The 70,588-nt window shown below is 43.0% G+C and overlaps 7 non-coding genes across 7 annotated transcripts; all 7 read right to left on the bottom strand.

Moving 5' to 3' along the window:
- Nucleotides 1-37,445: 37,445 nt before the first annotated feature.
- TRNAA-UGC (transfer RNA alanine (anticodon UGC)) lies at nt 37,446-37,517 on the bottom strand. The gene has a single exon. It is a non-coding gene; the product is annotated as a tRNA-Ala (tRNA).
- Nucleotides 37,518-41,721: 4,204 nt separating this feature from the next.
- Nucleotides 41,722-41,793, bottom strand: TRNAA-UGC (transfer RNA alanine (anticodon UGC)). Its single transcript has one exon. It is a non-coding gene; the product is annotated as a tRNA-Ala (tRNA).
- A 9,386-nt stretch (nt 41,794-51,179) lies between these two features.
- TRNAA-UGC (transfer RNA alanine (anticodon UGC)) lies at nt 51,180-51,251 on the bottom strand. The gene has a single exon. It is a non-coding gene; the product is annotated as a tRNA-Ala (tRNA).
- Nucleotides 51,252-53,123: 1,872 nt separating this feature from the next.
- On the bottom strand, nt 53,124-53,195 carry TRNAA-UGC (transfer RNA alanine (anticodon UGC)). Its single transcript has one exon. It is a non-coding gene; the product is annotated as a tRNA-Ala (tRNA).
- A 5,134-nt stretch (nt 53,196-58,329) lies between these two features.
- Nucleotides 58,330-58,401, bottom strand: TRNAA-UGC (transfer RNA alanine (anticodon UGC)). Its single transcript has one exon. It is a non-coding gene; the product is annotated as a tRNA-Ala (tRNA).
- A 4,321-nt stretch (nt 58,402-62,722) lies between these two features.
- TRNAA-UGC (transfer RNA alanine (anticodon UGC)) lies at nt 62,723-62,794 on the bottom strand. Its single transcript has one exon. It is a non-coding gene; the product is annotated as a tRNA-Ala (tRNA).
- A 7,221-nt stretch (nt 62,795-70,015) lies between these two features.
- Nucleotides 70,016-70,087, bottom strand: TRNAA-UGC (transfer RNA alanine (anticodon UGC)). Its single transcript has one exon. It is a non-coding gene; the product is annotated as a tRNA-Ala (tRNA).
- Between the last annotated feature and the right edge of the window lie 501 nt (nt 70,088-70,588).

Here is a 70,588-nt window from a genome sequence, read left to right as displayed (position 1 = left end):
CACAACTTCCTCACAGCATCATCACACTGCGAGATACAGCACCACACCGTACACAACTGCCACACTGCGTCACATCACAGCCGGATATAGCAGGACACAACATACAATCCAACTCCCCAACTATAACATATCACCAGCAGATATAGTGTAACACAATCCACAACTTCCTCACAGCATCATCACACTGCGAGATACAGCACCACACCGTACACAACTGCCACACTGCGTCACATCACAGCCGGATATAGCATGACACAACATACAGTCCAACTCCCCAACTATAACATATCACCGCGAGATACAGTGTAACACAATCCACAACTTCCTCACAGCATCATCACACTGCGAGATACAGCGCCACACCGTACACAACTGCCACACTGCGTCACATCACAGCCGCACACAATATGATGCAGGGCACAACTCCCCATCACTACCAGATACAATGTAACTCAATGCCAACGTCTCCAACTCACATCACAGACATAATACAATGTAACATGATATACAACTGTAACACGTCACACCAGATCCAGGGTAACTCAATACAAAAGTCTCCAAACTGTATCATATCACACTGTGACACAATATACAGCTCCCCAACTATAACATCACTGCCAGATGTGGTGTGAGATAATCCACAACTTCCTCACAGCATCATAACACTGTTACATCCAGTGGCACACTAGATACAATTAGATCCAGTGGTCAGATACAGTGTGACGCAATATATAACTCTCCAACTGTAACACATCACAACCAGATATAAAGTAACTCAATGCAAAAGTCTCTGACTGTATCACATCAGAGCCAGATACAATATGGCATGACGTACGACTCCCCAACTGTAAGATATCCCTACCAGATAGAGTATAACAATAAGTCTCCAAATTGAATCATATCACAGCCAGATATAGTGTGATGCAATAATACACTCTTGGCAAAAACTCTTCCGCCCCCAGAAGAAGTTGTTGTTTTGCTGTAAAACTCGTCCTGCAGTTCCATCTCAGGCAGATATGTAAATGATGAGGATTGTGGTGATTAGATGAATGGTCTTGTCAACGGAGACCCTAAAAGTGGTTCCCCGTTGGCCTATAAAAGGCTCTCGGAGGCTCCTTGTGTGTAGTGACCTCTTCTTCCACTTGTGTAGAGCTTGTTGACCACTAGGCGCCTCTACGATGCAGTGAAGAGATTTCACCCCATTACCAGAGTCTGAGAGGGGCGCATTATTGGGATGTGAGAACCTAGAATGGTAATATCGATGCATTGTTCCCCACGAGGCTGTTCTGACAAGACTTTTAGGAGGTGTTGGGACCAGGGGATGTGTGAGGACACACAAGGTGACCGGACTCAGGATGCCGCCGACAGACCAACAGTAGAGAGGAACATCTGACCAGACTGTTAGGAGGTGTTGGGAGCAGTGGATGTGTGAGGGCACACACGGTGACCGGGCTCAGGACGCCCCCTATAGACCACTAGAAGAGAGGAGTGTCTGACCAGACTGTTAGGGGGTGTTGGGACCAGCAGATGTGTGAGGGCACAAAAGATGGCCGGGCTCAGGACGCCCCCAATAGATCACCAGTAGAGAAGAGCATCTGACCAGACTGATAGGAGGTGTTCGGAACAGTGGATGTGTGAGGGCACACAAGGTGACTGGGCTCAGGAAGCCCCCTACAGACTACCAGCAGAGAGGAGCGTCTGACTAGACTGTTAGGAGGTGTTGGGACGAGTGGATGTGTGAGGGCACACAAGGTGACTGGGCTCAGGAAGCCCCCTACAGACTACCAGCAGAGAGGAGCGTCTGACTAGACTGTTAGGAGGTGTTGGAACCAGTGGATGTGTGAGGGCACACAAGGTGACCGGGCTCAGAACGCCCCCTACAGACCACCAGTAGAGAGGAGCATCTGACCAGACTGTTAGGAGGTGTTGGGACCAGTGGATGGGGGCACACAAGGCGACCGGGCTCAGGACACCCCCGACAGACCACCAGTAGAGAGGAGCGTCTGACCAGACTGTTAGAAGGTGTTGGGACCAGTGCATGTGTGAGGGTACACAAGGCGACTCGGCTCAGGCCGCCCCTAACAGTCCACTAGTATATAGCATCGTTTGATCGTCCAACAAGCACGAGCAGCTCCAACTATTTCTTCCTCCGCCATTCAGAGACAGGTGACATCATGGTTACAGGCCCCTGTGTCTGTCGGAATCATTTCCAGTAACTTGGCTGAAGGACATTTGTTCTTACTGTGCCCATTACATGTACGGTCTTTGACACCCACCGTCACCGTCCGTTTGCAGTGGTGCTGTGAACGACGAAACTGGACACTACGGAGTGGAACCAGATTGTCTTCAGCAACGAATCCAGGTTTAGTTTGGGCACTCATGATGACTGTGTTCATGTCTGGAGACCTCGGGGTGAGCACTTTAATCCTACCTCTGTTGTGGAGCGGCTTACTGCCCCCGGGTCAGGGGTATGTTCAGGACATCCTGCAACCACATGTGTTCCTCTCATGGTGGTTTCCAAGAGGCATTTCCCAGCAGGATATTACTCATCCGCGCACACACAAGGGGCCACAGGAATGTACCCACAACATTGTCACACTTCCGTGGCTGCCCGGTCGCCAGATATATCAGCAATAGAACATGTATGGGACCATCTGGGATGCCAACTTCCACAGCCTACCAGTTCGTACGATCTAGAGGCTCAGTTACAGCAAATGTACAACGATACACCACAGGATACCATACAAAACCAGTATGCCTCCATGTCTGCCTGTATCACATCCTGTATCCAGGCTAGAGGTGGCCCAACAGGCTACTAGAGGTTCCATGTCCATCTGTGTCACATCTTGTATCTAAGCTAGAGGTGGCTCAACATGGTACTAGAGCCTCCAAGCCCACCTGTATCACATCTTGTATCCAAGCTAGAGGCGGTACAACAGAGTACTAGAGCCTCCATGCCCACCCGTATCACATCTTGTATCCAAGCTAGAGGTGGTACAACAGGGTACTAGAGCCTCTCTACAAGGGGTCGGTTCTCCACAATAAATGATCCTTTTGCTCTGATATTGTAACCTCTTACATACATCACTGTTACAATCACACAGAGAAAGTTTTATTCACAGACGTGACTTACGTGAATTAAGTCACGTCTGTGAATAGGGCTTTATACAATTTTTAGTTTGACTTGTGCTGCCCCTTCTGTGAACCTACAGAGAAAGTTTCATTCGATTCTGAGAACTTCTAGGGGAGGGATTGGTTTCTCCAAATATTACACATCTCCCCAACTGTAGCACATCACAAGCATATGCAATGTAACATAATATAAAAGTCTTCAACTGTATCACTTCACAACCAGATGCAGTGTGACACAATATACAACTCACCTAATATAACATATCACTGTTATATACAATGTAGCAAGATACAACAGTCTCCAAATGTCTCACAGCCAGATACGATGCATACAAAAGACAAAAGTCAACACTTTTCGCTAACAAATTAAAGGGAATGTGAAGTTGCAAGAAAGCCACGGCTGCAACAAATACAGTAACACAAACACATTTAATATCTGAATAAAATTGCACAACTATTGTTTATACTAACAGCCTTCCCTGAGTCCATTGAAGTCTTTACTCCAGAGAGGTATCTTTTAGTGTCTAATAAGGTTCGCCTGGACGTGGCAGATGGGCACACATGTTTTGATCAAAATATGTACTAAGAATTTTGCATCTTTATGCATTTCGTATAAACAGTTGTGCAATTTTATTCAGATATATAAGGGGTTGTCCGGGTGCAAGACACCTTTTTTTAAAAAAAGCAGTGGTACTTACCCATCCTCACACCCAGTAATTCAGTGCTGCATCTCTGTGGTATTCTTGGTTTTTGTTTAGGCACAGCAGCGGTCAGGCACTGTTCTCCTGGTATCGTGGCTTGCAGCATCTGAGTGGTGATACCAGGTGAAGAGCATGTGAGTACTGTGACCTCTGATTGACAGCGCTTTCAAAGCACGAGGGAAGACAAACAATACAGTAATTACATAGGGTATACACTTATTTGGAGAGAGACGGGGTGCCGGTGGTTCAGGAGGTACAGGGGCAGGAGATGAGGTACAGGGGCAGGAGATGAGGCACGGGGGAACACAGACGGTACGAAAATTACATTCGGTATTTAATTATTAGGAAACAGAAGGGGGGGTGATAAGGAGGTATAAGGGCCGTAGATGTATATGATAGGCAAATTGGAAGGTGTGGGAAGCCATAGGGAGGGGGGGGCATGTTGTGGGGGGGGGGGGGTGATTAGATCAGGAGATTTGGTATACTTCCCTGAAGTGGTGCGTTTTTAAGGCGCATCTGTAGTTTCGTGCATCGGGGATTGTCCGGGTGTTTTGGGGTAGAGCGTTCCAGAGGACCGGTGCTGCTCTGGTGAAGTCATGGAGGCGAGCATGTGAGTTTTGAATTAGAGGGGTGTTTAATTTCAATGTGTTGGCTGATCGGAGTGTGCAGGTTGGGTGGTGTACGGACAGAAGAGAGGCGATGTACGGTGGCCCGGCACCATGGAGAGCTTTGTGGGTGAGGTTGATTAGTTTGAATTGAGTTGTGTACTGCATGGGCAGCCAGTGCAGCGACTGGCATAGTGCAGAGGCATCTGAGAAGTGGTTGGATAGGAAGGAGAGCCTAGCTGCCGCATTTAGTATGGACTAGAGAGATGAGGGTCTGGTGCGGGGAAGGCCAATTAGCAGCGAGTTGCAGTAATCAAGTCGGGAATGGATGACGGAGACAAGTGTCTTTAGCGTGTCCGTGATGAGAAACGGACGGATTTTAGCAATATTCCCGAGGTGCAGATCGCATGCTTGGGCCAGAGATTGCATGTGGGGGGTAAAGGAGAGGTCAGAGTCCAGTGTGACCCCAAGGCAGTGGGCATGCTGTTTGGGGGTTATGATGGTGCCAGATACTGAGATGTTGGGGGGAGGTCGGCTGGAAGGTGGAAAGACGAGGAGGTTAGTTTTAGAGAGGTTAAGTTTGAGAAAAAGCGAATACATTATTAGAGCTAGCGGACAGACAGACAGTGATATTTTGGAGGAATGGGTCAGAGATCTCACGAGAGGAGGTGTATAGTTGGGTGTCGTCAGCATAGAGAGGGTATAGGAGGCCGAATTTGTGGATGGTTGTCCGATTGGGGCTATGTAGATGGAGAAGAGGAGGGGACCGAGGACTGAGCCCTGGGGGACCCCAACAGCGAGGGGGAGCAGAGAGGAGACCCAGTGAAGGAGATGCTGAAGGAGCGATCAGAGAGGTAGGAAGAAAACCAGGAGAGAGCAGTGTTCTCTAGGCCGACAGGGCAGAGCATAGTGAGGAGGAGGTCATGGTCAACAGTGTCAAATGCAGCAGAGAGGTAGAGAAAGATTAGTAGGGAGTAGTCGCCCCTTGACTTCGCTGTCATCAGGTTGTTTGACACTTTTGTGACGGCAGTTTCGGTCGAGTGTGTAGGGCAGAAACCGGACTGGAGGGGGTTGAGGAGAGAGTTATCAGAGCGAAAGCATGTGAAGCGGGAACAGATCAGGCATTCTAGTAGTTTTGAGATCAAGAGGAGGTTTGAGATGGGTCGGTAAATGGCAGCGTCGGTCGGGTCAAGGGTGTTTTTTTAGCAGAGGGGAAATGATGTAGTGTTTGAATGACAAGAGGAAAATGCCAGCGGTCAGGAAATGGTGGAAGATGGTGGTGAGATGGGTAATGACAGTTAGGGAAAGGGATCAGCGGAGGTGTGAGGGAAGAGGGTCGCTAGTGCAGGTGGTGGGCGCGCAGTCTGGAGACTTCTTATGTCATCGGTTCTAGTATAGATAGTGAGTGAGTGATGGATGCAGTGGTGGAGATCGGAATCACGGCTAGCCATGAAGTTTTCGGATGTTTTTGATTATTTTTCTTTGCTATGGGCGGCTAGCTATCCAGCACTAAGATCGGTCATGGGGTCGTGCTCTTTGGGGGTGAGGAGGGAGTGGAATGTATCTAAAAGTCGTTTGGGGTTGAGAGATAGTGAGGAGATGAGAGAGGTTAAATAAGTTTTTTGGCATGGTGGAGGGTGAGGTTGTAGGCTTTGAGCAGAAATTTGAAGCAAAGGAAGTCTATAACATATCCTTGCCAGATACAATGTACCACAATACAAAAGTCTCCAAATGTATCACATCATCACCAGGTACAGTGTGACACAATATACAACTCCACAACTATAACATCTCTGTTAGATCCAACATAACACAATGCACTAATCTGCCACTGTGTCACATATACAACTCTCAACTGTAACATATCACTGCGATACAATGTAACCCAATATAAAGGTCTCCAACTATTTCTTATCACAACCAGATACACTTTAACCCAGAATAACAGTCTATACTATATGACATCATTGCCAGACACAGTGTGATACAATAACATAGTGAGATACTCCCCAACTGTAAAGGCCCATTTGGTCATGTGATCTCAGTTCTGACCAGCTCAGATCTACTTGGGGTTATGTGTTCCTTTCCTAGTCAATTTCTCAGTTTTTCTGATGGTGCTGCGTGGACCTACCACAGCAACAGCCTAGAGGGGAACAGAGAATCTCCTGTTACTGATGATGATCACACAGCTCCAGTCACACAGTTATTCTCATTCCCGCCTCCAAGACTTCTCCAGAGCAGCACCGGTCCTCTGGAACGCACTACCAAAGGCTACCCGAGCAATCCAGGACTCGCAGAACTTCAGGCGTGCACTAAAAACGCACCTCTTCAGGGAGGCATACCGCATTCCCTAAACAAACCTCTCTGTACTCCGCCTGATAACATGCTCCCTGACCTACTGACTGCAATCCCTGCTAGCCATCATAAACCGCTCCTGCAGTCACACCGTTTCTGCCGTCACACGGCTAAATGTCTGACCATTGTCTATGTGTATAGCATCGCTCACTCTCCACCTCACCATACCGTGCACATCTCCAGCCCCTTTACCTTCTGTATCACCCCATTACTTGTAGTATGTAAGCTCGTTGGAGCAGGACCCGCACCCCTATTGTTTCCATCAACTGATTACTATGTAACTGTGGTTCTGTAATGTTTGTACTTTTGTCTTTCTGTATCCCCTGTCTATGTAAGCGCTGCGGAATATGTTGGCGCTATACAAATAAAGATTATTATTATTATTATAAAAGAGCAGATCACAGCTTGGCTGTATACTTATGGACTGGCTTATTTAACTAAATATAGAAAGTAATAGTAACTAAACTGCTCCCTGCAGGTAGAATGGTATAACCCTAGGTAAGGCTGGGCTGATTGCATCATGGGATAGATGTGAAACTGAACGTTACCGCTGACTGTTGGAATCTCCTGATCCTTCCCTCTCTCTCAGGAACGCCTTGTATCAGTTCCTCACAGAGCCTCATAATACAATTTTGACGACTTATGGTTTGTGATGTCACCTCAGTGAAGAGGATCTACGCATTTAGATGTTGGAGAAGCCGTGCACGGGCCATCTTCTTGGAAGACGATTTTACAGAATATTTCTGCTAAAAGCATCTAAATCATATTTGGTGATGAATTAACCCAAACAGGTTCTACAACAGCTGTGACACCCTGCAACGAGAAGAGGAACTAAGTGCTTTCTACAGTGTGAGGAAACCAACACACGGGCAAATAACGTGGGGTCATTTTTGACCCCAGCAGTATAACACCACTGAGATCAAGCAGATATATTGAACTGTGCATGTACTGGAAGACGGGCACGGCCCACGGCACAGGCGCTGGTTTGTTTGGCACTACAAGTGCTGGCACCAGGAGTTGGAGAAGGCAGAGATTGAGAGGAGGAGGAGTGCAGACGGGCGTGATGTAGTGAGTCCGGGAGCTCTTGGCACCGTCCAAAAGACTTGAGAATTTACATACAGGGTAACAAAAGTGAAAAGTAAGATTTTGGGTTTGCTTACTCTCTGAATTTGGGCACAGATATTTGTGTACTGCTTAGAACATGATCGATAGCGATATGGCAGACGCCTTAGGGTTCACACGGGGTGGATTCCCGACGGAAATGTCGCAGTTTGGCCGCAGCAAAAAACGCAACATTTCCGCCGGGAGAACCGCCGCGGAAAAAGCCGCGGTGGCTTTGAAGCGGCCCGGCCCCTCGCTCTTCCGCTGCGGCTGGCACGCCCATAGAGGAGAGTGTGGCTGCAGCGGAAAAAAAAAAATAGACATGCTGCATTTGGCAAATTCGCGCCGCAGCGGCGGCTTCTGCCGGCTTAGCTGCAGCGGATTTGCCGTCCCGTGTGGACGAGATTTCTGAGAAATCTTGTCCACATGGCTGGCTAATCCCGAGATTAGCGGCCGCATGCGGATTTGCAGCCGCGAAATTCCGCACGGAATTTCCGTGGCAAATCCGCCCCGTGTGAACCCAGCCTAAGGGTGACTACCCACTAGCGTTTTTTTTCCCTGCAAAATTCGCAGCGTTTTTTTTTCTGCAGGGGGTCTATGGGACTTGTAATGTTAAAATTTGCGATTTACCGCAAAAGCGCGATTTTGCGCGATCGCGTTTAAGCTTTACAAGTCCCATAGCCCATAGACCCCATGCAGAAAAAAAAACGCTGCGAATTTCGCAGTAAAAAAAAACGCTAGTGGGTAGTCACCCTAAGGCTGGGTTCACACAGGGCGGATTTGCTGCGGAAATTCCACGCGGAATTTCACCGTGGCAAATCCGCCTGCGGCCGCTAATCTCGGGATTAGCCAGCCATGTGGATGGGATTTCTCAGATATCTCGTCCACACAGGACGGCCAATCCGCCGCGGTAAGTCCGGCTGAAACCGCGGCTGCAGCCGCCGCATCCGCGGTTTCAGAATATGCAGCATGTCTGTTTATCTTTTCTTTCCGCCGTGCTCTCCTCTATGGGAGCGCCGGCTGCGGCGGAAAAGCGAGTGGCCGGGCCGCTTCAAAGCTGCCGCGGGTTTTCCGACGGGAATCCGCCCCGCGTGAACCCAGCCTAATAGTGAAAATACTGTTGTTGGGTTTCCTTTAACTAACATGCAAAAAGTCTCAAGCCAGTAAGAGCAATAAAAAATGTAATGTAAAATATTGTCTGTTTTCAGAATCAAAGTGAAATCACAGAGGTGAGAGGAAAACGCACAAAGACATAACTCACAGAAAAAGAAGCCAATCCTTTATTTAACATACTATCAGGGTATGTGGTGATCGCGCCTGCCCTGCAGTTTATCAGATGGGGCATTCTTGGCTTCTTCTTCTGTGAGTTCTTAGAGTCACGGTGACCCCACCGCTAATCCTAGTGATATAAATGCCTTATTATAGGGCTTCCTCTTTATATGTAATGTATTGTGGATTCTCCATAGAGTTACTAGGGAAATATTTCTTTCAACTTTCCATTTACTGAAGAGATAAAAAGAGAAGCACACAGAGCAGCCAAAGTACTAACCAATCAGTATATGGAAGTAGATGATAACGACTCATTTACAAAGCAAATGCATTCACTTGAATACTTCAAGTAAGGCCTCATGCCCACGGCCGTGAAGGACTCCGCCAGGAGAATATCGTAGCGGCTTCCGTCATGGTGCCCCCAAAAGACCCCATACTCACCTCTCCGGATCCGCCACTCGAGTCCCGTCCGGCGAGCCGGTGCTCATGTGTAGTACAGTGCATGACACGCCTGCAGTGGGCGATGACGCGGCCAGCGGTGACACGTAATCACGCAATACTTCCGCTGTGCTCACAGTTAAAGTATCACGTGATGGCCGGCTTCTATTGACTACAATGGAAGCCAGCTGCGCGTTTTTCCGTGGTAATTAGAACATGCCGCGGTTTCTTTCACGCTGCAGCCTGGCTCTTTCCCTGCCCATTATAGAGGAGAACGCACTCATTCCATGCCTTGTGACACCCCCAGCTCCGCCCTTTGGAGATCCCATGTATTCCACAGACATGCGCGTCACGTCAGTCCCGCCGGATACAAAGGCACAGCTCATGCGCAAGCGGGAACGGGAACGCATGATATCCACAGCAGGCGGAGCTGCGGGAGTCACAAGGCAGGGAATGGGCACGTTTTCCTCAACAATGGGCAGGGAAAGAGTCGGACCGCAGGCAGAACTATTCCGCCCATCGGACGGTTCAGTGCTAATTTGCATATAGCGCGCGATACACTTCTCAAACAATATCTGGAGAGTGGATACACAGTAAAACATGGTAAAGGTAACAATATGTTCTTCATATGATCGGATATCTGCCAATGTATTCAGTTGGTAGCCCCAAAAAGTAGTGACAAACTTCCTTTAACAACTTCCCTTAAAGGGAACCTGTCACCTCCCTACAGCACCATTAACCCTTTGCAATCCAATTTTGGATTCAGGGTTTCCTAGGGGGCTTTCTCTTTCTGCCATTATACAATGGCGCCATCTGCTGGCTAGAGCCAGTACTGCGGAATGGGACATGCTGGAGAGGCCCCCGACAACAGAGCGGCCAGTAATATACAGTAATACCACCCTGTCGGACGTCTTCAATCATTGGAGTTGTACAGCCTTCAATCAGAATGTCTTCAGACGTCAGACAGTGGATTGGAAGGGGTTAATTAAGTTATGAGTTATGTGTTAGGGCAGGTGACGGGGAGACGGGTGATGCATTTTTTGTAGTCACCCATTTCCTGGTTACCACACTGTCACATTTGAAGTTCTCGTGATGCACAAAATTCTGAGACGGCTATGTGCGTTCTCCCCCATAGACTTGTATGAGAGTGCTTGCACATGGCAATCTGAAGTCGTGCTCTGCAAGAACGTTGGCCATGTTTGTTTTACTTTGCTTCGGTTATTTGATTTGTTGTAGTGCAGGATGATTTGGGTTTCCAGGCAGCACTCCGGGGTAGGAGTAGAAGCCGCTGCTTGTAGTGGCCCGCACTTTTAATTGCAGGCTGGAGTCCCATTGATTTCAATGAGAGCTGCTCCTGCAGTTACAAGTGCCAGCCACTACACGGGTCAGAGCTGCAGCCTCCGCTCTAACCCGAGTATATCCTGGCTCTGACAGCAAGCACTGCCGGGAAACCTCCTTTAATGATTGGTAATGGCTTACTGTGTTTTTGTCTGACGTGATAGAATGCTACATAATATCTTTTCTGTATTGTTATGCTCGCACTGCCGTTTTCTCTGGCCTTATTATTATACAGCTGAAGGTATATAATATACTTGTTTGGACATCTGTATCCTTTTGTTTGTATGTACCCGTTTTTTATTGAAAAATTGAATAAAAATGACAGTTTCAATGCAGGATGTGGGGAAGATGTTTTTTTTCCATTGTTCTCTGGCGAAAAAAAAATATATATAAATTTCACTCCCCACTATCACCTAGTCAGATTCTTCTTGGCTTTGGAGAATGATGATAGAGTTACTTCTGAGATCTATCTATAGGAAAACTTTGGGGTACACGTGGTACGAAACGCAGAAGTGCAGAGCCCCATAATTCCGGAGAAAAGTACACTCACCGGCTCCCCGCCTGATCATATGGAGCCATAGTCCATAGTCGTCGGTGCTAGACTAGCCGGGGCCGGGATTTCACTGTCAACCGAGGGGGATTTTCTCGTGCAGCAATGTGGAGGGTATACAGAGAAGGGCATGTTCAAGGAAAAACATCCAGCAAAAGGAGATCCTGTGGACAGAAACAATTAATCACCGAAAGGGGTCGAAGGAGGATGTCAAGAATCACTTGGATAAACAGGTGCTGCACAGTCAAGCATGCAAATACAACAGTGGTGGTCCAGTTAACGTGTCCGAACACACAACTTGCTGTACCTTACCACGGATGGGCTATAACAGCAGACGGCCAGTTCCAGCGCCATTGTGTCTAAGAGAACCAAAAAGACGAGACTCCAGGGTACAAAAGAGCATAAAAATTGTATCCCTGATCAGTGGAGGAACATCTCCTGGTCAGATGGATCTAGATTTCTGCTGCACCGTGCTGATGGGAGGTCAAAATTTGGCACAAGCAGTATGCATTGATGACCCCTTCATGTCAGCTGGTCACAATATGTCAGTTCCTCCCATTTGATATGCAGCATCTACAATAAGCTTCCTGTCCGCAGGGGACGATATTCCTGCAGAGCTGTTTAATCACCTAGTGGAACCTACATCACGGCCAACTGCTGCGGTTCTGAAGGCCAAAAGAGTTCCAACTCACTACTAGAAGGGGGTCTCTGATAAAGTGGTCCTTCAGTGTGTATCACTAGTAGTTTAGTTTCTACCCCATGTTATATAGCAAACGAAAGCGCAAAATATAAATAATCTTAATTTAACTTCTATTTTATGGTTGTGCTTTATAGTTTATAAAGATATGATTTGGGATGTGGAAGAGTGTGACATTTTTGTTTTTTCAAACTACTTTGATGCACACATTGCCCCCAAATCACTCCACAAAACACATGGGAGGCGTTCGTGTAGCGTCATACAATTTTTTTTAATTGGAAGCACTGAAAATGGTGTGATATGCATCAAATGAATCACAAATGCGGATATGGTTTATAATGTATAATTGGACTGTAGTGGGGATCCCCTGTATAAATGCATTGCCAGTACAGATTAGTTTGCTCCTCATGGGAGGGTCTTCAGACTGCATGGAAAGGGAGTGACAACCACTCTGACTGCCACATGGCAGCGCTCAGGACTATAGTCCTCAGTGATCAGCTGGTGGAATTGGTCTTAGCAGCACATGGAACATGACGATACAGGCGAGTTCTTTCACAACTTCCATGTTGAATAAAAGGAGAAGTAACGTGTAACTGGTCATTCTGGGACCCTTCCACCCCCCCCCCTACCGCCACGTGACAGATCTTGTGATAAGATATTGCAAAAGCTAAACTGTAGAAGGGAACAATGCGGATGGCCAAAGAGAAACTAAAAGTTTGACTTTAAGGGGATTTCAATACTTTACTATATAAAAATACATATTTGGTATCGCTGCAGTTATAGTGACCCACACAACAAAATGAACACCTTAATTATCCTGCATGGTGAAGACTGAAAGGAAAAGCCAAAATGCTGTTTTTTGTTTCTATCACCTCTCAAAAATGTAATAAAAGATAATCAATCAAAAAGTCTGTCATATTTACCCAAAAATGTATCAATAAAAACTACAGCTGGTCCTGCAAAAAAAAAAAAAAGCCCTCACAGCTCTATATCCGAAAAAATAGTTCTGGGTCTTTCAATGAAGCGATGCCAAAACTGCATTATGTTCCAAAATAAAGATTTTATTATGCAAAAATGTAAAGAAAAATATATAATTTTGGTATCCTTGTAATTTTACCGACTGGCAGAATGGCTGTTATACCGTACAGCACGCAGGATTGCTGACGTCAGCCCCAAAGTTAAAGCTAACATTACAATTCCCCAAAATGGTGTCATTAAAAAAGTACAACTCATCCCACAACGTACAGACCCTTGTGTGGCTGGGTGATGGGAAAATAAAAAGTTATGGCTTCTGAAAAAAAATCCCCCAAAATTGCAGCATCTTTTAAAGTACCAAACTAGGCTACATCCTTAAAGGGTTATATGGGGTTTCTAGGACTTCATCAATAGCATATCTTCAGGGTAGGTCATCAATATTTGATTGGTGGGGGTCCACAACTTGAAATCCCCACCGGGCCTGCTGTAACTGCCGACTGAGCTGGAAGCAGAGAGCTCCGTCCACGTTGCAGTGGCCCGGGCTGGTATTACATTGAATTCAATGGGAGCTGGGCCTGCAATACTAACCCGGGCTACAGTAATGTGGACAGAACTAATTGCTTCTGACTCTGTCCGCACTGACAACTGGCCTGACAAACAGGTGACTGGCAGGGATCCTGAATGGTGGACCCCAACCGATCAACTATTGATGAGCTATCCTGAGGACAGGCCATCAATAGACAAGTCCTATTAAACTTCTTTCAAACCTACAGGAGCTTGGTAGGAATAGGTTGCAATCTGGGACAATCACTTTTAGGGTAAATCCCTAACCTTAAGTGACTGAGCATAGACTAAGCGGCCATTAATAAATTAATCTCTTAAGGCCTCATGTCCACAAGGAAAATCATGCCTGCTATGGATTCTCCATGGAGAATCTGCAGCGGGTCCCTCCTGCCCCGCGGACATGAGCGCTGAAAATAAGAATAAACTCACCTGCTGCGTGCCGTGTGTGTCTTCCCTTCTTCGCGGACGGATCTTCTTTCTTCGGCCCGGTGGATGTGTTCGGCATGCCGGCTGCGTGCCGCGCGCATGCGCCGGGCACATCCGCCGGGCCAAAAAAAGAAGATCCTGCCGTGAAGGAAGGAAGATCTGTATCGCCCAGAGCAGGTGAGTTTAATTCAGGCGCGGGTCTCCTGCGGCTTCCATAGGCTGCAATAGAAGCCTGCGGGAGCCGTCCCCGCGGGAGACCCGCACGAAAATGGAGCATGTCCATTTTTTTTCATGCTCCGGAATTTTTTTAATTCACTTTCTATCTACCCGCGGGTGGTCAATGCATCCCTATGGGGTGCGGATCCGCGTGCGGGTGATCCGCTGCGGATTTTAATTGTTCTTTTGCCCGTGGACATGAGGCCTTAGGGTCAAGGGGAGCATTTCTAAAAATTAAGATACACTAAAAAAAAGTGTTACTTGAGCCAGACAATATAATTGTAGGCCACAGAGGTCCAAAATGGAGCAACATTTTACTATACAGTATGTTGTCTATAAGGTTATGTACTATACAGTGGATATAAAAGTCCACACACCCCTGTTAAAATGCCAGTTGAGATTTATTGCCACCCTCGGTGCGACCCGTTATCAGTACAATTCTATCAGAAAACAAACTGAAACATTTAGGATGGAGAAATAATAATAACAAGACTAAAATAATGTGGTTGCAAAAGTGTTCACACCCTCTTATATTTGGGGATGTGGTTATGTTCAGAATTGTCCAATCACATTTAGACTCCTGATAAATAGAAGTGCACTCCGCTGCCATTCGTTACGGGGATTCTGGTCTCCCCCATATGCACTTCAGCTCTTCTGGGAGGATTTTCCTGACATTTTCTTGGGTGGTCCATAAAGATCTAACAGCACATCAAAGGGATCTGCTTGTTGGAAGGTGTCAGTCAGGCATAAATCCAACACTGCGCATCACCAGAAGACCACCAACCTGAAATGAAGATGGAGGAGGCAGCATTATGCTTTGGGGCTGTTCTTCTGCTCCTGGAACTGGGGCTTTAGTCAAGGTGGAGGGAATTATGAAGAGTACCAAATATCAGTCCATTATGGCAGAAGACCTTCAGGCATAAGAAGCTGAAGATGAAGAGGAGTTTCACCTTTCATCACAATGACCCAAAGCAGACCTCCAAATCTGGCTTCACCAGAAGATCAGAGTTTTAGAATGGCCCAGCCAGAGCCCAGACCTGAATCCCATTAGAGATCTGTGGATTGACCTGAAGAGGGCGCTACACACGAGATGCCGTTGCAATCTGACAGATTTGGAGCGCTTTTGCAAGGAAGAGTGGGCAAAGATGGCCAAGTCAAGATGTGCCATGGTGATAGACACCTAACCAAAAAGCCTGCCATAAAGTCAAAGGCTACATCAACAAAGCATTAGTTTTAGGGTGTGCATATTTATGCAACCACATTATGTTAGTTTTCCAATTTTTCCACCCTAAAAGATGTCACTTTGTTTTCCATGGCATTGTACAGATAACGGGTCACACTGAAGGTGGAAGTAAATCTGAAATGATTCATCTCTGTGGCATTTTAACAGGGGTGTATAGACTTTTATATCCACTGCACCTTATTAATCGAATGCCCATGAATCTGCATCCACTTTCATCACATGAGATCTTTTACAGTCAGGTCACTGACTACAAGTAACTATAAGCAAATCAGGGTTTTGGGTTCTTAAACTGGTGACAAAAGCTCCATTCACGCAGTGCTAAGGTGCTTATTTCCATGCTTCTTTGTCGGGACTACGATAGAGACTAAACCGTATTGTGTGCTGCGGAGACCCGTCCTCCATCCCTACACTTCATTCATTATAACCAAGGTTGGATTCCTTCCAAGGCCAAAGCTGGTGCACGGTGTCAATGCTGAAAGACTTGAACGGCCTTTTATATCCAAGGGTACTACAGTTCAAGCTGAGCTGATCCCTTTACTTCACAACCCTTTTCTTGTAAGTTTTGCATTTTTTTCTGGTTCGTAGACCTACATCAGAGAAAAACTTTAAAAAAAAGTTTTACCAGATTTGGCCAAGGGTTAAGGAATTTCCTCAGTGTTTCAGTTTCCTGAGGCCCATACAGTAATTTCATTGTACATGTGTTATTAATATATCCCTGCACTCAATTTGTAGTCTATGTAATTGGTCAGCTATAGTCAACCCATGAATGGCCATATATTTGGATACCCATTCTTTATAGTTCACCTGATGAAGGGTAAGCCTACACACTTGCCTATATAAAGGGTATATTTAAATAGCTCAGCACAACTAATATAACAAGTGGTTTCTCCAAATTCATCCCAAAATGACACTTTTAATGACTATTGTAATCTCAGAATTATTCAACCCTTTGAATAAAATTCTTCACAAAAGCACACATTTGGAAAATCAGCCATTGTCTCAAGCACACCTGATGCAACTAATCAATGACTTCATTAGTTGCATCCGGTGTGCTTGAGACAAAACATATCAACAACTTAGTCTGGCTAGGGCTTTCTTGACTGTGATATTTGATTGCATGTTAGAAATATGCCTAGTTCAAGAGAGTGGTCCAAAAAGTTAAAGACAAAAGATCAAAGCCTTGCACAAAGAAGAAAAAGGATACGAAAGACCTAGCAAAGGCACTGAGTGTTCCTAAAGATGCAGCTGGAAGTATTGCAAACGAGTTCAAAGTTAAAGGGGTTTTATCGCTACAACAAAACCCTAGCTGAAGATTAAAAACAGAAGGCATGCTCACCTCTCCTGAAGCCCCGAATGCAGTTGAGAACCGCCACCATTATTGGCAATGACTTCCGGGTAGACGACTCGGCGGAAGTCAGGTGACTGCTGCAGCCAATCAGAGGCTACAGCTACACCGTCCTAAAGTTCTCGCATCCTGACACCCAGAATGTGAGCACTGATGCCAAGAGTGTAGATGGTGATGCTGCCATCTCTGATTGGCTGCAGCGGACACCTGATTCCACTGGGCTACGTACTTGGAAGTCGTTGACACTAATGGCGGCAGCTCACAGCTGCATCTTGGGGCTCCAGGAGAGGCTAGTATTTCCTATTTTGTATTTTAGGCTGTATACAGGCTTTTGATGTAATGACAAAACCACTTTAAAAGAACACAGTCTACACTACCAGGACGTGGCAGAAAGAGGAAGTTATTACCGGCGACCGCCAGATTCCTGAGGAGGTAGGAGGTGAAAAACCCTCTAGTGACTGCAAAAGCCCAGCAGCAAGATCTGGTGGCAGCAGCACTGAGGTTTCTGTTTGCACAATATGGCATGTACTAAACGCTGAAGGTCTTCACGTTTGAACTCCAAGACGTTCATCTCTACTGACCCAAAAGCACAAGAAAAGTAGGCTTCAAAATGCTCAAAACTAAATAAAGAAGCCACGTGGTTTTTGAATTCTGTTTTATGGAGCGATGAAGCAAAACTAGAACTTTATCGGGCCTCTGGATCTGCAGTATGCCGAGAACGAAGCAGATGCTGAAAAGACCACCCTGCTTACAGTGAAGCCTGGCAGTGACTCGGTGATGTTTGGGGGCTGCTTTGCTTACTCTGGCACTAGAAACCTGCAGCGTGTGGAGGGCAAGATGGGTTCACTCAAGTATCTGGAAATCCTATGAGAAAACATGATGCCTTCTGTGAGGAAACGGAAGCTTGAATGTCAATGGACCTTCCAATGTGTCATTGATCCCAATTATATCTCAAAGTGTATCAAGGCTTGGTTTTAGAAGAAGTCCTGGAAGATTCTGGAGTGGCCGTCACAGTCACCGGGCTTTAACCACATACCACAGAACATCTTTGGTGGGACGTGAAGAAGATGGTTACAGCACATAAACCCAAGAATATTAGCTACCTGAAGGCCATTCCTCAGGAACGCTGTCAGAAGCTGCTCCACTAAGTATTAAGCAAATGAAAGCTTGTGAGTCTGGCAAATCCAATTTGTAATGGGGTAGGTTGGATACTTTTGATAGTAAATGTAATAAGCAACAAATAGACAGATAGAAGAACTTTTTTGTACTTTCTAGAAGTTTGGAACACCCCTTCAAGGCATTGAAGACATTCAAGACTCTGTGTACAAATAACAATGGGCTTCCACAGAAGCCAGGCATTGGGCTTTTTGAAGGCAACCAAACTCATTACTAAACAAAATGTTGGAGTAGGGACTGGAATGCAGTGTCCAGGAGCTAAGGAAATTCCTCAGTGTTAGATTTCCTAAGGCCCATACAGTAACTTCATTGTCATCCTGTTATTACGAGTCCCTGTACTATAATAGGATTTATAGTGTAGATAATTGGTAGTGTGCAAGTTATAATCCCCCTATGAATGGCCATGTATTAGTTCATAATATTTTACTACTGAAGGCTGAGGGATGTCACTAGTGAATTGATAGGCTTTTTACTACAAAAACAAGTCCAATGGAAAATCTGACCATACACATTAGATAAATGCCAGCTGAATAATGTGGATGGGGACAGTCCAACAATGCCCAGGCCTCTGTGGAAATCCAATATGGCCAATTCTTTGTTAACCCTAAGAGATGAGCATCTCCATGGCTGATTAATTATGTGTTGTGTATTTAGTCCTGAGACACAACAGATCCAGTCATCCATCAAGCAGATACCAGGAGGAAAGTGTTGCAATACCTTAGTGGGCCCAGTGAACAAGTGTCAAGGATAGGGCTTCTTTGCGTCTCCACCCAGCCCACTCTTATCCCCAAACTTTTTTGCACCTTCAAAAAAGTAAAAGTCATACTCCCCTAACGTAGCAGGCTGCACTTCTTCATTTGGCTTTCCCCAGTCTTGGTTTTCTGGTTAAGCAGTCATGTGCCCGTCTAAGCACATGAGTGCAGCTGCCAATCAGTTACCTCCGTGGTGCTGAGACTGGTGATTGGCCACAGTAATCACATGCTTAGACTAGCACATGACCACGCAAAGAAGCGTAGACCACTTATACTGATTGTCATGGGTGGAAAGGAAAGGGACAACCATTCTGAGCTCGATTCTTGCAACTGTCTCCCACTTTCCCCTTCCAGTTACAATTGTCTTCAATAGTTTAGTAGTATATTCCAACATTGCTTTGTCATACATGTTTTACATCTTTCTCAGTGGAAAGACAATGTCGGAGAGTCAGACAATCCAATCAAGCAATAAACCCTGGCAACAAGACTATAATTTTTCATCTCAATTAATTCTCTGTTGGTACAATAGGAACAACTGAAGTTACAAACAACTAATGGAAAATAGAAGCCTGTGGGAGGTGAGTGTTTATTCATGTGTTTGCTGCCGCAGATAAATCAGTGACGTAGTTCTCTTACCCTTTGGGAAGTGAGAGGTTTAGCAAATACTTAATTACTAATCTGCTCAATGAAAGAAGGAAATAGTATTTAAAGTACAATTCCAGTTATAATAAACATTACATCAATGGTGCAATAATCATTACTGATTTAACTGGATTTTCAAAAGTTTAGGATGGACCACAGATGTCATGTTTTCTTTACACTCCACTTAGTGGAACAAATCTCTGATTCAGAAAAATTGGTTATTTTCAAACATATTTAATATTTGGCCCAATGAACAAAACTGACTCTTCAAGCAGCAACTAAACTAATACCAAACCCTATGTACAAGAATATAACTACTATAGCACTGCCCCCTATGTACAAGAATGTAACTACTATAATACTGCCCCCTATGCACAAGAATATAACTACTATAATACTGTCCTCTATCTACAAGAATATAACTACTGTAATTCTCCTCCATATGTACAAGAATAGAACTACTATAATACTGCCCCCCTATGTACAAGAATTTAACTACTATAATACTGCCCCCTATGTACAAGAATATAACTACTATAATAGGGCCCTTATGTACAAGAATATAACTACTATAATACTGCTCACTATGTACAAGAATATAACTACTATAATACTCCCCCATATGTACAAGAATATAACTACTATAATACTGCTCCTATGTCCAAGAATATAACTACTATAATACTGCCCCCTGTGTACAAGAATAGAACTACTATAATACTGCCCCCCTATGTACAAGAATTTAACTACTATAATACTGCCCCCTATGTACAAGAATATAACTACTATAATACAGCCCCCTATGTACAAGAATATAACTACTATAATACTGCCCCCTATGTACAAGAATAGAACTACTATAATACTGCCCCCCTATGTACAAGAATTTAACTACTATAATACTGCCCCCTATGTACAAGAATATAACTACTATAATACAGCCCCCTATGTACAAGAATATAACTACTATAATACTGCTCACTATGTACAAGAATATAACTACTATAATACTCCCCCATATGTAAAAGAATATAACTACTATAATACTGCCCCCTGTGTACAAGAATATAACTACTATAATACTGCTCCTATGTACAAGTATATAACTACTATAATACTGCTCCTATGTACAAGTATATAACTACTATAATACTGCCTCCTATGTACAAGTATATAACTACTATAATACTGCCCCCTATGTACAAGAATATAACTACTATAGAACTGCCCCCTATGTACAAGAATGTAACTACTATAATACTGCCCCCAATGTACAATAATATAACTGCTATAATACTGCCCCCTATGTACAAGAATGTAACTACTATAATACTGCCGCCTATGTACAAGAATATAACTACTATAATACTGCCCTTTATGTACAAGAATACAACTACTGTAATACTGCCTCCTATGTACAGGAATATAACAACTGTAATACTACCTCCTATGTACAAGAATATAACTACTATAATACTGCCTCCTATGTACAAGAATATAACTACTATGATACTGCCCCCTATGTACAAGAATGTAAATACTATAATACTGTCCCTTATGTACAAGAATATAACTACTATAATACTGCTCTTATGTACAAGAATATAACTACTATAATACTGCTCCTATGTACAAGAATATAACTACTATAATACTGCTCTTACGTACAAGAATATAACTACTATAATACTGCCTCCTATGTACAAGAATATAACTACTATAATACTGCTCCCTATGTACAAGAATATAACTACTATAATACGGCCCCCTATGTATAAGAATATAACTACTATAATACGGCCCCCTATGTATAAGAATATAACTACTATAATACTGCCCCCTATGTATAAAAATATAACTGCTATAATACTGCCCCCTATGTACCAGAATATAACTGCTATAATACTGCCCCCTGTGTACAAGAATATAACTACTATAATACTGCCCTCTATGTACAAGAATATAACTACTATAATACTGCTCCCTATGTACAAGAATATAACCACTATAATACTGCCACCTATGTACAAGAATATAACCACTATAATACTACTCCTATGTACAAGAATATAACTACTATAATACTACTCCTATGTACAAGAATATAACTACTATAATACTGCCCCTATGTACAAGAATATAACTACTATAATACTGCTCCTATGTCCAAGAATATAACTACTATAATACTGCCCCCTGTGTACAAGAATAGAACTACTATAATACTGCCCCCTATGTACAAGAATATAACTACTATAATACTGCCCCCTATGTACAAGAATGTAACTACTATAATACTGCCCCTTATATAAAAGAATATAACTACTATAATACTGCCCCCTATGTACAAGAATATAACTACTATAATACTGCCCCTATGTACAAGAATATAACTACTATAATACTGCCCCTTATGTACAAGAATATAACTACTATAATACTGCCCTTTATGTACAAGAATATAACTACTGTAATACTGCCTCCTATGTACAGGAATATAACAAGTGTAATACTACCTCCTATGTACAAGAATATAACTACTATAATACTGCCTCCTATGTACAAGAATATAACTACTATGATACTGCCCCCTATGTACAAGAATGTAAATACTATAATACTGCCCCTTATGTACAAGAATATAACTACTATAATACTGCTCTTATGTACAAGAATATAACTACTATAATACTGCTCCTATGTACAAGAATATAACTACTATAATACTGCTCTTACGTACAAGAATATAACCACTATAATACTGTCACCTATGTACAAGAATATAACCACTATAATACTACTCCTATGTACAAGAATATAACTACTATAATACTACTCCTATGTACAAGAATATAACTACTATAATACTGCTCCCTATGTACAAGAATATAACTACTATAATACTGCTCCCTATGTACAAGAATATAACTACTATAATACTGCTCCCTATGTACAAGAATATAACTACTATAATACTGCTCCCTATGTACAAGAATATAACTACTATAATACTACCCCCTATGTACAAGAATATAACTACTATAATACTGCTCCCTATGTACAAGAATATAACTACTATAATACTGCTCCCTATGTACAAGAATATAACTACTATAATACTGCTCCTATGTACAAGAATATAACTACTATAATACTGCTCCCTATGTACAAGAATATAACTACTATAATACTGCTCCCTATGTACAAGAATATAACCACTATAATACTGCCACCTATGTACAAGAATATAACCACTATAATACTACTCCTATGTACAAGTATATAACTACTATAATACTACTCCTATGTACAAGAATATAACTACTATAATACTGCTCCCTATGTACAAGAATATAACTACTATAATACTGCCTCCTATGTACAAGAATATAACTAATATAATACTGCTCCCTATGTACAAGAATATAACTACTATAATACTGCTCCCTATGTACAAGAATATAACTACTATAATACTGCTCCTATGTACAAGAATATAACTACTATAATACTGCTCCCTATGTACAAGAATATAACTACTATAATACTGCTCCTATGTACAAGAATATAACTACTATAATACTGCTCACTATGTACAAGAATATAACTACTATAATACCGCCCCCTATGTACAAGAATATAACTACTATAATAGTGCCCCCTATGTCCAAGAATATAACTACTATAATACTACCCCTATGTACAAGAATATAACTACTATAATACTGCTCCTATGTACAAGAATATAACTACTATAATACTGCTCCTATGTACAAGAATATAACTACTATAATACTGCCCCCTATGTACAAGAATATAACTACTATAATACTGCCCTCTATGTACAAGAATAAATCTACTATAATACTGCCCCCTATGTACAAGAATATAACTACTATAATACTGCCCCTATGTACAAGAATATAACTACTATAATACTGCTCCTATGTCCAAGAATATAACTACTATAATACTGCCCCCTGTGTACAAGAATAGAACTACTATAATACTGCCCCCTATGTACAAGAATATAACTACTATAATACTGCCCCCTATGTACAAGAATGTAACTACTATAATACTGCCCCTTATGTAAAAGAATATAACTACTATAATACTGCCCCCTATGTACAAGAATATAACTACTATAATACTGCCCCTATGTACAAGAATATAACTACTATAATACTGCTCCTATGTCCAAGAATATAACTACTATAATACTGCCCCCTGTGTACAAGAATAGAACTACTATAATACTGCCCCCTATGTACAAGAATATAACTACTATAATACTGCCCCTATGTACAAGAATATAACTACTATAATACTGCCCCTTATGTACAAGAATATAACTACTATAATACTGCCCCCTATGTACAAGCATATAACTATTATAATACTGCCTCCTATGTACAAGAATATAACTAATATAATACTGCTCCCTATGTACAAGAATATAACTACTATAATACTGCCCTCTATGTACAAGAATATAACTACTATAATACTGCTCCCTATGTACAAGAATAAAACTACTATAATACTGCTCCCTATGTACAAGAATATAACTACTATAATACTGCTCCCTATGTACAAGAATATAACCACTATAATACTGCTCCTATGTACAAGAATATAACTACTATAATACTGCTCCCTATGTACAAGAATATAACTACTATAATACTGCTCCTATGTACAAGAATATAACTACTATAATACTGCTCCCTATGTACAAGAATATAACTACTATAATACTGCTCCCTATGTACAAGAATATAACCACTATAATACTGCCACCTATGTACAAGAATATAACCACTATAATACTACTCCTATGTACAAGTATATAACTACTATAATACTACTCCTATGTACAAGAATATAACTACTATAATACTGCTCCCTATGTACAAGAATATAACTACTATAATACTGCCTCCTATGTACAAGAATATAACTAATATAATACTGCTCCCTATGTACAAGAATATAACTACTATAATACTGCTCCCTATGTACAAGAATATAACTACTATAATACTGCTCCTATGTACAAGAATATAACTACTATAATACTGCTCCCTATGTACAAGAATATAACTACTATAATACTGCTCCCTATGTACAAGAATATAACTACTATAATACCGCCCCCTATGTACAGGAATATAACTACTATAATAGTGCCCCCTATGTCCAAGAATATAACTACTATAATACTACCCCTATGTACAAGAATATAACTACTATAATACTGCTCCTATGTACAAGAATATAACTACTATAATACTGCTCCTATGTACAAGAATATAACTACTATAATACTGCCCCCTATGTACAAGAATATAACTACTATAATACTGCCCTCTATGTACAAGAATAAATCTACTATAATACTGCCCCTTATGTACAAGAATATAACTACTATAATACTGCCCCTATGTACAAGAATATAACTACTATAATACTGCTCCTATGTCCAAGAATATAACTACTATAATACTGCCCCCTGTGTACAAGAATAGAACTACTATAATACTGCCCCCTATGTACAAGAATATAACTACTATAATACTGCCCCCTATGTACAAGAATGTAACTACTATAATACTGCCCCTTATGTAAAAGAATATAACTACTATAATACTGCCCCCTATGTACAAGAATATAACTACTATAATACTGCCCCTATGTACAAGAATATAACTACTATAATACTGCTCCTATGTCCAAGAATATAACTACTATAATACTGCCCCCTGTGTACAAGAATAGAACTACTATAATACTGCCCCCTATGTACAAGAATATAACTACTATAATACTGCCCCTATGTACAAGAATATAACTACTATAATACTGCCCCTTATGTACAAGAATATAACTACTATAATACTGCCCTTTATGTACAAGAATATAACTACTGTAATACTGCCTCCTATGTACAGGAATATAACAACTGTAATACTACCTCCTATGTACAAGAATATAACTACTATAATACTGCCTCCTATGTACAAGAATATAACTACTATGATACTGCCCCCTATGTACAAGAATGTAAATACTATAATACTGCCCCTTATGTACAAGAATATAACTACTATAATACTGCTCTTATGTACAAGAATATAACTACTATAATACTGCTCCTATGTACAAGAATATAACTACTATAATACTGCTCTTACGTACAAGAATATAACTACTATAATACTGCCTCCTATGTACAAGAATATAACTACTATAATACTGCTCCCTATGTACAAGAATATAACTACTATAATACGGCCCCCTATGTATAAGAATATAACTACTATAATACGGCCCCCTATGTATAAGAATATAACTACTATAATACTGCCCCCTATGTATAAAAATATAACTGCTATAATACTGCCCCCTATGTACAAGAATATAACTGCTATAATACTGCCCCCTGTGTACAAGAATATAACTACTATAATACTGCCCTCTATGTACAAGAATATAACTACTATAATACTGCTCCCTATGTACAAGAATATAACCACTATAATACTGCCACCTATGTACAAGAATATAACCACTATAATACTACTCCTATGTACAAGAATATAACTACTATAATACTACTCCTATCTACAAGAATATAACTACTATAATACTGCTCCCTATGTACAAGAATATAACTACTATAATACTGCTCCCTATGTACAAGAATATAACTACTATAATACTGCTCCCTATGTACAAGAATATAACTACTATAATAGTGCCCCTATGTACAAGAATATAACTACTATAATACTGCTCCCTATGTACAAGAATATAACTACTATAATACTGCTCCCTATGTACAAGAATATAACTACTATAATACTACCCCCTATGTACAAGAATATAACTACTATAATACTGCTCCCTATGTACAAGAATATAACTACTATAATACTGCTCCCTATGTACAAGAATATAACTACTATAATACTGCTCCTATGTACAAGAATATAACTACTATAATACTGCTCCCTATGTACAAGAATATAACTACTATAATACTGCTCCCTATGTACAAGAATATAACCACTATAATACTGCCACCTATGTACAAGAATATAACCACTATAATACTACTCCTATGTACAAGTATATAACTACTATAATACTACTCCTATGTACAAGAATATAACTACTATAATACTGCTCCCTATGTACAAGAATATAACTACTATAATAGTGCCCCCTATGTCCAAGAATATAACTACTATAATACTACCCCTATGTACAAGAATATAACTACTATAATACTGCTCCTATGTACAAGAATATAACTACTATAATACTGCTCCTATGTACAAGAATATAACTACTATAATACTGCCCCCTATATACAAGAATATAACTACTATAATACTGCTCCCCTATGTACAAGAATATAACTGCTATAATACTGCCCCCTATGTACAAGAATATAACTACTATAATACTGCCCTCTATGTACAAGAATAAATCTACTATAATACTGCCCCCTATGTACAAGAATATAACTACTATAATACTGCTCCCTATGTACAAGAATATACCTACTATAATACTGCCCCCTATGTACAAGAATGTAACTACTATAATACTGCCCCCTATGTACAAGAATATAACTACTATAATACTGCCCCCTATGTACAAGAATATAACTACTATAATACTGCCCCTATGTACAAGAATATAACTACTATAATACTGCCCCCTATGTACAAGAATGTAACTACTATAATACTGCCCCTTATGTACAAGACTATAACTACTATAATACTGCCCCCTATGTACAAGAATATAACTACTATAATACTGCCCCTATGTACAAGAATATAACTACTATAATACTGCTCCCTATGTACAAGAATATAACTACTATAATACTGCCCCCTATGTACAAGAATATAACTACTATAATACTGCCCCCTATGTACAAGAATATAACTACTATAATACTGCCCCCTATGTACAAGCATATAACTATTATAATACTGCCTCCTATGTACAGACCCCTGCTCTACATATGTAGACACAAGTATTAATTGTCAAATGTTAATTGGTGTCTAGTTACTTTCCTTTTGTAGTCCAGATGCATCAATTTACACCTCTGTCTTGTAGACAATCACAATGATATCTAGCATTCTCTAGATCAGAGTAATATGGACATTGCATGTGTTGGAGTGTTACCTCTCCCGTCACTCACACATGCACTAATTAGCTCCTACATTCACCTAATAATACCGTACTATATTAAGCACCACTTATATCAGTCTTGAAGGAACATTTCTGGACCTGTCATGGACTATGAAATATGAATTTCCAGTTTAGGGTGGAGTTGTTCTTTGTTTTACACCTGCTTCTAGATGATTAATGGAAATGAGGCAGCAGCATTCTGTATACCTACTAAGGAACATACAAAGGATTTCGTTACCAGGGTGAGGTTGCTGGGTGGGTATATCTATGTACATGTAGCAAGAATAGAACAACCCACCAATACGTGATAAACACAATCAGTTCCTGTATTATAAAGTTAATGAATAATGTCACAATACCATCTACGTGGGTAATGCCGCCCTATTGTACACATAACTAATACAACTACACACTGTAGGAATAAGAAATGCCACCATACAGTACACAGAAATGGCATACCGTATAAATAAATCATCCCACCATGCAGTACTCCTAAATAATGCCACCATATAGTACACAGAACTAAGGGTGCATTCCCACGAACGTATATCGGCTCGGTTTTTCACGCCGGGCCGATATACGTTGTCCTCATGTGCAGGAGGGGGGAGGATGGAAGAGCCAGGAGCAGGAACTGAGCTCCCGCCCCCTCTCTGCCTCCTCTCCGCCCCTCTGCACTATTTGCAATGGGGAGAGGCGGGGTGGGGCTAATTTGCATAACTTAGCCCCGCCCTGGCCCGCCTCTCCCCATTGCAAATAGTGCAGAGGGGCGGAGAGGGGGCGGGAGCTCAGTTCCTGCTCCTGGATCTTCCATTCCCCCCCCCCCCTGCACATGAGGACAACGTATATCGGCTCGGCGTGAAAACCGAGCCGATATACGTTCGTGGGAATGCAGCCTAAGGGCGCCCACCCACTGGCGATTTTTTTTCCTTTGCGTTTTGCGTTTTTTCTGCAGAGCAATTAGAATTGAATGTACTCCTGTCCACTGGCGTTTTGCGTTGCGTTGCGTTTTTTAACATAGGAACTGTCAGTTGCATATGTGTCCTTATTTTTCTCCTAATGCACCCATGAAAGTCAATGGAAAAGCCGCGAAAACGCCGCGAAAACGCGGCAAAAAACGCCGCGAAAAACGTTTTTCACGCACGAAAATCGCAAACGCCAGTGGGTGGGCGCCCTAACACTGTATAAATAAATAATGCTACCATGAGTAATACTGCCATTCTGAACATCTACAGCGCTGTGCAAGGGTTTTAGGCAGGTGTGGAAAAAACGGTGCGAAGTAAGAATCCTCAAAAACAGAAGATTTAACATTTTATTGTTGTCAATCAACAAAATGCAAAGTGATTGAAGAAAAAGAGAAACATAAATCTCACCAAAATTTGGTGCGACCGTCCTTCATCTTCAAAACGACATCAGTTCTGGGTACACTTGCAAACAGTTTTTGAAGGAATTCGGCAGGGAGGTTGTTCCAGACATCTTGGAGAACTAAGCACAGATCTTCTGTGGATGTCGGCTCACTCAAATCCTTCTGCCTATTCCTGTAATCCCAGACAGACTGGGTGATGATGAGATCCGGGCTCCATAGAGACCATATTATCACTTCCAGGACTCCCTGTTCTTCATTACTCTGAAAATAGTTCTTAATGACATTAGTGGGATGTTTGAGGTCATTGTCTTGCTGCAGAATGTATTTGCATCCAATCAGACACCTCCCTGATTGTATTACATGATGGATAAGTATCTACCTGCACTTCTCAGGATTGGGGACCCCATTAATCAGGAGTAAAATTCCCAACTCTATTTGTTGAAATGCAGCCCCAAACTTGCAAGGAACCTCCACCATGATCCCCTGCTGTCTGTAGACACACATTATTGTACCGCTCTCCACCATGCTTCACTGCTGCCTGTAGACACTCATTATTGTACTGCTCTCCACCATGCTTCACTGCTGCCTGTAGACACACATTATTGTACCGCTCTCCACCATGCTTCACTGCTGCCTGCAGACACTCATTATTGTACCGCTCTCCACCATGCTTCAATGCTGTCTGCAGACACACATTATTGTACCGCTCTCCACCATGCTTCACTGCTGCCTGTAGACACTCATTATTCTACCGCTCTCCACCACGCTTCACTGCTGCCTGCAGACACACATTATTGTACCGCTCTCCACCATGCTTCACTGCTGCCTGTAGACACTCATTATTCTAGCGCTCTCCACCATGCTTCACTGCTGCCTGCAGACACACATTATTGTACAGCTCTCCACCATGCTTCACTGCTGCCTGCAGACACACATTATTGTACCGCTCTCCACCATGCTTCACTGCAGCCTGTAGACACTCATTATTGTACCGCTCTCCACCATACTTCACTGTTGCCTGCAGACACTCATTATTGTACTGCTCTCCACCATGCTTCACTGCTGCCTGTAGACACTCATTATTGTACTGCTCTCCACCATGCTTCACTGAGTCATGCAGACAATCTTTATTGTACTGCTCTCTGGAAAGATACACTGCTGCCTGCAGACACTCGTTACTGTACTGCTCTCCACCATGCTTCATTGCTGCCTTCAGACACTCATTATTGTTACGTTCAGCTGCTGGGACCTGTAGTACTAAGGTTTCTAGCAGCACAGCTCCCCAGGTGGTGAATGATTGAGCTGGCTGTGTGGTGATCTCCTGCTAGCCAATCCCTCAGGGCTTTGCTCAAATATATACCCAGCTCCTGTCAGAGTTTGTTTGGTGTTCAGGGTGAGCAGTCATGTATCCTTCTCCATTGCAGCTTGCTGTGTGTATGGTGTCTTGTTTGTTCATGTCCGTTCTTACGTTTATTTTCTGTCAGTTTGTCTCTGCTTTGTCTTGCTAAGTTCATGTGCCATTCCTAGGCTAGGGTGTCCCTTAGGGTCCTCTAGTAGATGTGTCCTGCTAGTGTAGGGACTGCAAGACACGAAGAGCCTTGATATGGTTCCTAGGAGCAGCAGGGGCCCAGATCCGAAGACCGCTGGGCCGCCATTTATAGGGGCGATGCCCCGCTAAGATAGGTCTGTGTCACTAAACCTAGTAGTAGATAGAGAGAGGTGTATATCTGTGGAAGTTCCTTGTGTTCCCTATCTGTCTTGGGCATGTTCGTGTGGGCCCTGTGCTTATTAGCCCACACAAACGTAACAATTATTGTATTGATCTCCACCATGCTTCACTGCTGCCTGCAGACACTCATTATTCTACCGTTCTCCACCTTACTTCACTACTGCCTGCAGACACTCATTATCGTACCGCTCTCCACTATGCTTCACATCTGTCTGCAGACACTCATTATTGTACCGCTCTCCACTATGCTTCCCATCTGTCTGCAGACACTCATTATTCTACCGCTCTCCACCATACTTCACTACTGCCTGCAGACACTCATTATTGTACCGCTCTCCACTATGCTTCACTGTTCCTTGCAGACACATTATTGTATCGCTCTCAACAATGCTTCACTGCTGCCTGCAGACACTCATTATTGTACAGCTCTTCACCATGCTTTACTGTTACCTGCACTCATTATTGTAGCGCTCTCCACCATACTTCACTACTGCCTGCAGACACTCATTATTGTACCGCTCTCAAGCATGCTTCACTGCAGCCTACAGACACTCATTATTGTACTGCTTTCGCCCATGCTTCACTGCTGTCTGCAGACTCATTATTGTACCGCTCTCCACCATGCTTCACTGCTGCCTGCAGACACTCATTATTGTACAGCTCTCCACCATGCTTCACTGCCACCTACAGACACTCATTATTGTACCGCTCCCCACCATGCTTCACTGCTGCCTGCAGACACTCATTATTGTACCACTCTCCACCATGCTTCACTGCTGCCAGTAGACACTCATTATTGTACCACTCTTCATCATGCTACACTGCGGCCTACAGATACTAATTACTGTACTGCTCTCCACCATGCTTCACTGCTGCCTGCAGACACTTACTATTGTACTGCTCTCCACTATGCTTCACTGCTGCCTGCAGACACTCATTATTGTACTGCTCTCCACCATGATTCACTGCTGTCTGCAGACACTCATTATTGTACCGCTCTCCAGCATGCTTCACTGCTGTCTGCAGACACTCATTATTGTCCGCTCTCCACCATGCATTACTGCTGTCTGCAGACACTCATTATTGTACCGCTCTCCACCATGTTTTACTGCTGCCTGCAGACACTCATTATTGTACCGCTCTCCACTATGTTTCACTGCTGCCTGCAGACACTCATTATTGTACTGCTCTCCACCATGCATCACTGCTGGCTGCAGACACTCATTATTGTACCGCTCTCCACTATGTTTCACTGCTGCCTGCAGACACTCATTATTGTACTGCTCTCCACCATGCATCACTGCTGGCTGCAGACACTCATTATTGTACCGCTCTCCACCATGCATCACTGCTGACTGCAGACACTCATTATTGTACTGCTCTCCACTATGTTTCACTGCTGCCTGCAGACACTTATTATACCGCTTTCCAGCCTTTCTGAAAACAATCTGTCTTCTGTTACAGCCAAATATTTCACAGTTTGACACATCAGTCCATAACTACTGCTGGCATTATTCTGCCCCCCTGTTCCTATGTTTTCATGCATAGTTTGAGTCGCTTGTCCGAAGGCATGGCTTTTTGGCTGCAATTATTCCATGAAGACCACTACTGGCAAGACATCCTTCCAATTCGAATTGTTTTTCATTTGTGTTACACTAAGTTTCCTTGGCCGACAACTGCATCTGTGGTCCTGGACTTTGCCCGTTTCTTTGTGCTTCTTAAAAAACTTGAGCAGCACATCTTGTAACCCCAGTCTGCTTTGAAATCTTTGGCAGAGAGAGCCATTGCTGATGCAGTATAACTACCTTGTGTCTTGTTGCTGTGCTCAGTATGGCTATAGTGTATGACCTGTGACATGAAACTGTCTTCCACAACCTTCCCTTTTTAGCAGAGTGGGCTGTTCCTCGCCGTGTTTAAGCCTCCCACATAGCTGGTTCTGCTTCAGTTAATGACTGGATTTCAACCTACATATGAAAATGCCGGTCATTCTCACCTGTTTGGTATAGTTGGTTAATCACACACCTGACTATAATCCTATAAGATCCCTGATTTTAAGTGTACCTAGAAGAACTGATGCTGTTTAGAAGGTAAAGGATTGTCACACCGAATATTGATGGGATTTAAAGTTTTCTTTTGTTAAGTCATTTTGAGTTTGTTAATTGACAAAAATAAACCATTAACACTTAAAAAATAAAACTGGTAATTAATGTCACCATACAGTACACATAACCAGTGCTGCTATATTATACTAATAAATAATACCACCATACAGTACAAGTAAATAATGCTATCCCAGTGTAAAACTTAAAGGGGTTGTCCCGCGAAAGCAAGTGGGGTTATACACTTCTGTATGGCCATATTAATGCACTTTGTAATGTACATTGTGCATTAATTATGAGCCATACAGAAGTTATTCACTTACCTGTTCCGTTGCTAGCGTCCTCGTCTCCATGGAGCCGTCTAATTTCAGCGTCTAATCGCCCGATTAGACGCGCTTGCGCAGTCCGGTCTTCTCCCTTCTGAATGGGGCCGCTCGTGCCGGAGAGCGGCTCCTCGTAGCTCAGCCCCGTCACGTGTGCCGATTCCAGCCAATCAGGAGGCTGGAATCGGCAATGGAACGCACAGAGCCCACGGTGCACCATGGGAGAAGACCTGCGGTCCACCGTGGGTGAAGATCCCGGCGGCCATCTTCGCAAGGTAAGTAAGAAGTCACCGGAGCGCGGGGATTCGGGTAAGTACTATCCGTTTTTTTTTTTAAACCCCTGCATCGGGTTTGTCTCGCGCCGAACGGGGGGGCTATTGAAAAAAAAAAAACCCCGTTTCGGCGCGGGACAACCCCTTTAAGTAATGTCACCATACAGTACAAAGAAATAGCACTGCTGTACTGTAGAAATGAATGATATCACCATATGCAACACAGAAATGGCATACTGTGTAAGTAAATGGTGCCGCCACACTGTACTAATAAATACTACCATACATACACTTTGTGGCGCTTTATTTCTAAATATAGGGGAAAAATTGCCTTCCCCCCCTGGACCAGGTCATTTTTGGGCCAGTGAAGCACACAACAACATTTCCCATATTTTTAATCTTTGTAGTTACTTTTACAGCACTGCTTTGGGGTACATAGAAGTTAGCATTTAATCTTTATGAATTGAAGTTTGCCCCCCCCCCCAAAAAAAAAAACAAAAACAAAAACATCTTGTACAACCCCTGTAAGAGCAAACAGGCCGGGTCATTAAAGAGGTTTTACAGGGAAAACACTCTTGTTGGCCTATGCTCAGGATAGATGATCCGTAGCTGATTGTGTGGGGGTCGCCGATCAACTATTGATAACCAATCAGGACAACAGAAGCGGGTTTTAACACGTCTACAAAGTGCTCTACTATTGGCTGGTAAAGCATCGGATGATCGCTGAGATATGTCATGATGTACACCAGAGGAACGCCATAGGAGCATTAAGGAATCATTGGCTATTCCGATCGCCTGGAGAGCGCCACGTGACGCGGCAGCCTGCGAGTCGTTCCTTTTCCATCACTTGGCGGTATTGCCAGCTTCTTTGTAAGAGTGAGCGGTTCAAACTGTAAGGCCGCTTTCACACTTGTGACAAAATCGCACGGTTCTGCTGCGATGAGATAGCGTGGGAAAATGCATGTTTGTGAAGCCCATGCTCTTCAATGGGTTCCTTCACATTAGCGATCCTTTTTCTGATGTTGCCAGAAAAAAAACTTAGCCTGCCCCAATTTGCCATTTTTTTGGAGCCCATGTTTCCCTATGGAGCCTCCTTGTTTATCGCATCGCACGAACGTGCGATTTTCCAGCGACGCGTTTTTAACATTGGAAAGTCCTATTAGCTTTCGCAATAACAAAAATTGTGCGATGTGAGATTATTCTAAAAAAAAAGCAGCGATATCACCGAGAAATCACGGGAACAAAGACGCGATTTTCTCGCGGAAAATTCGCTGTCGCCGTGTGAAAGAGGTCTAAAAATGATTTTTCTCGCTTCTACATTCTGTTGCTCGATCCCTTTAAGCCCCCAGTATGTTACCTCCTCGTTGTGGCGAATAGACATGTCAAAGTATGCCTCAAAGCAGCGAGCAAGGCTACAGCGCCACGTGGCCTTATTTAGGCGTCCGCAATGGCGAATGCAGAGCTCACAACTCTGAAACATGTTTGCTCGCCTACTTCGACGTGTCGGTTCCGCCGTCCTAGACCATTCTGCACCCAGTTTTATTAGTCCTGATTTGCTTATCCAACACTTAGGGCGCCCACCCACTGGCGATTTTTTTTTCTTTGCGTTTTGCGTTTTTCCTGCAGAGCCATTAGAATTGAATGTACTCCTGTCCACTGGCGTTTTGCGTTGCGTTGCGTTTTTGAACATAGGAACTGTCAGTTGCATATGTGTTTTTTTTTTTCTCCTAATGCACCCATGAAAGTCAATGGAAATTAATGGAAAAGCCGCGAAAACGCGGCAAAAAACGCCGCGAAAATCGCAAACGCCAGTGGGTGGGTGCCCTTAAACTCATCCATGTATGTTTTTGTGTTGGAGCACTCTGCCACCTAGTGTCCATTAGATGCATACATTTTCGTAGTATATAAGATAAAATGTTGGTCTAGTGATGCTTACTAATTCACATAATATGGTCGCCTGGGTTGCCCTCAGATATATGTGGCTTGAAATTTGGCAAATTTAGCATTTTTAAGACAATTTGGAATGTTAAGCAAAACATATAGGTTGCAGGGATCGAACCCACAGACTTAAACATCCTAAATATACACACTATTACTAAGCTACATTATCCATATAAACCATGAAAAAAAATTCTATTTCTGATAGACATCCCACTTAGATGTGGCACTTACTGTATGCCTGGGTACACATTTTCAAAGTGTATTGTGTTGACCAGACTGCCCCCTAGTGCTCATCACTTACTCTACAGAGAATTCTCAAAAGTCAGAATATATTTACACGGTATTGAAATGTCTGTTACATCCAGACACATTACATTCCTGCATATTTATCAGTTTTATGAACCCTTCGTGTTTATGGAGTTGTTTGTTACAAAACATGGAGATGCCGGGGATTGAACCAATCAGAGCCGTCACTCGATTAAAGGGGTTGTCCCGAGGCAGCAAGTGGGTCTATACACTTCTGCATGGCCATAATAATGCACTTTGTAATGTACATTGTGCATTAATTATGAGCCATACAGAAGTTATAAAAAGTTTTATACTTACCTGCTCCGTTGCTGGCGTCCTCGTCTCCATGGTGCCGACTAATTTTCGCCCTCCGATGGCCAAATTAGCCGCGCTTGCGCAGTCCGGGTCTTCTTCTTTTCTGAATGGGGCTCCGTGTAGCTCCGTGTAGCTCCGCCCCGTCACGTGCCGATTCCAGCCAATCAGGAGGCTGGAATCGGCAATGGACCGCACAGAAGCCCTGCGGTCCATGAAGACAGAGGATCCCGGCGGCCATCTTCAGCAGGTGAGTATGAAGACGCCGGACCGCCGGGATTCAGGTAAGCGCTGTGCGGGTGGTTTTTTTAACCCCTGCATCGGGGTTGTCTCGCGCCGAACGGGGGGGGGGTTTAAAAAAAAAAAAAAACCCGTTTTGGCGCGGGACAACTCCTTTAACCAATCACAGCGATTCAATGAATGACATTATTGAATGGCTGTGATTGGTTTATCGAGTTGGATTGGATGAGGCGGCTCTCCTCAACCAATCAGAGCAATCTCTTGCTGGAGGCGGGGTATTCAAGACCCGCTACCGGGAAGAGATGCTGTGTCGGCGTTCAGGACTACACGGAACCCTGCAGCAGCAACAGAACCCAGCGGGAGGGAGTCTGGCACAGCCTGCTAGGTGAGTATTATAAGACACCCACCGAAAATAAGACCCTGTGCCTCTTTTGGGGCAAAAATTATTATAGGACAGGTTCTTATTGTTGGGGAAACACGGTATTATACTTACCTAGCAAGCTCGGTCCAGGTTCCTCCTGCTGCTCTCCAGAGGTCCGGCGCGGTTCCCGCAGTCCTTGGCCACTCGTAGAACATCACTTCCTGAATTTATAAATCCCGCCTCCATGAAGTGATGGCTGTGGTTGGTTCTTTGACCACTGCTCAGCCAATCAATGCAGCTCTGGATGTACCAATCATAGCCATCGCTTTGGTTCATCGAGCGCTGCACTGATTGGCTGAGCAGCGGACAAAGAAGAACCAATCAACAGCTATTGCATTGTGGATGCGGTATTTATGAATTGGCTGGCGGTGGCTCAGTCAGTCCATAAATCGCATCTTCACAACACAACCGCTGTGATTGGTTCTTCGACGTCTGTATTTTTCTTGTTATAATGGGCACGGACTAAATAAAGACAGAAGAAAGTTCTATCTCTAGGCATCCAAGCTCCTATCATTTAAATGCACTTGTGATAGGTTACAAGCAGATGACTAGTTCCAGCCCCATTGTGTCTCAGAGGAACAGAAAGCTCCAGCGGACAAAAATTGTATCACTGAGCAGTGCTCATTCTGAGTGTTCTGTTCAGACAAATGACTGGTGAATTCCAGAATGTTTATCAGTATTGCAGATTTCCGAACTATTAGTTGTTTGTTACAAAACATGGAGATGCCGGGGATTGAACCCAGGGCCTCATACATGCAAAGCATGCGCTCTACCACTGAGCTACATCCCCTTCCTGGAGGTCAACACCATATTCCTAATTCTGAGAGACTACAAGGTCCATAACTAGAGATGAGCGAACCTACTCGGACACACCCATTTTTCTCCCGAGCGCCGTGATTTTCAAGTACTTCCGTACTTGAGTGAAAATATTCGGAGGGCGCCGTGGGTGAGTAGGGGGGTTGCAGCGGGGAGTGGGGGGGGAGAGGGAGAGAGAGCTCCCCCCTGTTCCCTGCTGCTACCCCCCACAACGCCACGCCTCCCACCGCCCCCCAGATCTTTTCACCCGAGTACGGAAGTACTCAAAAATCGCGGTGCTCGATCGAGTAATTACTTGAAACGAGTACATTCGCTCATCTCTATCCATAACCTAAAAGGCAATCCCTTAGTGAGCAGCCCATAGTGTTTTTTACGTCCTAGCCTGCTAGGCTTTAATCTCCGAGGACATTAAAACATGCGTCTGGGGATTAAAGCCCTGCAGGCTCTGGACATGACAGCTCTATGCTCTCAGTTAGCGGAGGTAGCCAACATTCTGGAGCTGTCATTCTGGGCCGCAGGACCCCCCCCCCCTCCCCATCCCAGTAATGTGATCAACGGTATCCGCATGAAGGTCAATAAAAAGTCAAAAAAGTAAAAGTTTCATCTCCCCACTTACAGATCGGATCCCTAAGGGGAGCTGAGGATACTCACCCCCATCCTCGCGGTGTCCTCTGGCGTTCTGGTCATGTGGACTTGACACCGGCATAGGTGAACGCGCCAGACAGCATTACGTCATGCGCAGAGAGCCGGGAGGCCTGGGAAATTAAAAGACTCCCGGCTAGTATGTATAGCCGAGAGCGGGGAGTTGTCACCGGGAGCCGCTGTATGCAGGTCCAGGTCACATGATTGCTGTTATCCAATAAATAACAGCGATCATGTAAAGTAAAAAAAAGTTTTAAAAAGTGTTAAAAAAAAAGAAAGAAAAAAGGTTGTTTTGTCTCTCCTCATGCATCGTATCCGTGAGGGGAGATGAAATCAGGTACCTAAAACCCCCGGATTTATCCGCGGACCTTACTTACCTCGGCTTCTGCGCACACACCAAAAAATGGAGCTGAGAGCTTGGAGATCTCACGGGGGGCCGCAGTACGCGGTTGTTGGTCACGGGATCGCCGTTATCCAATTTATTATGGCGATCACGTAAAAGTTAAAAGGCAGTTAAAGTTTGATGCTCCGTTCGGTTTGGGCCCCGTTGTGCATCCAGACAGAAGATTAGGGCCACAATGGGGATGTTTCTGAGCACAGGACAAACAGGGATATCCATTTTCGGGGGAAAGTCTTCATTCTTATGTGTGCTGTACAAAAAACTATTTTTAAAATGACACAATTGTCACAAACGGAAATTGTAATTTTTCCTTCTGCTTTGCTTAGATTCATTCAAAAACTGTGGGGCCAAAATACACAGAACACCCCTAGATACATTTGTTAAGGGGTCTAGTTTCCAAAATGGGGTCATTTGTGGGGGTTCTGGCAGCTCAAGGGCTCTACAAGTGTGCAATGAGGCAAAAAACGCCTTCAAACTAAATTTCTGTTCTGAAAGCCACCGGCTGCTCCTTTCTATTTGCTCCCCGTTGTGCATCCAGACAGAAGATTAGGGCCACAATGGGTAGGTTTCTGAACACGGGACTAACAGGAGTATCCATTTTGGGGAGCAAATCCTCATTTTCATGTGCACTACAGAAAAAAATCCTGTGTTTAAAATGACATAAACAGATGGAAATATAAATTCTATATTATGTTTGCGCATATTTGAGATATTGCAGTTGAAAATGTGAAAAAATTACGATTTTTTTCAAAACTTTCCCGATTTTGACACTTTCAATAAATATACACAAATTATATCGGCTATTTTCACCACCTAAATGAAGTACGGCATGGCGCCGAAAAAACAATGTCAGAATCACTTGGATATGCAAAACCTTTACGGAGTTATTCTTTGTTAAAGTGACACATGTCAGATTTCATAAATTTGTCCTGGTCATTAAGGCGCAAACAGGCTTGGTCACTAAGGGGTTAAGGACATGGTTTATTTTGGGCATAAGGACTTTTGGGAGATTTTAATTTCCATTTTTTAAAAGCCATAACTTTTTATTTTTCTGTTGACGCGGCCGCATAAGGGTTGTTTTTTGCGTGGCGAACTGCAGTTTTTATTAGTACCCTTTATGGGTTCATAGACTATATTGTAAAACTTTTAGTAATTTTTTTATGACCGCAGGGAGAGAAAACGCAACAATTCTGTCATTGCGCTTTTTTTTTACAGCGTTACTTATGCAGCATAAATGACAGAATACATTTTTTCTGCTTCGATTGCAACGATACTAAAATTCTCATTTTCGTTTTAGGTTTTTCCACTTTATCTCAATAAAAAAGGTTTTTTTTAAAAATTTTTTTTTTTTTTAATTGCTGCATTCACAGTTCTATAACTTTTTTATATTTCCATGGACGGAGCTCTGTGAGGGCTTGTTTTTTGCTGTAGTTTTTATGGGTACTATTTTGGGGTACAGATGGCTTTTTTGATCACTTTAAGGGCTGCCAACCACTAGCGGTTTTTTTTTAACGCTGCGATATCGCTGCGTTTTTTTCATTGTGACTTTCTAATGTTATAATCACATCGCACAAAAATCGCAAAACCACAAACTTGCAATTTTTGGGCGATCCAATAATAACATTATGTCCTGCAATGCCTTATCGCTTGTAATAGCAATCATAGAGCTCTATCTGGATTACATCGCGGGGGTCCGATGACATCATAGAAGAAGAGCGCTCCCTCTGTGAACTCTTTACATGTCAAGATCTACATAGATCGCGGCTTGTATGGGGTTAAGAGTGGGGATCTCTGTCCCGATGCACCCCCACTGTTGCAGCGGGATGCCAGCTATCAGTGACAGACTCCTCCCGCTGCCGGACGACGTGGGATCTCTTCTGATCTTGCGCTATCCACAGGGCGTAACTGTATGTCCTGTTGTGTTAAGTACCCCGCAGCCAGGTTGTACAGTTACGCCCTGTGGCGTTAAGGGATTTTACAGGGTTACAATACTCTCGTTGTCCTAGGCTCAGGATCGATCATCAGTAGTTGACTGTCTGGGGTTCTCTGATCAACTATTGATAACCAATCCGAAGAACAAAAGCGGGTTTTAACACGCCTACAATCTGCTCTACTATTGGCTGGTAAAGCATCAGACGATCGCGGAAATACGTCATGACGAACACCACAGGAACAATCATTCTCTATTCCGATCGCCTGGAGAGCCACGTGACGCTGCAGCCTGCCAGACGTTTCTGTTTGATCGCCTGGAAGTATTGCCCGCTTCTTTGTAAAAGTGAACATTTCAAACTGTAAAGGTGAGTTTTCTCGCGTCTACGTTCTGTTACTCGCCCCTTTTAGCCTCGACCCTTTATGTTACCTCCGCGCTGCGGCAAATAAACATGTGAGAGTATACCTCAAAGCGAGCGAGGCTACAGCGCCACGTGGCCTTATTAAAGCATTCGTAATGGCGAAAGGAGAGCCACGTGGCGCTCACACTTCTGAAACATGTTTGCTTGCCTACTTTGACATGTCTGTTCGCCGTTCTAGATCTTTCTACTCCCAGTTTTAGGCTGGGGTCACACGGGTCTTATTCTTGGTGGAAATCTCGCTGTTTGGCCACAGCAAAAAAACGTGAGATTTCCACTGGGAAAGCACAGCTTCAAAACCCGCAGCACTTAGCCGCAGGTTTTGGAGTGGCTTCTCTGCATGCTTTTCTGTTGCGGCCGGATCTCCCATAGAGGAGAGCGTGGCCGCATGGAAAAAAAAAGAATTGATATGTTGCATCCCGGGAATGCGTGACGCAGCGCGGCTTCTGCCACCTTTGCTGCAATGGATTCGCCACCCCATGTGGATGAGATCTTTGACAAATCTCGCCCACATGGCTGGCTAACCCCGGGATTAGTGGTTGCAGGCGGATTTGCCGCAGCGAAATTCCATGGCAAATCCCCCCATGTGACCCGAGGCTTATTAGGCCTGATTTGCTCATCCAAAACTTAAAACTCATTCATGTATGTTTTTGTGTTTGAGCAGTCTGCCCCCTAGTGTCCAACATTTACTCTACAGAGAATTCTCAACAGTCAGAACATATTTTCACAGTATTGAAATGTCAGTTTTATGAACGCTTTGTTCATATGGAGTTGTTTGTTACAAAACATGGAGATGCCGGGGATTGAACCCAGGGCCTCATACATGCAAAGCATGCGCTCTACCACTGAGCTACATCCCCTTCCTGAAGCACTACAACATGTTCCTATTGTTGTGAAGGTAACGGACGGTCACACCAAATATTGATGGGATTTAGATTTCTCTTTTGTTCGGTCACTTTGGATTTTATTGACAAAAATAAACTATGAACACTTTTATTTTTGCAGAATTTTCCCACGCCTGCCTAAAACTTTTGCACAGCACTGTAATGCATGTCACCATACAGTACACATAACTAGTGCTGCTATACTGTACTAATAAATAATGCTATCAGTGTAAAACATAAATAATGCCACCGTACAGTACAAAGAAATAGCACTGCTGTACTGTATAAATGATGCCGCCACACTTTACTAATAAATACTACCATACATATACTTCATGGTGCTTTTTTTTTTTTTTTTTTTTTTTTTAAATATGGGGGAAAAATGCCTTTCCCCCTGGACCAGGCCATTTTTGGGCCAGTGAAGCACACAACAACATTACCCATATTTTTAATCTTTGAATTCCAGAACTGTTTAGATTTTCATTTTTGCATCATAACAGCAAGCAAGAATATAACTACTATAATACTGCTCCCAATGTACAAGAATATAACTACTATAATACTGCCCCATGTACAAGAATATAACTACTATAATACTGCCCCCTATGTACAAGAATATAACTACTATAATACTGTCCCTTATGTACAAGAATATAACTACTATAATACTGTCCCTTATGTACAAGAATATAACTACTATAATACTGCCCCCTATGTACATGAATATAACTACTATAATACTGCCTCCTATGTACAAGAATATAACTGCTATAATACTGCTCCTATGTACAAGAATATAACTACTATAATACTACCCCCTATGTACAAGAATATAACTACTATAATACTGCCTCCTATGTGCAAGGATATAACTACTATAATACTGCCCCCTATGTACAAGAATATAACTACTATAATACTGTTCCTATGTACATGAATATAACTACTATAATACTTCCCCCTATGTACAAGAATATAACTACTATAATACTATCCCCTATGTACAAGAATATAACTAGTATAATACTATCCCCTATGTAGAAGAATATAACTACTATAATACTGCCTCCTTTGTACAAGAATATAACTACTATAATACTGCCCCCTATGTACAAGAATATAACTACTATAATACTGCCCCCTATGTGCAAGAATATAACTACTATAATACTGCCTCCTATGTACAAGAATATAACTGCTATAATACTGCTCCTATGTACAAGAATATAACTACTATAATACTGCCTCCTATGTGCAAGGATATAACTACTATAATACTGCCCCCTATGTACAAGAATATAACTACTATAATACTGTTCCTATGTACATGATATAACTACTATAATACTTCCCCCTATGTACAAGAATATAACTACTATAATACTATCCCCTATGTACAAGAATATAACTAGTATAATACTATCCCCTATGTAGAAGAATATAACTACTATAATACTGCCTCCTTTGTACAAGAATATAACTACTATAATACTGCCCCCTATGTACAAGAATATAACTACTATAATACTGTCCCCTATGTACAAGAATATAACTACTATAATACTGCCCCCTTTGTACAAGAATATAACTACTATAATACTGCTCTCTATGTACAAGAATATAACTACTATAATACTGCCCCCTATGTACAAGAATATAACTACTATAATACTGCCTCCTATGTGCAAGGATATAACTACTATAATGCTGCCCCCCTATGTACAAGAATATAACTACTATAATACTGCCCCCTCTATACAAGAATATAACTACTATAATACTGCCCTCTTTGTACAAGAATATAACTACTATAATACTGCCCTCTTTGTACAAGAATATAACTACTATAATACTGCTCCCTATGTACAAGAATATAACTACTATAATACTACCCCTATGTACAAGAATATAACTACTATAATACTACCCCTATGTACAAGAATATAACTACTATAATACTGCTTTCTATGTACAGGAATATAACTACTATAATACTGCTCTCTATGTACAAGAATATAACTACTATAATACTGCTCTCTATGTACAAGAATATACCTACTATAATACTGCCTCCTATGTGCAAGGATATAACTACTCTAATACTGCCCCCCTATGTACAAGAATATAACTACTATAATACTGCCCCCTCTATACAAGAATATAACTACTAGAATACTGCCCCCATGTACATGAATACTGTCCCTTATGTACAAGAATATAACTACTATAATACTGTTCCTATGTACATGAATATAACTACTATAATACTGCCTCCTATGTACAAGAATATAACTGCTATAATACTGCTCCTATGTACATGAATATAACTACTATAATACTGCCTCCTATGTACAAGAATATAACTACTATAATACTGTTCCTATGTACATGAATATAACTACTATAATACTGCCCCCTATGTACAAGAATATAACTACTATAATACTGCCTCCTATGTGCAAGGATATAACTACTATAATACTGACCCCTATGTACAAGAATATAACTACTATAATACTGTTCCTATGTACATGAATATAACTACTATAATACTGCCTCCTATGTACAAGAATATAACTACTATAATACTGTTCCTATGTACATGAATATAACTACTATAATACTGCCCCCTATGTACAAGAATATAACTACTATAATACTGCCTCCTATGTGCAAGGATATAACTACTATAATACTGACCCCTATGTACAACAATATAACTACTATAATACTGTTCCTATGTACATGAATATAACTACTATAATACTTCCCCCTATGTACAAGAATATAACTACTATAATACTGCCTCCTATGTACAAGAATATAACTACTATAATACTACCCCTATGTACAAGAAGATAACTACTATAATACTGCTCTCTATGTACAAGAATATAACTACTATTATACTGCTCTCTATGTACAAGAATATACCTACTATAATACTGCCTCCTATGTGCAAGGATATAACTACTCTAATACTGCCCCTATGTACAAGAATATAACTACTATAATACTGACCCCTATGTATAAGAATATAAGTGCTATAATACTGCCCCCTCTATACAAGAATATAACTACTATAATACTGCCCCTATGTACAAGAATATAACTACTATAATACTGCCTCCTATGTACAAGAATATAACTACTAGAATACTGCCCCTATGTACAAGAATAGAACTACTATAATACTGCCCCTATGTACAAGAATATAACTACTATAATACTGCCCCTATGTACAAGAATATAACTACTATAATACTGCTCCCTATATACAAGAATATAACTACTATAATACTGCCTCCTATGTACAAGAATATAACTACTATAATACTCCTCCCCATGTACAAGAATATAACTACTATAATACTGCTCCTATGTGCGAGGATATAACTACTATAATACTGCCCCCCTATGTACAAGAATATAACTACTATAATAGTGCCACCTGTGTACAAGAATATAACTACTATAATACTGCCTCCTATGTACAAGAATATAACTACTGTAATACTGCTCCCTATGTACAAGAATATAACTACTATAATACTGCCTCCTATGTATAAGAATATAACTACTATAATACTGCCTCCTATGTACAAGAATATAACTTCTATAATACTGCCTCCTATGTACAAGAATAAAACTACTATAATACTGCCTCCTATGTACAAGAATATAACTACTATAATACTGCCCCCTCTATACAAGAATATAACTACTGTAATACTGCCCCCTATGTCCAAGAATGTAGAACACTACATCATATGGTGGCCCCCGTGATCTGACACAGCAATGGGTCCCAAAAATCCAGCAGAAAACAACCTCATTTGGAGGTGATGCTGGATAGTGATTCGCCACTTCAGTTCTCAGAGGTAACAGTTTCAGTATCTGAAATGGCCCAAGACCCCTGCTCTACATATGTAGACACAAGTATTAATTGTCAAATGTTAATTGGTGTCTCTTTTACTTTTCTATTGTAGTTCAGATGCATCAATTTACACCTCTGTCTTGTAGACAATGAAAATGATATCTAGCATTCTCTAGATCAGAGTAATACGGACATTGCATGTGTTGGAGTGTTACCTCTCCCGTCACTCACACATGCACTAATTAGCTCCTACATTCACCTAATAATACCGTACTATATTAAGCACCACTTATATCAGTCTTGAAGGAACATTTCTGGACCTGTCATGGACTATGAAATATGAATTTCCAGTTTAGGGTGGAGTTGTTCTTTGTTTTACACCTGCTTCTAGATGATTAATGGAAATGAGGCAGCAGCATTCTGTATACCTACTAAGGAACATACAAAGGATTTCGTTACCAGGGTGAGGTTGTTGGGTGGGTATATCTATGTACATGTAGCAAGAATAGAACAACCCACCAATACGTGATAAACGCAATCAGTTCCTGTATTATAAAGTTAATGAATAATGTCACAATACCATCTACGTGGGTAATGCCGCCCTATTGTACACATAACTAATACAACTATACACTGTAGGAATAAGAAATGCCACCATACAGTACACAGAAATGGCATACCGTATAAATAAATCATCCCACCATGCTGTACTCTTAAATAATGTCACCATACAGTACACAGAACTAAGGGTGCATTCCCACGAACGTATATCGGCTCGGTTTTTCACGCCGGGCCGCTATACATTGTCCTCGTTTGCAGTGGGGGAGGATGGAAGAGCCAGGAGCGGGAACTGAGCTCCCGCCCCCTCTCTGCCTCCTCTCCGCCCCTCTGCACTATTTGCAATGGGGAGAGGTGGGGCGGGGCTAATTCTTAGAACTTAGCCCCACCCCCGCCCCACTTTCTTTCATTGCAAATAATGCAGAGGGGTGGAGAGGAGGCAGAGAGGGGGCGGGAGCTCAGTTCCTGCTCCTGGCTCTTCCATCCTCCCCACCTGCACACGAGGACAACGTATATCAGCTGGGTGTGAAAACCGAGCCGATATACGTTCGTGGGAATGCAGCCTAACACTGTATAAATAGATGATGCTACCATGAGTAATACTGCCATTCTGAACATCTACAGCGCTGTGCAAGGGTTTTAGGCAGGTGTGGAAAAAACGGTGCAAAGTAAGAATCCTCAAAAACAGAAGATTTAACAGTTTATTTTTGTCAATCAACAAAATGCAAAGTGATTGAAGAAAAAGAGAAACATAAATCTCACCAAAATTTGGTGCGACCGTCCTTCATCTTCAAAACGACATCAGTTCTTGGTACATTTGCACACAGTTTTTGAAGGAATTCGGCAGGGAGGTTGTTCCAGACATCTTGGAGAACTAAGCACAGATCTTCTGTGGATGTCGGCTCACTCAAATCCTTCTGCCTCTTCCTGTAATCCCAGACAGACTGGATGATGATGGGATCCGGGCTCTATAGAGACCATATTATTACTTCCAGGATTCCTTGTTCTTCATTACTCTGAAAATAGTTCTTAATGACATTAGCGGGATGTTTGAGGTCATTGTCTTGCTGCAGAATGTATTTGGATCCAATCAGACACCTCCCTGATTGTATTACATGATGGATAAGTATCTACCTGCACTTCTCAGGATTGGGGACCCCATTATTCAGGAGTAAATTCCCAACTCTATTTGCTGAGTTGCTGTCCCAAAATTGCAAGGAACCTCCACCATGATTCCCTGCTGCCTGCAGACACTCATTATTGTACCGCTCTCCACCAAATTACAATGCTGCCTGCCGACACTCATTATTGTACTGCTCTCCACTATGCTTCACTGTTCCCTGCAGACACATTATTGTACTGCTCTCCACCATGCTTCACTGCTGCCTGCAGACACTTATTGTACCGCTCTCCACCATGCTTCACTGCTGACTGCAGACACTCATTATTGTACTGCTCTACACCATGCTTCACTGCTGCCTGCAGACACCCATTATTGTACCGCTCTCCACCATGCTTCACTGCTGCCTGCAGACACTCATTATTGTACTGCTCTCCACCAAACTACACTGCTGCCTGCAGACACTCATTACTGTACCAGTCTCCACCATGCTTCACTGCTGTCTGCAGACACTCATTATTGTACCGCTTTAATTCATGCTTCACTGCTGCCTGCAAACACTCATTGTCACGCTCTCTACCATGCTTCACTGCTGCCTGCAGACACTCATTATTGTACCGCTCTTACACATGCTTCACTGCTGCCTGCAGACACTAATTATTGTACCGCTCTCTACCATGCTTCACTTCTGCCTTAAGACACTCATTATGGTACCACTCTTACCCATGTTTCACTGCTACCTGCAGACACTCATTATTGTACGGCTCCCCACTATGCTTAACTGTTGCCTGCAGACACTCATTATTGTACCGCTCTCTACCATGCTTCACTGCTGCCTGCAGACACTCATTATTGTACTGCTCTCCACCATGCATCACTGCTGCCTGCAGACACCCATTCTTGTACCGCTCTCCACCATGCTTCACTGCTGTCTGCAGACACTCATTATTGTACCGCTCTCCACCATGCTTCACTGCTGTCTGCAGACACTCATTATTGTCCGCTCTCCACCATGCATTACTGCTGTCTGCAGACACTCATTATTGTCCGCTCTCCACCATGCATTACTGCTGTCTGCAGACACTCATTATTGTACCGCTCTCCACCATGCTTTACTGCTGCCTGCAGACACTCATAATTGTACCGCTCTCCACTATGTTTCACTGCTGCCTGCAGACACTCATTATTGTACTGCTCTCCACCATGCTTCACTGCTGCCTGCAGACACTCATTATACCACTCTCCAGCCTTTCAGAGAACAATGTCTTCTGTTACAGCCAAATATTTCACAGTTTGACACATCAGTCCATAACTACTGCTGGCATTATTCTGCCCCCCTGTTCCTATGTTTTCATGCATAGCTTGAGTCGCTTGGCCTTGTTTCTCTGTTAAAGGTATGGCTTTTTGGCTGCTATTCTTCCATGAAGACCATTTCTGGCAAGACATCTTTCTAATTTGAATGGAAGTAAGCATGTAGTGTCTTTCATTTGTGTTACACTGAGTTTCCTTGGCCGACTACTGCATCTGTGGTCCTGAATTTTGCCCATTTCTTTGTGCTTCTTCAAAAGAGCTTGAGCAGCACATCCTGTAACCCCAGTTTGCTTTGAAATCTTTGGCAGAGAGAGCCATTGCAGATGTAGTATAACTACCTTGTGTCTTGTTGCTGTGCTCAGTATTGCAATAATGTATGACCTGTGACATGAAACTGTCTTCCACAACCTCCCCTTTTTAGAAGAATTTAGCTGTTCCTCACCCAGTTTTAGGCCTCCCACATAGTTGTTTATGTTTCAGTTAATGACTGGATTTTAACCTACATATGAAAATGCCGGTCATTCTCACCTGTTTGGTATAGTTGGTTAATAATCCTATAAGATCCCTGATTTTATGCAAGTGTACCTAGTAGAAGTGATGCTGTTTTGAAGGTAAAGGACGGTCACACAAACTATTGATGGGATTTTTGTTAAGTCACTTTGAATGTTGTTGTTTATTTTTGTTGTTGACAAAAATAAACCATTAACACTTAAAATAAAAAATGCTGTATATAGTCGGGTATAAGCCGACCCGAGTATAAGCCGAGGCACCAGCGGTGTGGCAAGCAGCTATATAATTCTCCCCGCTGTCATCTCTCTGCTCGCCTTTGAATTTTCCTGCTGTCAGCAAGTAAGCAATTGCCAATCACAGCCGGCTGGGAGGTGAGTATTGCGTTTTTTTAAACTAGTCCCTCACTTGAGTATAAGCCGAGGCGGGCTTTTTCAGCATTAAAAAAATGTGCTGAAAAAGTCGGCTTATACTCGAGCATATACGGTACATCTTGTAATAAATGTCACCATACAGTACACATAAATAGTGCTGCTATATTAAACTAATAAATAATGCTTCAAGTGTAAAACGTAAGTAATGCCACCGTACAGTACAAGGAAATAGCACTGCTGTACTGTAGAAATGATGTCACCTTATGCAACACAGAAATGGCATATTGTGTAAATAAATGATGCCGCCACACTGACTCTTAGGGCTCACACCCACTGGCGTTTTTTTTCTCTTGTGCTGCGAGAGCAAGTAAAAACACTGGGCTAGCAGCACAAGAAAAACGCTCTGATATCGCCAGTGTTCTCAACAGGGCCAGCGGCAGCAGCGCTAGCCCCATTGAAAACATAGGGAGAATACCGCGGACTTGTGCCACAACTGTGACAGCTGTGGCAGAAGTGCAGCATGCTATCCCATTGCTTTCAATGGGGTCGGTGCTGCTGCCGGCCCCATTGAAAGCAGTGGTTTGTGGCAACCCCCGCAGCATGATTTTCGGGGAAGGGCTTGAAATATAAGCCCTTCCCTGAAAATCATCATTAGCTGGTTAAAAAAACAAACAAAAAAATTACTCACCTCTCCGCCGCTCAGACGCGTCCTCCAGCTGGCTCCCCTGCACTGCTTTCCAGCACTTTCAGCAGGCGGGGATTTAAAAATCCCCACCTCCTGAAAGGGCTGTGCTAATTGGCTGAGTGTTCGGCCAATTACAGCCAGCGCTTAGCTATTCATTCAGTGTTTTCACTTGCTCTCGCAGAGCAAGAGGAAATAAAACACCAGTGGGTGTGAGCCCTTAAATAAATACTACCACACATACACTTTATGGTGCTTTTTTTTCTAAATATGGCGGAAAAAATTGCCTTACTGCTTGAAGTAAGAACCCTGCGTTTATTCAAGAGCTCGCTATTACATCATGTATTTTTGTTAGCCATTATAAGGTATCATAGCTACAAGATTACGTGGTTTCTCTTGCTGGGAACAATCACATTTTGTTTTTGTGTTTAAGCAGTCTGCCACCTAGTGTCCATCAGATGCATAGATTTTCACAGCATATAAGATAAAATGTTGGTCTAGTGATGGTTACTAATTCACATAATATGGTCACCTGGGTGGCCCCAGATGTATGTGGTTTGCAATTTGGCAATTTTTTTTTTCATTTTTAAAATAGTTTTGTATGTTAAGCAAAACGTGGAGGTTCCAGGAATCGAACCCACAGACTCGAATATCTTAAACCTACACAGTATTATATCACCCATGCAATATATATCACCCATATAAACATTTCCATTTCAGATACACAGCCCACTGATATGTGGCACTTATCATATCCCTGGGTACACATTTTCAAGGTATATTGTGTTGACTAGACTGCCCCCTAGTGTCATTAATTCCACAACGAATATTTGCACAGTATTGAATCCAGTCTGTTACACCCAATCACGTTATATTCTTGCATATTTATCAGTTTTACGAACTATTTGTGTTTATGGAGTTGTCTGTTACAAAACATGGAGATTTCAGGGATTGAACCCGGGGCCTCATACATGCAAAGCATGCGCTCTACCACTGAGCTACATCCCCTTCCTGCAGCACTGTAACATGTTCCTGCATCTGAGAGACTACATCGTCCATGGCCTGAATATGGATGGTAGCATCTGACAATACTGTTGGCACTATTAAAGGGGTTAGTGCCCAGATGGCATCCCCTGGTCATGTGCCATACAGCGGGGTCCCCAACTCAGATCCCCCTCTATTTTCCTAAGTGAAGAGCTGCTCAGTAAGGGTGACTACACACTACAGTTTTTTTTCACTGCAAAATTGCATATTGCGATCTCGCAAAATCGCAATATACCGCGAAATCGTGATTTTGTGCGATCGCGATTTTAACATTACAAGTCCCATAGACCCCTGCAGAAAAAAAAACGCTGTGAATTTCGCAGTGAAAAAGAACTGTAGTGGGTGGTCACCCTAAGGCCGGATTGACACGAACATATTTATGCACATAAAACTTGCATGCGCCATACGCAGAGAATATAACCCAGTGATTTCTATGGGTGCTCTAACCTTGTGGAGTATTCTCATGCAGAGTATATCGAGAATGGCGTAATACAGGAAAACATCCGGCAAAAGGCGATCCCACAGAGGAAACCAGTCAACGCTAAAAGTGCTCAGAGGAGGATGTCAAGAGTCATTCTGAGAAACGGGAGATGCCCCGTCAAGCAAACTGCGATCAGATACAACACTGGCGCTCCAACTACCGCTCTTCCCCGAAAATAAGACCGTCTTATATTCATTTTTGTTTCAAAAGAGGCGCTAGGTGTTATACTTACCTAGCAGGCTCAGTCCAGGTCCCTCCCGCTGCTCTCCAGAGGTCCGGCGAGGTTCCCGCAGTCCTCGGCCGCTCGTAGAACATCACTTCCTAGTTATGGGATTCATAAATCCCGCCTCCAGGAACCGATGGCTGCGATTGGTACTTTAACCACTGCTTAGCCACTCAACGAAGCGCTGGATGAACCAATCACAGCCATCGCTTTGGTACATCGAGCGCTGCATTGATTGGTTCTGCAACTATTGCTCAGCCAATCAACAGCCATGGCATTGTGGAGGTGGGATTTATGGATTGGCTGGCCGCAGCTCAGTCGATTCATAAATCCCGCCTCCACAACACAACGGCTGTGGTTGGTTCTTCGACCGCTGCATTGATTGGTTGAGTGTAACTAGGGTTTATTTTCGGGGTAGGGATTATATTTCAAGCCCTCCCAAAAAATCAGGATTGGCCTTATTTTCAGGGAAACATGGTAACAGGTTCAAACACACAACTCCCCGTTTCTTAGCGAGGATTTGTTACAACAGGCAGACGACCAGTTCCAGCACCGTTGTGTCTCAGAGGAACAGAAAGGTGAGACTACAGCGGGAAAAAATTCTATCACTGAGCAACAAAAATCATCCCCTGGTTAGATAGATCAAGATCGCTGTTGGCCTGTGCCAATGGGAGGTCAGAATTTGGCACAAACAGAAATTACTGACCCCTTCCTGTCAGCTGGTCAGACTCTCCATCCAATGTGCGACTACAACGAGAAGCTTCCTGTCCGCAGGGGCCGATATTCCAGCAGAATGATATCAACACCCAGTGGGATCTACACCCCAATGAATTGCTGCGGTTCTGAATGCCAAAGGAGGTCCATCACACTACAAGGTGGGGGGGGGGGGTCTGTAATAAAGAGGCCATTCAGTGTAGATGACCGGCAATGTATGCCTCTGCATTGTATTGACTACACTGCCCCCTAGTGGATGTCACTTACTCTACAAAACAATCCTCAAAAGCTATGGCCATTGGTGTAAATCTCATTCTCAGTGTTCTGTTCAGACAAATGACTGGTGAATTCCAGAACATTTATCAGTATTGCAGATTTACGAACTATTTGTGTTTATGGAGTTGTTTGTTACAAAACATGGAGATGCCGGGGATTGAACCCGGGGCCTCATACATGCAAAGCATGCGCTCTACCACTGAGCTACATCCCCTTCCTGCAGCACGGTAACATGTTCCTAATTCTGAGTGACTACATGGTGCATAGCCTGAAAGACAACCCCTTAGTGACCAGCCCATAGTGTTTTTACATCCTGGCCTGCTGGGCTTTAATCCCCAGGACATCCCCTTCCTACAGTACTACACCATGTTCCTAATTTTGTGAAATTACATTGTCTATAGGCTGAAACAGAACAGGGTTGATGCTGTTATGAAGGTAATGGACGGTCACACCAAATATTTGTGGTGTTTAGGCTTCACTTTTGTTCATTCACTTTGAATTCTATTAAAGGGGTTGTCCCGCGGCAGCAAGTGGGTCTATACACTTCTGTATGGCCATATTAATGCACTTTGTAATGTACATCGTGCATTAATTATGAGCCAAACAGAAGTTATTCACTTACCTGTTCCGTTGCTGGCGTCCTCGTCTCCATGGTGCCGTCTAATTTCAGCGTCTAATCTCCCGATTAGACGCGCTTGCGCAGTCCGGTCTTCTCCCTTCTGAATGGGGCCGCTCGTGCTGGAGAGCTGCTCCTCGTAGCTCCGCCCCGTCACGTGTGCCGATTCCAGCCAATCAGGAGGCTGGAATCGGCAATGGAACGCACAGAGCCCACAGTGCACCATGGGAGAAGACCTGCGGTCCACCGTGGGTGAAGATCCCGGCGGCCATCTTCGCAAGGTAAGTAAGAAGTCACCGGAGCGCGGGGATTCAGGTAAGTACTATCCGTTTTTTTTTTAAACCCCTGCATCGGGTTTGTCTCGCGCCGAACGGGGGGGCTATTGAAAAAAAAAACAAAAACGTTTTGGCGCGGGACAACCCCTTTAATTGACAAAAATAAACTATTAACGCTTTTATTTTTGAAGAATGTTTCCACACCTGCCTAAATCTTTCGCACAGCCCTGTAATTAGTCACTCTTCAGTACACATAACTAGTGCCGCTATATTGTACTGATAGCATTATTTATTTGTACTGTAGGATGGTGTTATCAGTGTAAAACCTAAGTAACGCCACAGTACAGTACAAAGAAATAGCACTGCTGTACTGTAGAAATGATGTCACCATATGCAACACAGAACAGCATACTGTGCAAATAAATGGTGCCGCCACACTGCACTAATAAATACTACCATACACCCCCCTGGACCAGGCCATTTTTGGGCCAGAGGAGCACACAACAACATTACTCATATTTTTAATTTTTGTATTATTTACTTTTAAAGCACTGCTTTGGGGAACATATGTTAGCATTTAATTTTTATGAATTGCACCCCCCCCCCCTCAAAAAAAAGATATCTTGTACAACCCCTTTAAGTGGAAACAGGCCTGATCAGTAAAGGGGTTTTATGGGGTTACAATACTCTCATTGTCCTTTGCTCAGGATCGATCATCATTAGTTGATTGTCTGGACTTCACCGATCAACTATTGATAACTAGAGATGATTGAGTATATTCGCTAAGGCATATTACTCGAGCGAGTAGTACCTTAGCCGAGTATCTCCCCGCTCGTCTCTAAAGATTCAGGGGCCGGCAGGGGGTGGCGGGGGAGGAACGGAGGGGAGATCTCTCTCTCCCTCTCTCCCCCCCGCAACTCACCTGTCACCCGCGCCGGCCCCCGAATCTTTAGAGACGAGCGGGGAGATACTCGGCTAAGGCTCTACTCGCTCATCTCTATTGATAACCAATCAGGACAACAGAAGCGGGTTTTAACACGCCTACAAAGTGCTCTACTATTGGCTGGTAAAGCATCGGATGATCGCGGTAATAGATAATGACGTAGGCCAGAGGAACGCCATAAGAGGATCAAGGAATCATTGGCTATTCCAATTGCATTGAGAGCGCCAGATGACGCTGCAGCCTGTGTGCGATTTTCTGTAGCCCATGTTTCCTTATTGCATCGCATCTCACGAACTTGCGATTTTCGAGCGATGCGTTTGTAACGTTGGAAAGTCCTATTGATTATCAATCGCGCCCCGATGTGAAATTATTTTTAAAAAAAGCAGATATATCGCTGAAAAATCAAGGCCATGGAGACGCGATTTTGCCACGATTTTCTCGCAATAAATTCACTGTCGCCGTTTGAAAGAGGCCTAAAAGTGAGCTTTCTCGCTTCTATATTCTGTTACTCGATCCCTTTAACCCTTTGAGTGGCGGGTTTCCTACCACCCTGTCGTGCCCACCAGGGCAGGTTTTTTAAAATGGTCTAATCATTGAATTTCAACTAGTTTTGCAGTTGCGTCTCAAGAGCCATAACTTTTTCATTTTTCCATTGACATGGCCATATGAGGGCTTGTTTTTTGCGGGACAAGTTGTGATTTTTTTAAACAGGGGGGAGGAAAAAAAGAAATGGGGAAAAAAGAAAAAAAGGGGCCATGTCATTAAGGGGTTAAATAATGTATTAACTTCCTTCTCTGGGTCATTACGACGCACACGGATACCACATGTGTGATTGTATTTTTGATTTTTTACAAAGTAAAGGGAGACAAGTGTTTTTATTATTTTTTTAAATAATTTTTTACCTTTTTTTTTTTTTTATTTTTTTTTTGTCCCTTTAGGGGACTTCCACAGGGACCCATCAGGACCCCTGATCACATTCCAGGGGTCCGATGGTGACAGCCCTTTACATGCTGCAGTGACAGCCCTTTACATGCTGCAGTCACATAGACTGCAGCATGTAAAGGGTTAACACAGCAGAGATCGGAGGTTTTCTCTGATCTCTGCTGTAAGAGCAGGTACCTAGCTGTCCTCTGACAGCCAAACACCAAGCTCTCCCTGCCACAGAGACCATCGGCTTGCTTCTGACAAGCCGATGGTCTCTATGGCAACCTGTAAACAAAGCAGGAGGTTGCCGGCATATCAGCAATATCTTCTGCTGGTTTTTCAAAGCCCTTGCACTGCTCTATGTGGGTCTGTGCAGGCAGAGCACACTGTCACAGCTTGTGGCATTGTGCTCTGCAGCTCCCATAGTGATACATAGCCCGGAAATCTTCCGGGCTATGTCACTATGAGCAGTGGAGCTCGTCCCGGAAATTTTCCGGGCGTGCCACTCAAGGGGTTAAGCCTCCAGTAATATTGTCTCCTCATTGTGGCGAATAGAAAGTATGCCTTGAAGTAGCGAGCAAGGCTATAGTGCCATGTGGCCTTATTTAGGCGTCCGTAATGGCGAATGGAGAGTCACGTGGCGCTCGCACGTCTGAAACATGTTTGCTCGCCTACTTCGACATGTCGGTTCCTCCGTTCTAGACTTTTCTACACCCAGTTTTATTAGTCCTGATTTGCTCATCCAAACCTAAACTCATCCAGGTATGTTTTTGTGTTTGAGCAGTCTGACCCCTAGTGTCCATTAGATGCATACATTTTCGTAGTATATAAGATAAAATGTTGGTCTAGTGATGCTTACTAATTCACATAATATGTATGTGGTTTAAAATTTGGCAAATTTAATTACTTTTAGGAGAATTTTGTATGTTAAGCAAAACACGGAGGTTTCGGGAATCAAACCCACAGACTCAAATATCCCAAATATACACACTATTACTAAGCTATATCACCCATATAAAACATGAAAAAAATTTCCATTTCTGATAGACAGCCCACTTACTGTATGCACTAACTGTATGGCTGGGTACACATTTTCAAAGTGTATTGTGTTGACCAGACCGCCCCCTAGTGCCCATCATTTACTCTACAGAGAATTCTCAAACATAGGAACATATTTGCACAGTACTGGATCCAGGCACATCCAGACACATTACATTTCTGCATATTTATCACTTTTATGAACCCTTCGTGTTTATGGAGTTGTTCATTACAAAACATGGAGATCTCGGGGATTGAACTAATCAAAGCCGGCGCTTGATTAACCAATCACAGCCATTCATTGAATTACATTATTGAATGGCTGTGATTCGTTTATCGAGCGTTGGGTTTGATTGGCTCTCCTGAACCAATCAGAGCAATCGTTTACTGCTACCAGAAAGTGATGCTCTGTCAGCGTTCAGGACTACAAGGAAGCCTGCAGCAGCGACGGAGTCCAGCGGGAGGGACCCGGACGCCGCCTACTAGGGGAGTATGACACCCCCCTGAAAATTAGACCCTGTGCATCTTTTGGGGGGGAAAATTAATATAAGACATGGCCTTATATTTGGGGAAACACGGTATCACACGTACCTAGCAAGCTCGGTTCAGATCCCTCCCGCTGCTCTCTAGAGGTCTGGCGCGGTTCCCGCAGTCCTTGGCCAATCGTAAAACATCCCTTTCTGGTTACGGGATTCATAAATCCTGCCTCCAGGAAGCGATAGCTGTGACTGGTTCATCGAGTGCTGCCCTGATTGTCTGAGTAGGGGTTGAAGGACTAATCAACAGCTATCACGTTGTGGAGGCGGGACTTATGGATTGGCTGGCCACGGCTCAGTCAGTTCATAAATCCCGCCTCCACAACACAACGGCTGTGATTAGTTCTTCGACCCCTGCATTGATTGGCTTAGTGTAACTAGAGCTTATTTTCAGGGTAGGGCTTATATTTCAAGCCCCCTGGAAAATCAGGTGAGGTCTTATTTTCAGGGAAACATGGTAACAGGTCCGAACACACAACTCCCCGTTCCTTAGCACTGATTTGTTAAAACAATCAGACGACCAGTTCCAGCCCTGTTGTGTCTCAGAGGAACAGAAAGGTGAGACTCCAGTGGCCAAAAATTGTATCACTGAGCAGCGAAAATCATCTCCTGGTCAGATGAATATAGATCTCTGTAGGACTGTGCCGATGGGAGGTCAGAATTTGGCACAAGCAGCATGAATCACTGACCCCTTCCTATCAGCTGGTCAGAATCTCCATTTAATGTGCCAAACTACATGGCAAAGGAGGTCCATCACACTACAAGGTGGGGGGTCTGTAATAAAGAGGCCATTCAGTGTAGATGACCGGCAATGTACACCTCTGCATTGTATTGACTACACTGCCCCCTAGTGGATGTCACTTACTCTACAAAAAAATCCTCAAAAGCTATGGCCATTGGTATAAGATTCATTCTCAGTGTTCTGCTCAGACAAATGACTGGTGAATTCCAGAACGTTTATCAGTATTGCAGATTTACGAACTATTTGTGTTTATGGAGTTGTTTGTTACAAAACATGGAGATGCCGGGGATTGAACCCGGGGCCTCATACATGCAAAGCATGCGCTCTACCACTGAGCTACATCCCCTTCCTGCAGCACTGTAACATGTTCCTAATTCTGAGAGACTGCATGGTCCATAGGCTGAAAGTGAACCCCTTAGTGACCAGCCCATAGTGTTTTTACATCCTGGCCTGCTGGGCTTTAATCCCCAGGACATCCCCTTCCTACAGTACTACACCATGTTCCTAATTTTGTGAAATTACATTGTCTATAGGCTGAAACAGAACAGGGTTGATGCTGTTATGAAGGTAATGGACGGTCACACCAAATATTTGTGGTGTTTAGGCTTCACTTTTGTTCATTCACTTTGAATTCTATTAAAGGGGTTGTCCCGCGGCAGCAAGTGGGTCTATACACTTCTGGATGGCCATAATAATGCACTTTGTAATGTACATTGTGCATTAATTATGAGCCAAACAGAAGTTATTCACTTACCTGCTCCGTTGCTAGTGTCCTCGTCTCCATGGTGCCGTCTAATTTCAGCGTCTAATCTCCCGATTAGACGCGCTTGCGCAGTCCGGTCTTCTCCCTTCTGAATGGGGCCGCTCGTGCCGGAGAGCTGCTCCTCGTAGCTCCGCCCCGTCACGTGTGCCGATTCCAGCCAATCAGGAGGCTGGAATCGGCAATGGAACGCACAGAGCCCACGGTGCACCATGGGAGAAGACCTGCGGTCCACCGTGGGTGAAGATCCCGGTGGCCATCTTCGCAAGGTAAGTAAGAAGTCACCGGAGCGCGGGGATTCAGGTAAGTACTATCCGTTTTTTTTTTTTAAACCCCTGCATCGGGTTTGTCTCGCGCCGAACGGGGGGGGCTATTGAAAAAAAAACAAAAACGTTTTGGCGCGGGACAACCCCTTTAATTGACAAAAATAAACTATTAACGCTTTTATTTTTGAAGAATGTTTCCACACCTGCCTAAATCTTTCGCACAGCCCTGTAATTAGTCACTCTTCAGTACACATAACTAGTGCCGCTATATTGTACTGATAGCATTATTTATTTGTACTGTAGGATGGTGTTATCAGTGTAAAACCTAAGTAACGCCACAGTACAGTACAAAGAAATAGCACTGCTGTACTGTAGAAATGATGTCACCATATGCAACACAGAACAGCATACTGTGCAAATAAATGGTGCCGCCACACTGCACTAATAAATACTACCATACATACACTTTGTGGTACTTCCTTTTTTTAAATATGGGGGAAAAAATTTGCCAGGCCATTTTTGGGCCAGAGGAGCACACAACAACATTACCCATATTTTTAATTTTTGTATTATTTACTTTTAAAGCACTGCTTTGGGGAACATATGTTAGCATTTAATTTTTATGAATTGCACCCCCCCCCCCAAAAAAAAAGATATCTTGTACAACCCCTTTAAGTGGAAACAAGCCTGATCAGTAAAGGGGTTTTATGGGGTTACAATACTCTCGTTGTCCTATGCTCAGGATCGATCATCATTAGTTGATTGTCTGGGCTTCACCGATCAACTATTGATAACTAGAGATGATTGAGTATATTCGCTAAGGCATATTACTCGAGCGAGTAGTACCTTAGCCGAGTATCTCCCCGCTCGTCTCTAAAGATTCAGGGGCCGGCGGGGGGTGGCGGGGAGGAACGGAGGGGAGATCTCTCTCTCCCTCTCTCCCCCCGCCGCAACTCACCTGTCACCCACGCCGGCCCCCGAATCTTTAGAGACGAGCGGGGAGATACTCGGCTAAGGCACTACTCGCTCGAGTAATGTGCCTTAGTGAGTATACTCGCTCATCTCTATTGATAACCAATCAGGACAACAGAAGCGGGTTTTAACACGCCTACAAAGTGCTCTACTCTTGGCTGGTAAAGCATCGGATGATCGCAGTAATAGATAATGACGTACACCAGAGGAACGCCATAAGAGGATCAAGAAATCATTGGCTATTCCAATCGCATTGAGAGCGCCAGATGACGCTGCAGCCTGTGTGCGATTTTCTGTAGCCCATGTTTCCTTATGGAGTCTCCTTGTTTATTGCATCGCATCTCACGAACTTGCGATTTTCGAGCGATGCGTTTGTAACGTTGGAAAGTCCTATTGATTATCAATCGCGCCCCGATGTGAAATTATTCTTAAAAAAAGCAGATATATCGCTGAAAAATCAAGGCCATGGAGACGCGATTTTGCCACGATTTTCTCGCAACAAATACACTGTCGCCGTGTGAAAGAGGCCTAAAAGTGAGCTTTCTCGCTTCTATATTCTGTTACTCGATCCCTTTAAGCCTCCAGTAATATTGTCTCCTCATTGTGGTGAATAGAAATGTCAAAGTATGCCTTGAAGTAGCGAGCAAGGCTATAGTGCCACGTGGCCTTATTTAGGCGTCCGTAATGGCGAATGGAGAGTCACATGGCGCTCGCACGTCTGAAACATGTTTGCTCGCCTACTTCAACATGTCGGTTCCTCCGTTCTAGACTTTTCTACACCCAGTTTTATTAGTCCTGATTTGCTCATCCAAACCTAAACTCCTCCAGGTATGTTTTTGTGTTGGAGCAGTCTGCCACCTAGTGTCCATTAGATGCATACATTTTCGTAGTATATAAGATAAAATGTTGGTCTAGTGATGATTGCTTACTAATTCACATAATATGTATGTGGTTTAAAATTTGGCAAATTTAATTACTTTTAGGAGAATTTTGTATGTTAAGCAAAATACGGAGGTTTTCGGGAATCGAACCCACAGACTCAAACATCCCAAATATACACACTATTACTAAGCTATATCACCCATATAAACCATGAGAAAAAAATTTCCATTTCCGATAGACAGCCCACTTACTGTATGCACTTACCGTATGCCTGGGTACACATTTTAAAAGTGTATTGTGTTGACCAGACTGCCCCCTAGTGCCCATCATTTACTCTCAGAAGTAGGAACATATTTGTACAGTACTGGATCCAGTCACATCCACATTACATTTCTGCATATTTATCACTTTTATGAACCCTTCATGTTTATGGAGTTGTTCATTACAAAACAGGGAGATCTCGGGGATTGAACTAATCATAGCCGGCGCTTGATTAACCAATCACAGCCATTCATTGAATTACATTATTGAATGGCTGTGATTCATTTATCGAGCGTTGGGTTTGATTGGCTCTCCTGAACCAATCAGAGCAATCGTTTACTGGACGCGTGGTATTCTAGCCCTGCTACCAGAAAGTGATGCTCTGTCGGCGTTCAGGACTACAAGGAAGCCTGCAGCAGCGACGGAGTCCAGCGGGAGGGACCCGGACGCCGCCTACTAGGTGAGTATGACACCCCCCTGAAAATTAGACCCTGTGCATCTTTTGGGGGGGAAAATTAATATAAGACATGGCCTTATATTTGGGGAAACACGGTATCACACGTACCTAGCAAGCTCGGTTCAGATCCCTCCCGCTGCTCTCTAGAGGTCTGGCGCGGTTCCCGCAGTCCTTGGCCAATCGTAAAACATCCCTTTCTGGTTACGGGATTCATAAATCCTGCCTCCAGGAAGCGATAGCTGTGACTGGTTCATCGAGTGCTGCCCTGATTGTCTGAGTAGGCGTTGAAGGACTAATCAACAGCTATCACGTTGTGGAGGCGGGATTTATGGATTGGCTGGCCACGGCTCAGTCAGTTCATAAATCCCGCCTTCACAACACAACGGCTGTGATTGGTTCTTCGACCCCTGCATTGATTGGCTTAGTGTAGCTAGAGCTTATTTTCAGGGTAGGGCTTATATTTCAAGCCCCCTGGAAAATCAGGTGAGGTCTTATTTTCAGGGAAACATGGTAACCGGTCCGAACACACAACTCCCCGTTCTTTAGCACTGATTTGTTAAAACAATCAGACGACCAGTTCCAGCCCTGTTGTGTCTCAGAGGAACAGAAAGGTGAGACTCCAGTGGCCAAAAATTGTATCACTGAGCAGCGAAAATCATCTCCTGGTCAGATGAATATAGATCTCTGTAGGACTGTGCCGATGGGAGGTCAGAATTTGGCACAAGCAGTATGAATCACTGACCCTTTCCTGTCAGCTGGTCAGAATCTCCATTTAATGTGCCAAACTACATGGCAAAGGAGGTCCATCACACTACAAGGTGGAGGGTCTGTAATAAAGAGGCCATTCAGTGTAGATGACCGGCAATGTACGCCTCTGCATTGTATTGACTACACTGCCCCCTAGTGGATGTCACTTACTCTACAAAAAAATCCTCAAAAGCTATGGCCATTGGTATAAGATTCATTCTTAGTGTTCTGTTCAGACAAATGACTGGTGAATTGCAGAACATTTATCAGTATTGCAGATTTACAAACTATTTGTGTTTATGGAGTTGTTTGTTACAAAACATGGAGATGCCGGGGATTGAACCCGGGGCCTCATACATGCAAAGCATGCGCTCTACCACTGAGCTACATCCCCTTCCTGCAGCACTATAACATGTTCCTAATTCTGAGTGACTACATGGTCCATAGCCTGAAAGACAACCCCTTAGTGACCAGCTCATAGTGTTTTTACATCCTGGCCTGCTGGGCTTTAATCCCCAGGACGTTAAAACATGCATCATCTGGGGATTAATACCCTGCAGGCTCTGGACGTGACAGCTTCATGCTGTCGGTTACCGGAAGTGGCCGACATCCTGGAGCTGTCATCTGGGGCCACGGGACCAGTCACATGATCGCCGGTATCCACCGGGTACCAGTGATTACATTAAAGGCAATAAAAAGTCAAAAAAAGTTGCAGCTCCCCTCACAGATCGGATTTGTAAGGGGAGCTGAGGATACTCATCCCCGTCCTCGCAATGTCCTCCGGCGTTATGGTCATGCAGACCTGACGCCGGCGACACGCGCAGAGGCCGGGAGGCCCGGAAAAATTTGAAAACTCCCTGCTCCCAGCTAGTATGAGTAGTCGAGAGCAGGGAGTTGTCACCGGGAGCCGCTGCATGCGGGTCCAGGTCACATGATTGCTGTTATCCAATGGATAAAAGCGATCATGTAAAGAAAAAAAATGTAAAAAAGTGTAAAAAAAAAAAGAAAAAAGTGTGTTTCATCTCCCCTCATGGATCATATTTGTGAGGGGAGATGAAATCAGGTATCAAAGGCGCCCGGATTCATCCATGGACCTTACCCAGACTTCTCCGCACACGCCTGTCGCCAAAAAATGTAGCCGAGAGCTTGGAGATCTCACGGGGGGCCGAAGTATGCGGTTGTTGCTCACGTGATCGCCATTATCTAATGGATAATGGTGATCACGTAAAAGTTAAAAGACAGTTAAAGTTTGATGCTCCGTTCGGTTTGGGCCCCGTTGTACATACAGACAGAAGATTAGGGCCATAATGGGTATGTCTCTGAACACGAAACTAGCAGGGGCATGCATTTTGGGGTGAAAGTCTTCATTCTTATGTGTGCTGTACAAAAACCACTATTTTTAAAATGACACAATTGTCAAAAAAACGAAAATTGTAATTTTTCCTTCTGCTTTGCTGAGATTCATTCAAAAACTGTGGGGCCAAAATACACAGAACACCCCTAGATAAGTTTGTTAAGGGTTCTAGTTTCCAAAATGGGGTCATTTGCGGGGGTTCTGGCAGCTCAAGGGCTCTACAAGTGTGCAATGGGGCATAAAATGCCTTCAAACTAAATTTCTGTTCTGAAAGCCACCAGCTGCTCCTTTCAGTTTGGGCCCCGTTGTGCATCCAGACAGAAGATTAGGGCCACAATGGGTATATTTCTGAACACGGGACAAACAGGGGTATCGATTTTGGGGTGCAAATCCTCATTTTCATGTGCACTACAGAAAAAAATCCTGTGTTGAAAATGACATAAACAGATAAAAATATATATCTTATCAAAAATGTCTATATTATTTATATATTTGAGATATTGCAGCTGAAAATGTGAAAAAATTACGATTTTTTTTCAAAATTTTCCCAATTTTGACACTTTCAATAAATATACACAAATTCTATCGGCTATTTTCACCACCTAAATGAAGTACAACATGGTGGCGAAAAAACAAGGTCAGAATCACTTGGATGTGCAAAACCTTTACGGAGTTATTTCCCAATTTTGGCGCTTTATATAAATATACACAAATTCTATCAGACTATTTTTTACCAGCTAAATGAAGTACAACATGTGGCGAAAAACACTGTCAGAATCACTTGGATGTGCAAGACCTTTACGGAGTTATGCTATGTTAGAGTGACACATGTCAGATTTCATAAATTAGGCCCGGTCATTAAGGCACAAACAGGCTTGGTCAGTAAGGGGTTAAGGACATGGTTTATTTTGGGCATAAGGACTTTTGGGGGATTTTAATCTGCATTTTTTAAAAGCCATAACTTTTTATTTTTCCGTTGACTAGGCCGTATAAGTGCTTGTTTTTTTGCGTGGCGAACCATCCTTTTAATTACCTGTCGCTCACAAGCCACAGGCGCTACCACTTTTGCTTTATTTTATTCTCCTACTATTGGCAGTCTATGCCCTAATATCTAGGCAGGGATTATTATATCCACTCCTCAAGGCTGGCTAGGAGTAGATTTGACTAGAAGGCTCAAACTATAGGGTTGATTCTCCTTATATACCTAACTGAGAACTATACTACTGGCAATCTATCTCCAGCTCACTGAATGAGACAACATATCATTTGAGCCATCCCTGTGACATTAAGAGTTATTTCTGCCATGCCAACCTATTAAGTGATTGGCAGTTATTATGAGAAGACAGCATAATTGGCATATTGCTGCGACGGCCCCAAGCATTTGGCATTTACGGTAGGTACTTGGGGCTAGCCTATATGCAACAGCAGATTGCCTAGCTACCGTATCATTATCAAATAAACGACAGACATAAGGAGTGATGTGAACATCTATACCTTTGGTTACAACCTATAGTCATATCAAGATCTGAGAAAGATACACATATGATTAATAGAGATGAGCGAGTATACTCGCTAAGGCACATTACTCGAGCGAGTAGTGCCTTAGCCGAGTATCTCCCCGCTCGTCTCTAAAGATTCGGGGGCCGGCGGTGGGTGGGGAGCGGCGGGGGAGAGCGGAGAGGAACAGAGGGGAGATCTCTCTCTCCCCGCCGCAACTCACCCGTCACCCGCGCCGGCACCCGAATCTTTAGATACGAGCGGGGAGATACTCGGCTAAGGCACTACTTGCTCGAGTGAAGATTCGGGGTCCGGCGCGGGTGACAGGTGAGTTACGGCGGGGAGAGAGGGAGAGAGAGATCTCCCCTCCGTTTCTCCCCGCTCTCCCCCGCCGGCCGCCAAATCTTTAGAGACGAGCGGGGAGATACTCGGCTAAGGCACTACTCGCTCATCTCTAATGATTAACTCTGTGATAAGCTCCTGATGAACTGTCCGTCATAGGACATGGAAACGCGTTGAGCAAGAATCCAAGCAAGCATCCAGTTCTAAAGAGCACGAATTTAATTTCGAGCAATTATCCAGCTCTAAGGAGTATGATGCTTTTTAAAATAAATAGATACATGTCCATTAAGATCTTACATCTCATAGGGGTTGATCCAGGGAACAGTCTGACTGCTATTAGGGAGTCGGGAAGGAATTTTTCCCCAAAAGGACTAATTGGCTTCTGCTCTTGGGGTTTTTTGCCTTCCTCTGGATCAACAAAACAGGAAGCTAGACAGGCTGGACTAGATGGACATTGTCTTCATTCAGCCTTACGAACTATGTTACTATGTTACTATGTATATGTAAACAGTTTGGTCTACTGGGACCTTTCAGAAATTCACCTCACTTGAGCTTAAGAAATAATTGCACATAGTAATATTTGCTGGATTAAAGATGACCTACATGATTACTATATGTATCACCTAAGGATGCCATATACCTCATTATATGACTGATATAATACGTCATATATATCATGCTTTATCATCATTTATGAAGGCCCAGAAATGTGGGTGATACTACATTCTACTGTGTGCATGTAGGACACTCATCATAGACTGTCCTCTACACTCTATAAGGGCGCCTTTCCACTGGCGAGGTAATCGCACGTTTTTAGTGCGATGCAAGAGTGCGAGCTCTCGCAAGAAAGTCCCATAGATATTGTTCTATGACAACCTTTCCACTAGTGATGTTTAACCCATTCCCGCTCCAGGGCGTAAGTTTACGTCCTGGCAGCAGGGTACTACCCGCAACAGGGCGTAACTTACGTCCTGGGGATAGCGCGAGATCACTTATGATCTTGCGCTATCCCGCAGCGGGAGCCGGCTGTCAGTCATAGCCAGCCTCCGGCTGCAGCAGCAGCTGGGGTGCATCAGAGATGTGCCCTCCGCTGTTAACCCCTTCCCTGCAGCAATCTATGTAGATCGCAGCATGGGAGGGGTTCACAGAGGGAGCGCACTCCCTCTGTGATGTCACCGGGCTCTCGCGATATAATCGCAGAGAGTCCAGCTGGTTGCCAGGGCAACAGGACGCTAGACACTGGCGTCCTGTATTGCCATAGCCTGTGATCGCTGTATAAGCGATAAGGCATGGCAGGGCAGTAGCACAGTATCACAGCGATCATCAGTGCTATACTGTAAGTGCCCCAGAGGGACACAAAATGTGTAAAAAAAAAAAAGGAAAGAAAAATGAATAAAAAAGAAAAATGTAAAAAAAAAAACCCTTTTTTAAATTTTAGCATAAAAAAGGGTAAAAAAAATTAAACCCCCACATATTTGCTATTGTTGTGTCCGTTACGACGCGTACAATAAATTGCACATACGTTTTTAAAAAAAACCCCTAAAAAACGGAAGTAAAATGCAAATTTTTAGCATTTTGCCTCCCTAAAAACGCAATAAAAGTGATCAAAAAAGCCGTATGTACCCCAAAATGGTAACAATAAAAACTACAGGTCGTCTCGCAAAAATAAGCCGTCACAGAGCTCCGTACATAGAAAAATAAAAAAGTTAAAGCACTTTGAATGCAGCGATTTAGAAAAAAAAAAGATTTCCAAAAAAAGGGTTTTTATTGCAGAAAAGTGGAATAACCTAAAAAACATGTAAGACTGTATTGTGTCATTTATGCTGCATGATTAACGCTGTTAAAAAAAAAATCTATGGCAGAATTGGTGCGTTTTCTCTCCCTGCGATCATAAAAAAAATAATAAAAGTTTTACAATATAGTTAATGTACCCAAAAGTGGCACCGATAAAAACTACAGTTCGCCATTCAAAAAACAAGCCCTAATACGGCCGCGTCGGCGGAAAAATAAAAAAGTTATGGCTTTTGAAAAATGGAGAAGAAAATCCGCCAAAATCGTTGCGTCCCTAAGCCCAAAATAGGCCATGTCATTAAGGGGTTAAGGGCAAGCTGCGATGCGAGGATTAAAAATCCCAGCAGGAGGATTGTTTCAGCGTTTTGCACTTTTCTGTTGCCTATAGAAAGCAATGGAAAAACAGATGTCTCGCATCGCAACACAAAAGCTTGCGATTTTGGCGGCGATGCGATTTTCTTTTCTGCAATAAAAAACATTTTTTTGGGAAATTATTTTTTTTCCCTAAATTTCTGCATTCACAGTTCTATAACTTTTTATATTTTGGAGCTCTGTGAGGGCTTGTTTTTCCCTGTAGTTTTTATGGGTACTATTTTGGGGTACAGATGGCTTTTTTGATCACTTTAAGGGCTCCTACCCACTTGTGTTTTTTTTAACGCTGCGATATCGCTGCGTTTTTTTCATTGTGACTTTCTAATGTTATAATCGCATCGCACAAAAACCGCAAAAGCACAAACTTGCAATTTTTGTGTGATGCAATATTAACATTAGAAAGTCCCAATATTAACATTGAAAAAAAACGCAGCGATATCGCAGCATTAAAAAAACGCTAGTGGGTAAAAGCTGTTATTGCGGTTTTTGGGAGGCAAAATGAAAAGAATAAGCATTTTGCCTCTTTTTTTTTTAATGCTTTTTGCCGTGCAGCATAAAAAGGGTGTTCAGTTTGTTTTACGAGTTGTTATGGATGCGACAATGCCAAATATGTGGAATTTTCATTTTCTTTTATACTATGAGAGGAAAAAGCACCAAAAAATAACTTTTTTTAAAATTTTTTTTATTTTGACACCATTTTTATCTTTTTTTTTTACACTATTTATGTCTCTGGGGACTTGTGCCATTTTACCTATGATAAAGCATTGCAGGACTTCTGTCCTGCAATGCCTTATTGCTTGTAATAGCGATCACAGAGCTGTATCTGACAACCTGTCAGCCCTCTGCAATTACATCGCGGGGGTCCAATGTGTTAAGTACCCCGCAGCCAGGTTGTACAGTTACGCCCTGTGGCGTTAAGGGGTTTTACAGGGTTACAATACTCTCGTTGTCCTAGGCTCAGGATCGATCATCAGTAGTTGACTGTCTGGGGTTCTCTGATCAACTATTGATAACCAATCCGAAGAACAAAATCGGGTTGTAACACGCCCACAAAGTGCTCTACTATTGGCTGGTAAAGCATCGGACGATCGTGGAGATACGTCATGACGAACACCACAGGAACAATCATTCTCTATTCCGATTGCCTGGAGAGCCACGTGAGGTTGCAGCCTGCCAGACGTTTCTGTTTGATCGCCTGGAAGTATTGGTTCAAACTGTGAAGGTGAGTTTTCTCGCTTCTACGTTCTGTTACTCGATCCCTTTTAGCCTCCAGTATGTTACCTCCTCATTGCGGCAAATAAACATGTGAAGGTATGCCTCGAAGCGAGCGAGGCTACAGCGCCACGTGGCCTTATTTAGGCTTCTTCATGGTGAATGTTTTGCACATCTGAAGCATGTTTGCTTGTATACTTCGACATGTCTGTTCGCCGTTCTAGACCTTTCTACTCCCAGTTCTAGGCTGGGGTCACACGGGTCGTATTCTTGGTGGAAATCTTCCACTGGGAAAACGCAGCTTCAAAACCTGCGGCTTTTGGAGTGGCCTCTCCGCATGCTTTTCTGTAGTGGCCGTCTCTCCCATAGAGGAGAGCGCGCCCGCAGGAAAAAAAAAGAATTGATATGCTGCATCCCAGAAATACATGCCGCAGCGCCGGCTTCTGCCAGCTTTCCCGCAAGGTATTTGACAAATCTCTTCCACGTGGCTGGCTAATCCAGGTATGTTTTTGTGTTTGAGCAGTCTGCCACCTAGTGTCCATTAGATGCATACATTTTCGTAGTATATAAGATAAAATGTTTGTCTAGTGATGCTTACTAATTCACATAATATGGCCACCTTTCGCCCCAGATGTATGTGGTTAGAAATTTGGCAAATTTATCATTTTTAATTGCATTGAATTTTGCATGTTAAGCAAAACATGGAGGCTCCGGGGATCGAACCCACAGACTCAAATATCTTAAACATACACACGTTTACTAAGCTATATCACCCATATAAACCATGAAAAGCATTTCCATTTCAGATAGACGGCCCACTTACATGTACTGTATGCCTGGGTACACATTTTCAAAGTCTATTGTGTTGACTAGACTGCCCCCTAGTGTCCATCACTTACTTTACAGAGAATTCTCATAAGTTGGACCATATTTTCACAGTATTGAAATGTCTGTCTGTTACATCCAGACACATTACATTCCTGCATATTTATCAGTTTTATGGATTTCCAAATGCTTTGTGTTTATGGAGTTGTTTGTTACAAAACATGGAGATGCCGGGGATTGAACCCGGGGCCTCATACATGCAAAGCATGCGCTCTACCACTGAGCTACATCCCCTTCCTGCAGTGCTATACCATGTTCGTATATCTGACAGACTACTCGGTAGATGCTGTTGTGAAGGTGATGGACGGTCACACCAAATATTGATGGTTTTAGGTTTCTCTTTTGTTCATTCACTTTGGATTTTACTGATTGACAAAAATAAACTATTAACACTTTTATTTTTGCAGAATGTTTCCACACCTGCCTAAAACTTAGAAAGAGGGGTGAGTAATTTTTTTTCTTCTTTTTTTACGAGTTAATGATGATTTTCAGGGAAGGGCTTATATTTCAAGCCCTTCCCCGAAAATCATACTGCGGAGTTTGCCACAAACCACTGCTTTCAATGAGAGCTGCAGCAGCGATGACCCCATTGAAAGCAATGGGATAGCATGCTGCACTTCTGCCACAGCTGTGAAAGAGGATTGCTTCCTCCCCGCGGGGATGAAGGAAACTCCTGCCACAGCTGTGGCAGAAGTCCGCGGTATTCTCCCTATCTTTTCAATGGGGCTAGCGCTG

Source organism: Eleutherodactylus coqui, chromosome 1 (genome assembly GCF_035609145.1).
Source record: "Eleutherodactylus coqui strain aEleCoq1 chromosome 1, aEleCoq1.hap1, whole genome shotgun sequence".
Taxonomy (NCBI): domain Eukaryota; kingdom Metazoa; phylum Chordata; class Amphibia; order Anura; family Eleutherodactylidae; genus Eleutherodactylus; species Eleutherodactylus coqui.
The sequence above is the reverse complement of the archived record's forward strand: the minus strand, read 5'-3'. Positions and strand labels throughout refer to the sequence as shown.